A 60,948-nucleotide genomic window follows, 5' to 3' on the forward strand; every position below is an offset into this window, starting at 1 on the left:
ATGTCAGTTTATCCTATTGATGCCTAAGATTACAACAACCAGCCCGCGTTCTTTAAAAAAATCTTCAACCAAACAAAATTAAAATGTATTTGCGGTTAAAATGGAAAAAGTGGCAAAAGAGCAAAGACATCATTCTGCATTCGCAAACAAATAATTGCCAAAGCATAAAACGGCTAAAACCCATTGAGTGAACGCCGGCTCTTTGGCAGCTCGGTAAGTATCTCACGGGGAAATAATTTATGTTGTCAGTGAACTTGGTAAAATGATCCCTTAACAAGATACATATTTTTCACCACCAGGTTAAGTCTCTGGGGTTGCAGTCTTTTTGTATGTAGATAATTAACTGTGCACAAAGCATTGATCGTTATTAACTCCATGTTAATTTGAAGGCTCGGATTAAATGTTGTGTCGTTTAAATTATGATGTTAAAAGAAGGAAGCATTGGGAGGAAGAGACGCGATCAGGGAATGACCTTCTTCCGCTTTTAAAAGGCCGACGTCTTTATAAGTCCGATGAACATGTGGTTTACTTCCTTCAATAAAACACCATCCAACGTCGTGAACAGAAATATTATTTTTCTCAACTCTACAGTCTTTTACAAATCAAGTCTTTTTTTTTTGCTGAACTAAAACTATACTCGGAAAATAAAGTTCTTCCCTCTTAAGAATACTATAAAATATCAGTGCGTAATGATCTTTATTTGGATGCGCGTGGCATTTATATAAGGAACCGAGACACAAATGCATTCACTGACGGGGCAGTCACGAACACGTTAACAAAGCAAGGGACTGCTCATTTGAAACTGAGATGTAGAAACATTTCTTCTTTCTGGAGGATGATGAATGTGTGGAATTGTCTGCCCTTCCCGACCGCGGAGCCAGATAATTAAATACTTTGAGAACGAGGATGGGCAAGCAGTTGAAAGATTAAGGCAGTTATGGTTATGGAGCCTGGCACAGAAGAGGGGGTGCTGTCGGCATATTGAATGGCGGAGGCTTGGGGGCCAAGAGCCTCACTCCCCGGCCCGACTTCGTATTGCTTCTCATTTCTCGATGGTTTACTTATGCATAACCAAACGGAAAGGGTCACTACGGTTTAACATTCACAGATCGATTGGTTTTGAATATGACCCATTCTCTGAGTTGTACGGACACCGCTTCAAATTTCACTCGTGGTGTCTCATTTTGAAACAGTTGGATAACTAATTCCGGTTATCCTCGTGGCGACAAACCATATTTGTATATATTTTCATGAACAGTAAAGGCGATTCCGGGGCCTGAATTTTAAGATCATTAAATGCTGGGGAATTTTTTTAGCATTATCATCTAATACTTTACAAACTCAAAAGTAATGTGAATCTGTATTGATTGTGCGTCTCTAGAAATGTTGTGTACCCATGACAAGGTGGCAGTGAACTGCCTTCTTAAAACACTTCGGTCCCTCTCTTGAGGATCAACTAGAAGGATTGCTGGAAATGGAATTCCGGAACCAATGCTGAAGGGCCGGGGATATATTTTCAACCTATTATGGCACGTGAGTTGAAAGACAACCTGCTGTGCTTTTCCTTTCTAATACGGGTGAGCATGGAGACTCGATAAATGTCTATACGATTATGAGAGCCATAGATAGGGTGGACAGCCAGCACTTGTTTCCTTGGGCAGGATCAGCAAACACCAGAGGACATCTGAACAAAGATAAGGGAGGGACATTTAGAGGAGGCGTCAGGCGTAAGTTTATTACACAGGAAGTGTGGGTGCTTGCTGGGGACGGTGGTGGAAGCTGAAACATTGGGGGCATTTAAGAGACTCTTAGACAGACACATGGATGAATGAAAATAGAGGGTAAGGAGGTATGTTTAGTACATTTTTTAGGAAGGAATAAATGGGTCGGCATAACATAGAAGGCCGAAGGCAATTGTGCTGTATTGTTCTATGTTCTATGGGTTTCCAATCAGAAGAGGATCCTTTCACCACTGTACTCTTCCCCCTTCCACTGAGCCCATTATTAATCAAATAGGGAGGTTTTTGGTTCCCAAAGGATCCAACCTTCCAGACCAACCTGCCATGCATACCATGTTTTGGACCAGTGAATCTTTCTTCAGTGGTGGGCAAACTGTTGGAGAAAATCCTGAGAGTCAGGATTTACAAGCATTTAGAGAGGCATAATGTGATGAGGATTAGTCCGCATGTCTTCGTCAGGGGAAGGTGACGAAGCTGACTGAATTATTTGAAGATGTAATGAATGCACATAGTTGAATGTAGAGCGGTGGATGTAGTGTATATGGATTTCAGTAAAGCATTTGATAAGATTCCCCATGCAAGGCCGATTCAGTCGTTTCGCTACATTTCGTTATACCTTGACGAATGGCTCAAGCCCGAAATGTTGGTGATTTTATAGGACACTGTTTGACATGCTGAGTTTCACAAGCATGTTTTTACTTCAAGCACGGTATCTGCAGATAGATTGCAGTCGGACATAAACATCTTGGTAGAATGCACAGATGCCAGCCAGATCTTTTTAATGAACAAAAATGTATGGTAGGAGAAAACAAGAATAACATCGAATGAAAGATTGGTCCATTTCAGGGGGTGGGGTTCCCAGTGCTGTTAGAGTATATTTAAATCAATTTGACAGCTAGATAGAGGATGGAGTCTGGAGAGGAGTATGCAGTGTCAACTGGAGAAGGGAAGGTAAGTCAATTCAGTGGTGATAGATGGGATAAGATACGTGGGGGAAATGCAAGAATATATTGCCTCTAAGGTGCTGTGAATTGACCACGATGATCAGTCCACTGTAATGTGATATTGTCTTCGCAGAGACATGTTCAACAGGTCGGTGAAGAGAACGGGAGGTCACACCGTGATATTGTCACGAAGGGGATGGCCTGGCAAATTACTTACGAAAGGGCATGTGGGAGTAGCAAAAAAAAGCTGGCATTCAATTTTATGGGGGGATATAATTGGCCTCCTGACAATCAACGAGAAATATTGGAACAGATATATGTTAAAGGGTTTCAACTCAAAAACGTCCACCATTCTTTATCTCCCACTGGGGCTACCTGATCCGCTGAGTTCCTGCAGGAGATTATATTTAGCTGCAGACATATGAACAATTTAAAGAGGGGTCTAAGAATACAACGGTCATAGAAATCGAGATTTCAACATTCCAAGTGTTAACTGGCATTGCCTCAGAGTGAAATTTTTCAAGAACTCGCTGGAGAAGCTTTTCATGGTATAACAGGAAACATACTCAAAGCGGGTAGAGCAAAGGCTGATTGGCAGGAAGCAGAGAGTCAGAATACAAAGGTCATATTCTGGTTAGTGGCAATTGGTCCACAGGGGTCAGTGTTAGGACCGCTTGTTGCTGTGAGTCTGGAATGAATGGCTTTGCGGCTGTTCGAAGATGGTGCGAAGGTAGGAGGAAGAGCAGAAAATGTGGAGGAAACGGGGAGTTCCGTCAGATTAGGATAAAAGGCAGGGAAGTGGCAAATTAAATCTAATGTCGGGAAGTGTACTGTCATGCAGTTTGGTAGAGCTGGACACAGCACTGCTCCCAAGGTTTCCACAGCCTGGTCCTGATGCCTTCGGATCCACACTGACTTCAAATGGTCTGTTAAAGGAACCGGCCGTGTTTCACTCTAAAATCCTGCAATTGCCAGTCTGTGCCAAAGATGGGAGGGAGAAGGCAATTGCGTGTAATACTATAGGCTCCGATCGCTCAGTGGTTAGAGAACTGGTCTTGTAAACCAGGGGTTGCGAGTTCGTTCCTCGCTGGGGTCTCATTTCTGTGAGGGACGCCTGACAAAGTGGTGACTCTCTGTCTTCCTTACGGTAGAGAAAGTTTAAAAAATTAATGTGTGTTACATTCTGTAATATTACGTGACAATAATGGAACCTTTATCTTTCTGTAATATTACATGAAAATCAAGAAATCGGGGAGTCTATTTTCTAAATGGGAAGAAGATTGAAAATCCCCAGATGGAAAGCGACCTGGGAGTCCTCGAGCGGGACAGACTGAAGGTAGATTTACAGGTTGAGTCGGTGGTGAAGAAGGCAAATGCAATGCTGGCATTCATTTCAAGAGGAATAGAATATCAGACCAGGGAAAGACTTGTCCAGTTAAATAACATGAATCTCAAACCACTGACCTGCTAATTGCCAGATATATTTCACAAGAGAGACACTTGGGATGGTCGAACCAATGTCAATTATTCGCTCTAAGGTTCATTCCTTTCATGAAAACTGAGATGAAAAGGAGGAACAATTTTTCCACAAGCCTAATTCCTTCAAGCGGAGCACGTTAATTTAAAAAAAAACTAGGATTGAAAACTGGACGAATAAACCCCCCCCCCCCGCCCATGATATGTCAAAGCCATAATTTACCAGCAGAAAGCTGCCAAATGTTCGGGAGCTGTGTTTCCTGTCTCACTTCGTGGAAAGGTTTCATGAAAATCCGCGGGCACTCATTTCTACTGACAACATTAGTATCAAATGAAATTCCAAACGGAGGGTATTTGGATCAAACTCAAAGGTAAACAATCTGAATGTTGGTAATTGTCACACCGTCGCGCTTCATGGTTCAATATCGTTGTATTCATCGTCAGGCGGTGACAAGGATCCTGAAAAGAGGAAGGCAGTGGCTCAGCACATGAAGATAAAGTAGCTACAAAAATAACAAACTGTGCGAAGTAAAATGCATGCGAATATCTGCACTTCCCCTAATTCTCGACACAACTTTACAACGACTTTTTAAAATAAAATGTTGCATAGGCCGGAAACCGAAAACAAGAAACGAATTTTATGGATCAGATCAACACCCGACAGCAGAAGCAGTAACTCATGAAGGAGCACGAGCTTCAAGGTCAACCCTGTCTCTCCCGACACGTACTTCCTGATCTGCCAATAAAATGCGTTCTCACTTCAACTTCTTCGATAGTGAAAATTATTATTTGTAAAAGTGAAGTCGAATTTATTGATTTCCTGCCCATCCCATAAGATTGTATTTTTTTAAATCATTATTCATTTTATTCAGAATCTCGTCGATACCAGCGAATCCAAACGTATTCCTTATTTCCCATCGATTTTCTCCACGCAGGACGATCCTTGACATTGAACCGCTCTCAACTTGCTGGTGAAACTGTTGCCCAAGTGATGTTCTACCCGATTATGTGGGATTTTTGTCCCGCGACTATGGAACAATAGCAATGTAATTCTTTCACAGGATGGCAGGAGACTGAGAGGGAACCTGTTGTGGTAATACTGCCATGCATCTGAAGCTCTTGTCACAGCTGGAGTAATATTCCTGAAAAACCCTGTAGATTTTTCGCTTCAATATTATACAGTGATTGAGGAATGTGGAGGAATGTTTTAAACAGTTTGACTGTTTTGTGGTTGTAAGGTTCTTGGGACTGATTATAAGCCAATAACTCACATGTTCTAATAGGAATATCGTAGAATAGAACTTCTAAAAACTTACCTGCCAATAGTTCATCTTTATGCTCAAGCCAATCATTGCCCACATAATATTCCACTTTATTCATTGAACTGGCAGAATGTGAATCTACTGACCAAACAAAACATTAAAGTAAAAGAGTGTATTAAATTGAAAGATAATTTATCTCTCCAGACTAATTATAATTACCGAATCCATCCTCCGACGCCTGAATGTCTATGTCCTCATACAGCGGCCCAGGAAATCCAGTCGTGGACTGCTGTTGTTTGCTGCGGCCTGAAATAGCAGAAGGGTGAAATATGAGGCGAACACAAACTCTTTCTCCCCACTATCACCTCCGACTATCTCTTCCCTCTACTATCACTCCCCCTCTATCACACCCCACTATTTCCTTACAATCTCCTCGTCCCCCCACTTTCTCCTCCCACTATCTCCACCCACTATCTCTCATCCACTATCTCCTCTCACTATCTCTTCCCTTCACTATCTCTCCCCACTATCCTCCACTATCTATCCCCCACTATATCTTATCCCCACATGTCTACTTCACTATCTCCCCTATTATCTATTCCCACTCTCTCTCCCCACTATATCCCCCTCCATCTCCCCTACTTTCTCTCCCCCACTATCTCCACCCGCACTATCACTCTCTCTTTCTTTCTGAATCCAGCACCTTCATGCGTTTATAGGTTGCTTATATTGCGATCGTCAATCGATTACACGCGCGCTTGGGGAACCCTGGAGCTGTCCTGATGTGGTTGTTTTTGCTGAATGCATTAGCTGGAATCGCCTGGGGCGCTTTCAAGGCAGAATCCCATCCCGTTTCTAGACTCCGGCTGGACATGAACATAAAGTTACTCTTTTCTGATAGCAGCCAATCTTCCATGCGCAGCAACATGGAATCTCATCCCCATAATGTTTCCTTTTTCACAATAACATGCGCAGTGCTTTCCTGGGTTTTATTTGTTCGTCTATCTGAGCGAGCAGACGATGGAAAACAATTCATTGGATACACCGAACATCCAAACGGCGTCAACGTTACCGAGTTCACTTTCTAGAGGACATCACTTGAGTATGATCTGGATTCACAAGCTACATCGACACACTTACCCCTGCATCCCCGACTATCGACTATTCGAGATGGTTTCTGGGATCTCAGCTTGTTTGAATGAATGGAGAAGACGGGCGCTAATTTGATTCAATACTTACTCGCCAGGGTTCATGACAATTTATTAACTTACCATTCTGGATGTTCCTTATTAAATCTCTGACCAGGTAAAATGAAACGGCGACCAGAAGACAGCCAAGAACGCAGGGAATAATGTAAATGGTTGTTTTGACATAACTGAAAGGAGCCGTGTGCAGCGGATAACCTGAAATGCCGACAATAAACACGTTGGAACATTGGCCTTCCTTGAATTAAACCCCGCATCCCGTCTTTGGCTCTGCCAGAAATACTCAGGCCTATGCTGGGTCAACGTTCCATCCGATTGAAGAACTTTCCACGTTGATTCTGGTCATTTTAAGTTAAATTTGAGTCCCATTTAGATTGCTACATGCCTAATATATTTTCTGGATGGAAATCTCACTTGGCTTATTTTTTTTTTCTTCGGGGTGACGTTTTCAAGACAGACGACAACAAAGTCGTGGGAAACACAAATATGACACAAAACGCCAACAGAACAATTCAGGAAACTCCAGCCCAATTACTATGACCTTTCAGAACATACGTAGAGGGGGGAAGGGGTGGGGACACGGGGAGATGGAGGAATGAGAAGAGGGTAGAGACGGGGCGCCTGCAGCTGGTCACTGGAGGAACCAAATGGACAATTAAATTCAAGAGATAGACGGGGATGCGCGTTGTGTTCTTGAAGGGTTTACGGGATAAATACGAGACGAGGTACTGGGAGAAGTGCCTCGGACGATAGGAAGGTGTAGAGCACAGACCAGAACATATCAGGCCGACGTCCTCCTTGTGTCCACAGTCATGACGACCGAAAGCAGGAAATTGGCAATCCCACAGGAGGAGTTCGCTCCCTTTGCATTTCACCTCGTCCATCCAAATAGTGCCGTTTCCTTGGGCGAACAACATCCCAGCGGGAGTCACGACTGGTTCTCCACAGTTTAATTGTCGACACACGACTTCAGCATCCTGACTATCCCACGAGTCGTCGCACACGGTTCCCCACGTCCCATTGACGAAAACATCAACTCTTCCGGAGCACTGATCAAACCCCGCCACGAGCCGCAGGTCTGAAACAACAAATCCATGTGCAAACCTGAGAAATGTAATTTCTCCTGGACCGTTTGGAACATAGAAAATAGAGCAGGACGACACAGGACAGGCCCTCCATCGAAACCTACCCCGCCTCGGAATCAGAATCGGAATTTATTGGCATGAACAAGTCATGAAATTCGGGGTTTTGCAGCAGCTTCACCGTTTAACCATCTAACAACATTACTATAAATAACAATAACAGTGGACGAAAAGTCAGGCCAGGTCTTTGGTTCATTGGTTGTTCAGGAATCTGATGGCAGCGGGGAAGAAGGTGTCCTTGTGCCGCTGAGCGCTCGTCTTTGGGATCCTGTACCTTTCCCCTTGGCAGCAGAGTGAAAAGGGCGTGGCCTGGGTGGTGGGGGGTCTTTGAGGATAGAGGCTGCTTTGTTAAGACACTGCCTCATGTCAAGATCCTCACAGGCTGAATTAACAACCCTCTGGAGTTTATTCTTGTGCTAAGAGTTGGAGCCTCCATAATAAACAGTGATGCGACCAGCCATTATACTCTCTACAGTCCATCTGTAGACGTTTAGGAGTCTTCCGGTGACATACCAAATCTCCTCAGACACCTCACAAAGTCTAGGCGCTGGCGAGGCTTCTTTGTGATTACATCAACATGGAGGCTCCAGGACAGATCCTCGGAGATGTTGACACCCAAGAATGTGAAGTATTGTCCCTCTCCACTACTGAGCCCTCGATAAGGATTGGGTCTGTTCCCTTCACACCAATAACACTCTATTTTATTATTGCATCCACGTGGTTCTCTAAATTCTTTTAAATTTCACTGTTGTACCACACTCCACCACCACCCCTGGCAATGCATCCCAGGCACTTGGATGTTACCCTCTGAGTAACCAAATTACCCTCTGAAGTCTCCCCGAAACTTCCCTCCTTTTACACGTGTCCTCTGGTGTTTCCTACACTCACCCCAGAAATGGGCGTTGGCTGTTCGCCCTCTCTATGCATCTCCTATTTTTGTAGACCTGTATGAAGTTTGTTTATTACTTTGTTTTTTAACCAGTTTCAGCCTAATCCCATTGTGCCACAGTGTGCAAAGCAGCGTGGCCAACGATCTGGGAATCGAATTGTTGCAGGTTACAAGACGGATGCCCGTATGTTCAGCAGACCATAACGGCTCACTTGCAGAGTGCTGAAGCTTAGTGCGGCCTAAAGATGGGATCGATGCTGTTTGGAGATCAATGATATCCAGTTTTATAGAGTACGCTATAAGCATGTCCTACCACGCTAAAAAAAAATGATCACACAAAATGGCAGATGCTGCAGAATGGGTGCATTTAACCATTCTCCCTTTTTGTAGTTAGATTTGATTACATCTGTTGGACAATTGAAAGACATTCTGATTGTGTCTGACGCCTGACTCCATCCCTGACAACATCCAAACAAGGCGATCCGGCCCCTCAATCGGCAACAGTTCATTACTGAAGGCCATTGTCCCATCATTGCTTCTTCCAAAGTACCGGATTGTGGTATAGGTTTCCCTTTATTGTACCTAAAGTTGTTCTCGCTCATAGTACATAAAGCAACCAAGCATCTGATAGTCTGGATTATTTCTGAGATTGTAAATGAAGAAAATGCATTCTTTTGTCAAAGAGGTGGATGGAAAGAGTCATTAAAGCGGGTCGCTGAATACATGACATGTTTTGTTCATAATGAACATATCAGATATTACCAGCATCTTTTGGAATTTGATGGACGATGCTCTCCTTGCCGATGCCTTCATCCTGACTTTTAGTTGGTTTTGATTCTGCAAAACAAATTCCACCCATCATTTTTATGGAATATTCCAGATGCCAAGTGTCTTTGTTTATGGATGATTTACCTGAACAAGTGACCCCGACATCCTCTCGATGGTTGCAGTTATGTTGTCCCCAGGGTGAAGATGGGCATTGCCATAAGAGGGTGTCGTCCAAGCGACATTTCACTTCATCGAACCAGATCGGACCAGACCCCTCACCAAATGCCGCGTTGATATTCACCTTTGTTGCTGAGCCGCAGTTGAGCTGCATGCAAACCACTTTTGCATTTACCATATTAAAGGAATCGGAGCAAACAGTCCCCCAAATATTATTATGGAAAACTTCAAGTCTGCCCTGGCAAGGATTCGTTCCATTCACCAACCTAATCGCCATGTAGTCTAAAGAAAAATGAAAAAGGGTATTCACTTTAATTTGGAATTATTCACCGACTAAAAAGAAAATCCCCATCATGGTATAATGAAACCGATTTTAAAAAGTTAATTTACTTAGAAGGTGCGAATCGTCAAGACATTCAATGTATTTAATTTTAAAAGAGGAAGGAGCATTTGTATACAAGTATTTCAAGGTGGAAGGTCCCGCCGCGCCAACTAGTGTCGTGTATGTTGCGGATACCATGAAGACCTGACAATAACATTCCAGCAGGAACGTGATTCATTGAACCAAGGAGAATCTCGGCATATTCACTCATAATCTTCTTCCACAATTATTAAACTGTTAACACTTTTGTTACCGTTTTAACATTCAATTAACAAATATATTACATTCGCTGATTGTCGTGACCAGAACTCGCCATCACAATGTAAAGACTGTGAATGTCTGAAGTTAATTCTCACCAGAACAGATGACTCCAGCATCTTCTTTATGAATGCAGTCGTTCTCGCCCCGTGGTCTCGCCAAACATTGCCACAATGCCGAATCATTCGCCGAACAGTTCACGTCGTCCATCCAGATAGGACCTGAACCTTGACCAAACCAACTGGAGACGGTGGCGTTTACAGCTGACCCACAATTCAGTTCTTTGCAGATAACAAGCGCATCTGTTAAATCCCAAGAATCATCGCACACAGTTCCCCAGGTTCCGTTGTAATAAAGTTCTACCCTTCCGGCACAACGATTCCCACCGTCCATCAGTCTTATGGGACTATGATCTGCGGCATAGAAGTATAACAGTGTCTGGAACAAGTCTGTCCGACTTTTGCAATTGACTTGGCTCCACTGATAACCTTTGTTTGTCTGTGTGTGTGTTTGCATTTACATGCACACACATACTCACATACTCACACACACACTCACACACAAACACACACACACACTCACACACAAACACACACACATACACACACACAAACACACACACAAACACACACACATACACACACACAAACACACACACACACTCACACACAAACACACACACACAAACACACACACACACACAAACACACACACATACACACACATACACACACAAACACACACTCACACAAACACACACACAAAAACACACACACAAACACACACATACAAACATACTCACACACACAAACACGCACACACACAAACACACTCACACACACACAAACACACTCACACACACACAAACACACTCACACACACACAAACACACACACACACACACACACACACACACACACACACACACACACACACACACAAACACACACACACAAACACACACACACTCACACACTCTGAAGTAACAAGAAGTTCTTACCAGAACAAAACACGCCAACATCATCACCTAATGATAAGCCCTTTGGTTGAGTAAACGTACAGTTCCAGATGCTAGGTTCACTTCCAGTGCAGTTGACGTTATTCATTAACACTGATCCTTTGCCAATTCCATATATCGAGGAGTTGTAAACATTTATTGCAGAACCACAGTTCAGTTGCCTGCACACCACGTCTGCATCTTTGAAGTCCCACAGATCGTCAGTTACTCTGCCCCAAACACCACCATTGTACACTTCCACTCTGCCATCACAAACACCCGCTCCATCAACCAGTCGCAACTGCCAACGATCAGCTGTAAATATAATCCGGTGAAAAATGTCATTCATTATTTCACTGAAAAATGTCATGGAAAAAATGAGCAAGTCCTCCCACTGGCGAATCTAATGTGGGTAAAATTAATGAAGTTAGAACCTTTTGCAGATATGCAAATTGATTGATTTTGGAAAGAAAAAGAGTAAAAGGTTAAATTGTCCAATTTAGGTGAATAGAATGAAGGATTCCTACTGTGTGGAAACTGATCCTTCAACTTGCTCACGCCAATCTAACGTCCCCCCCCCCACACTAGTCCCACCTGCCTGCCGTTGTCCAAATCCCTCCAAATAAATATCCTGTCTGTGCATTTTTAGCATAAATCCTGCATCAACCAACACTGAAATTTCTTAAGTAATTTATTTACCTTTTTAAACCAAACATGAAATCAACAACAATAAAAAGAATATTTCAAATACAGAAATGGTCTCGTGATCCCCGATACATGATGATTATAATCCCTCATCCCACCCCACCCCCGACCCTCCCAAAGACAGGAAAAGAAGAAATCCCAAGGAAAAAAGAAGGTGAAGGTAAAAGAAAGATGGAGCAAAAGAAAGAATGAAAGACTGAGAGAAAAAAAATAAAGAGAAAGAAAGAAAGAAAGAAAGGAAGGAAGGAAGAAAGAAAGACAGGCAGAAAGAAAGAAAGAAAGGAAGGAAGGAAGGAAGGAAGGAAGGAAGGAGGAATTGTCGGGAATCGTTGTGTACTCCACAGGCTTCAATTTTCTATGATTTACCTAGATCTCGAGGGGACGTTGACTCAGGTGTTGAGGAAGGGGAGGGGGCGAGGAGATCTAAAGATTTGCACCCACATTTGGTAAATATGACTGTCATATTTTTAAAAACATGACATGCTTGTTTCTTAGGTTATAGGTCATCTGCTGAAGGGGATAGTTATAGTCCATCAATTTCCCCCTCCCCCCCCCCCCCCATTTAATTATAAACGGATCCATTTTCCCACTCGGTCTCGCTGCTCGAGCTAATCAAGAACCTATCCATCTCTACTTTAAATACACCCAATGTCCTGGCCTCCACACCACCTGTGGCAACACATTCCACAGTTTAACCATCCTGTGGCTTAAGAAATTCCTCACCATCTCTGTACTTTCTATTTACATCAACCCTGTCCATGCCTATCATCATTCGAAATGTTTCAGTAAGACCAACCCCCCCCCCCAACCACCCCCTCCCCCCCCCCCCATCATTCCCATAAATTCTAAGGAGTACAGGCCAATATCTGTCAAAAGCTTCTCGTATAACCCTTTCATTTTCGGAATCAGCCTTGTGAATCTCCTCTGAACCCTCTTCAACGGTAGCACATCCTTTCTGAAGGGCCCAAGACTGCTCACAATGCCGGTGCCATTTCTGTCGACACATCCCTGCTCTAATATTCTATTCCTCTTGAAATGAATGCTAGCCTTGCATCTGCTTCTTCACCACCAACGCAATCTGCAAGTTTTCCTTCAGGCTGTATCCTGCACGAGAATTCCCTGCCTTCATCTCAGATTTCTAGCTTCTGAAGTTTAATGCTGTTCCCTTTTCCGAACCTCAGTGAGGGCAAATTAAAGAACAATAAATATTCTGAAACCAAAGCCACGGAGCACCCGAGATAATTGAGCAAACTACGCACACAAGGTTGGCGCAGCGGTTAGCGCAACGCTGTTAAGCGCCAACGATGGGACATGGGTTCGATCCCCTGCTGTCTGCAAAGAGTTTTTACGTTCTCCCCGTGTCTGCCTGAGTTTGCCCCGGTGTCGCGGTTTCCTCCCATCCTTCAAAAACGTTCTGGGAGTTGTGTTAATTGGGAGGCACGGGCTCGGGGCCGATATGGCTGGTACCGAGTTGTATGTATAATTGCTTTAAAAATATATATAAATTCACCCGTAGCCACCACAGTGCTCTAATATATACGAGAAAGAACAGATTCATGCTCCAGCATTAATTAGTGCAAGAAAATTCTTGCCATTTTGAGCAGACCCAATATTGAAGAGAAAATCACCTACCGGAGCAAAGAACGCCGGCGTCGTTTCTGTGTGTGCACGGATGGTCTGTCCATGACGCAATGTGGCAGTCACTCAAACGCTTTTCATTGCCGCGACATTCATAGACGTCGTTCCAGTTCGTGCCATTTCCCTCGCCAAAGAATGCTCCTCCAGGCGCTGATAACGCCACTCCACAGCGGAGATTATTGCAGACGACAGACGCATCCTGTAAATCCCAAAACGCATCGCAGATTGTTCCCCAGATTTCTCCCCGCAATATCTCCACTCTACCTGAACACGCGTCGTTCCCACCGACTAATCGTGGACCTTTTTGACCTTTGAAACAAAAGTAATGAAAACAAAACATGAGCTGGGTTCTTGTCCATTTGGAAAATCATTCCTTCCTCAGCCAGAAAAAAAAAGACATTTCCAGCAGGAGGAACAGTGTATTAGATTCCTAACTGAAGGACTAACCCCCATGTTTCACCCACACTTGGTCAAAGTCAAAGATAGGTCCCAGAAGCCTCACTGCCGCCACGATCCTTTCCCTATTCGCTATAAAGTGGTGACTATTGGGTCGATGTTATTTTGCTTTCTTGGACGCTGTCTCATCCCTCCGGAAACTCTTGTCCCGCAGCCCTGCAGAAATATTTTCATTGGAATGAAGCGGTTGGCTAATTACATCCTCTCATGGACATTGGGAAGTTCATAATAATGATGGAACTTACCAACGCCGTTTGCATATTGAAGTTTGAATTCATGAAGCCAGGAATGTCCGGCACAGATTAAAGAACAAAAGCTCCGCGTGAAGGAGTTGCGAATGCAGAGAGAGAATATAAATGTGAAATGATCAGATATCACGCTTCGAATGTTTGAAATCTGAAGGATAATTGCTGGAAATATTCAACAAATTCTAATTGAGACGAAGACTGTTGTAACGCACCCAGACACAATACTGTTCCTCCAACATAAGCCGATGTTCATTGAACAACCTGTGTTCCATAAAAGACCGCGGAGCATACAAATAAAATTAAGAATGTAACCACGTAGGAAAGCAAGTTAGCCCAGCACACCGGGGTTTACAGAAAATGGGCGAATTCTAAAACGAATCTCTTGGATTATCCTCACATAACAATGATTTGATGCGAGGATAATTTCAACCAGAGGAAAGAAGGTGATTTTAACAGATCTATTTTTTTTTCCACGACTAACAAAGAGCCTGCCCGCAGAAGTGGCGGAAGGGGGCTCAATTTTAACCTTTAGATGAAGGGATATGGAGTGGGTGCGGGTCAGTGGAACGAGCCAGAATAATATTTCGGCACAGTGTTGAAGGGCCGAAGGACGAGTTTCCGCGCTGTGGTGTACTATAATAATATGGTCATTGCTTTGCTTTGAATTGTGTTCAGGCAGGATGTACCTCTTGACTTACAAATGTGAATGTCTGGCCAGTTGATCAACTGAGCAATTTAGGGGTAGGCCGGATGGTTGATGTAGATTGCTTCTTTTGCGATTTAATAGTTTTATCTGTAGTGACGTTGCAGTGTAAGGACCAAACGTTTCGACATGAATTCATTGTTGGGATTGTGTGTTGATGAGATGAGTCTCGACGTATGAAGGAAAGGTGAACCTACCTGAGCAAATGATGCTCACAGAACTTCTGCGCGTGCAATTGTGGTCATGTCTTTGCGTCGTCGTTGCGCAATCCGAGATCATGCTCTCATTGCCTTCACATTCATAGGAATCTTTCCACATCGGACCACTGCCCTCCCCAAAATATGCCCCTCCGATCACGGATATCACGTCGCCACATTTCAAGGCTGTGCACACCACACGTGCGTCCAATAAGTCCCAGTGTGAATCACACATCGTGCCCCAGGTCTCTCCATGCTGAATTTCTAGTCTTCCGGAGCATCTGTCGGAGCCGTCAACCAGCCTGGGCTTTCTATGTCCTGCCAAATATATATTAGCAGAAATTAAAATGTCTCCCTGCTGCAACGATTAGGCTCAAAGGAGAATCAATGACATTTATCGACGGGAAATATCTGTCGAGTTCAAGCCGAGTATGATTGTATAGAGAGCATCATTAATCAATTACTCAATTGATCCATCGATCGATCAACCAATTCTTTCATGCTTGCTCTTTTTTTAAAACACCGATGACCATGCTATGCAACTTTCCACAAAAAAAAAAATTATTCCCCTGAACGGGGATAAGATTCTGCCGATTCGCTCTACGTTTTACAGCCCTTTTCCTGAAATTCTTCAGATATGAAGAGAAAAATCGGTCGTCTGTACGACACCAACGTAAAAGACCACGAGATTCGTTGATCCAACAATTACAACGTATGAAGATAAACTTATTCACATTTCAACTTTACTGCCCCTAGCCAGAAATGATTGGAATCGATTAAAATATCCTTCAATCGGTGTGCACAGGCATTTAATAGTTAATCAAACAATTAAATCCCCACGGAAACCAGCTCTCGTGTATGAAGTTCCTCTTCCAGAGAAATGACCACCTTGTCCCATTCGCATCACTGTTTCCCCCACTACCCAGTAAACGATTGCTTTTCCAAACCAATTCTTCAAAATTGCACAAATTTCTTCTGTCACGTTTAGGCAGCGTTTTCCAGATCAATATCACCCATACACCCATATACTGTATGTGTCTGGAGTATTGTGTGCAGTTTTGGTCACCTTATCTAAGGAAGGATGTTCTTGCGATGGAGGAAGTGCAGAGGCGATTCACCAGGCTGATACCTGGAATGGCAGGAATGACTTATGAGGAAAGATTGCGCAAATTGGGATTGTACTCGCTGGAGTTTAGAAGATTGAGAGGGGATCTCATCGAGACCTATAAAATTCTGGCAGGACTAGACAGAATGGATGCAGATGGGATGTTTCCAAGGATGGGAAAATCCAGAACCCAGGGCCATGGTTTGAGGATAATAGGCAAACCATTTAGGACCGAGATGAGGAGGAATTTCTTGACCCAGAGGGTGGTGAATCTGTGGAATTCTTTGCCACAGAGGGCAGTAGAGGCAGGTTCATTAAATATATTTAAGAGGGAATAAGATCTATTTCTTCAGTATAAGGGTATTAAAGGTTACGGAGAGAAGGCGGGGACGGGGTACTGAACTTTAAGATCAGCCATGATCTCGTTGAATGGCGGAGCAGGCTCGAAGGGTCGAATGACCTACTCCTGCTCCTATCTTCTATGTTTCTATGTTTCTATGCTCACGTGCATGTGCGTCCTCGCGCAAGTTCTCACGTGTGTGTGTGTGTGTGTGTGTGTGTGTGTGTGTGTGTGTGTGTGTGTGCGCGCGCGCGTGTGTTTCTATGTATATGTCTGGTCTAGGTGTGTGTGTGTGTGTGTGTGTGTACATGTGTGTATAGAGAGAGAGATATTGCTGGATGGATGGATGGATGGATAGATAGATAGATAGATAGATAGATAGATAGATAGATAGATAGATAGATAGATAGATAGATAGATAGATAGATAGATAGATAGATAGATAGATAGATAGATAGATAGATAGATAGATAGATAGATAGATAGATAGATAGATAGATAGATACACGAGGATATAATTGTTGAAAATAATCAGCAGGTAACCCAGCAGCTGTGGAGAGACAAATAGTGAACATTGCAGAGAAACCTCTTTGAACAATTCAGTTATTCGAGTTTAGGGAATCAAGTTGGATAACACGTTGATTCGAGTTGCTGACCCATTCTGGTGAGGGGCCTTCAATCAGAAATGTTATATTTCTTTCCTCTTGCCACAGATGCTGTACGACCTGCTGAGCAGTTAGAGTGTGACTGTTTTATATTAATATTCACATTAATATTTTTTTTTATTTACTGTTGTGATCGTGGTCAGTCCTATGTGCAGAGAAAATAGGAGTTGGGATGTTCTGATGAACTTGTGTCAGATATTGTTGAGGCCAAAGTTAGAATGCTGAGTGCAGGTTTGGTTGTATTCGAACAGAAAATATATCAAATATGTACATATTGCGAGGGGCTCGGTCAACGCAACGTGGTTACAGCGCCTGCGGTCGAAAACAGGGTTCGAATCGGGTTCTGTCTGTAAGGAATTTGCACGTTCTTCCCGTATCTGCGTGGTTTTCCTCCAACCGTTCGAAACGTACCAGGGATTGTAGGTCAATTAGGTGTAATTGGGCGCCAGGGACCCGTGGGCCGAAAGGGCCTGTTACCGGACTCTGTCTCATGTTTTTAAAATTTAAATTATTGAAACCTAGAGCCTGGAAAAGACCCTTCGGCCCAACTTTCCACTGGGAACAATATGTCCTACCCATGTCAGACCTAGCGTCCTGAATTTGGCTCTTGTTCCTCTAAACTCCGCCTATCCAGGATTTTCTCAATTTTTGCTGAAACGTTGCAATTGTAAGTTCCATATCCCCACCACCCTGTATGCAAAATAAAAAGTTACCCATCGAATTCTGTTAAAACTCTCTCCCTCTCCTTAAACTTACTTCTGCTGGTTACCATTCTCTTACTCTGGGCAAAATACTTTCTGTGTCGCCTCATTTATTCCTGTTTATGCACCGCTCTCTGAGATCACCCCTCATCCTCCTGCCCTCCAAGGAATAAAGCCCCAGCCTGCTCAACCTCTCCCTGTAGCCCGGGCTCCCGAGTCCTGGCCACATCCTCGATCTATCTTCTCTGCACCCTCCCAGCTAGACAACATCGTTCCTATACAACCCGACCATAAATGAAGGCAGTACTCCTAATGGAGTCTCACCAATGTCTTGTATAACTGCAACATCACCTCCCAACTTCTATATTCACTACTCTAACCGATAAAGGCTAATATTCCGAAAGCCTAAATGACCACCCCATCTTCACGTGACGTCATTTTTAAGGTTTTACATCCCTGTACACCTACAGTCTTTTGCTCAGCAAAGCTCCCTCGATCTAAATCATTCACGGTGACGGTCCAACCCACGTTAGACCTAAAATGAACACCCCACACTTTTTGACATTACATTCCATTGCCCTTTCTCTCCCCACGATCCAGGCCCTGCTGCAATCTTTGGCGGCCTTATTCCCTATCTACAATACCAGACAATCCAGCATCAACCACAAACCTGGTCATATCGCCATGTACGTTTTCATCTAATTCATCGAAATAGATGACTAACAGCAATGTGCCCAGCGCCGAGCCTGTGGAACACCACTAGTCACTGGCCTCCATTCCGAGAAATGCTTTTCCGCCCTCTGTTTCTTCCACAAAGCCACATTTCCATCCATTCTACTATCTGTCCTTTAATCCGACGTGATCGAACCTTCCAGGGTAGCCCAAACATGCGGAAACTCATCGAATGCCTTGCCAATATCCACGCACATAACGTCTACATCTCAGCTCTTGTCATTCTTCTTGGTCACCTTTTTAAAAAGCTCATTTAGATTTGTTATTTGTATGACATTGCCACCCAGATAAAAATCGTGCCGGCTATCTCTAATCAGTCCTTGTCCAACCAGGTGTATGTGCATCTTTTCCCAACAACACCAACCATAGACATTATGCTCCCTGGATTTTTCCCGACATCCTTTCTTAAATAATGGCACAACATTTCTCACTCTACATTTTGTTGGGAATCTAGCCTGTACTTAATATTTATACTTCTCACCTAAGGTAATTGCAAATTCCTCTCCAGATTCCCACATTGTCTTAGATACATCTGACCATATCCAGGAGATCTGTCTATCTTCATGTGCATCAGGATCTTTTACAGATTCTCAACAGTAAAACTAACTGATCTCAAGACAAGCCCATTGATTGCCTGAGGTCCACGTGCTCTGGTGTCATTCTCTACTATAAGAATAGAGCAGAAGTATTTGTCGAGGGCCTTGCCATCAAACGGAGTTCACCACATTGATTCCAGAGCAGTCCTATTTTATCTATCGTTACCTTTCCCCTTTATTTATTTATAAAGTCTCTTAGGATTCTCCTTCATTTTATCTCCCACTGCTATCTCCTGCCCTCTTTATGCCCTCCTGATTTAAATTATTTTACATTGCCTTTCAGTTCCCGAAGCTTTTCCTCAAGGATTACTTTTTGCATAAATATGTTGATGTACCCACTGGGGGGAGGGGGCAGTGTTAGATCTACTGTTGGGGAATGAAATAGGGCAGGTGGCGGAGGTGTGTGTTGGGGAGCACTTCAGATACAGTGATCATGATACCATTAGTTTCAGCTTAATTATGGAAAGTGGTAAGTCTGGTCCGAAGATGAAGGTCTGAGTGGGGGAAGCCAGATTTGAAGAAATGAAAAGGGATTTGAAGGGAATAGTTTGGGCTGATTTTTTTCAGGAAAGGACGTAGAGGAGAATTGGAGAGAATTTAAAGGTGAGATTTTGAGAGTGCAGAATCTTTATGTTCCTGTCAGGGGAAAAGGCAAGACCAAATGTTCAAGGGACCCATGTTTTTTTCTAGAGAGATTAGGAAGTTGGTTCGGGATAAAAAGAGAGGCCTACGTTAAATATAAGATGCAAAGGATTGATGAGATCTTTGCACAATACATAGATTGTAGAAAGAACCTTAAGAGGGAAATTAGAAAGCCAAAAAGAGGGTACGAGGTAGCAAATAGGGTGAAAGCAAATCCGAAAGGTTTTTACAAATATGTGAACAGCAAAAGGAAAGTTAAGGATAGAATAGGTCCACTAAAATGTCTGAGGAACCATATGAGATGGGGGAGATATTGAATAATTTCTTCTCGTTGATGTTCATGAGGGAAGGAGATATTGAATTGTGTAGGATAAGTGAGGCAAAAGGGTTAGTTATGGAAAATATAGGGATCAGTAAAGAGGGGATTTTAGAAATTCTGGGGTATATAAAGGTAAATAAGTCTCCTGGTCCTGATGGGATTTTCTCAGGATCTTAAGGGACGCCAAGGAGGAAATAGCAGAGGCTTTGAAAGTGATTTTTTAACAGTCACTGGAGGAGGGTGTGGTGCCGTGGGATTGGCGTGTTGCAAACATGGTTCCATTGTTTAAAAAGGGCACAAAGTGTAGGCCAAGCAATTATTGGCTAGTAGGTTTGACATCGGTGGTGGGGAAACTAATGGAAGGAATTCTTAGGGATAATATGTATAAATATCTGTAAAGGCAGGGATTGATCAGAGACACCTAACATCAGTTTGTGAGGGGTAAGTCGTGTTTGACGAATCTTGTTGAATTTTTTGAAGAGGTGACCAGAAATGTTGATGATGGTAGAACAGTTGATGTGGTCTATTTGTATTTTAATAAGGCTTTCGATAAGGTTCCAAATGAAAGGTTAGTGAGGAAGGTTCAATCTCTAGGGATTAATATAGAGATAGTCAGATAGGTTCAGCGGAGGCTGGAAAATAGGCACCAGAGAGACTGTCTGTCTGGATGGAGGCTGGTGATGAGTGGTGTGCCTCGGGGATCGGTGTTGGGTCCTTTGTTGTTCGTCATTTATATTAATGATTTGGATGACAGGGTGGTACACTGCGTGAGTAAATATGCAGACGATACAAAAATAGGGGTAGTTGTGGATAGTGAGGAGGGTTTTCAGGGACTACAGAAGGATTTGTACTGTTTGTAAAGGTGGGCTGAAAGTTGGCAGGTGGAGTTTAATGTAGATAAGCGTGAGGTGCTTCATTTTGGAAAGAATAACCAAAATAGAACATATGTAGTGAAGGAGAGGGCATTGAGGAATGCTAAGGAACTGAGGGATCTTGGAATAATGGTTCACCGTTCCTTGAAGGTGGATTCCCATGTAGGTAGGGTGGTGAAGAAGGCTTTTGGTATTGTGGAATATAGGAGTTGGGAAGTGATGTTGAGATTATTCAAGGCGTTGGTGAGGCCAAATTTGGAATTCTGTGTGCAGTTCTGGTCACCAAATTATAGGAAGGATATCAATAAGGTAGAGAGGGTGTAGAGAAGATTTACTAAAATGTTGCCTGATTGCAGTATCTTGAACACGAGAAAGATTGAGTAGACTGGGTCTTTATTCATTGGAGCGTAGAAGGTTGAGATGATATTTAATGGAGGTATTTAAAATTATTAAGGAAATACATAGAGTAGATATGAATAGTCTCTTTCCCCTGAGGGTAGGGGAGATTGGAACGAGAGGTCATAAGTTAAGGGTTAGGGGGCAAAACTTTAGGAGTAATATAAGAGGATGCTTCTTCACTCAGAGAGTGATGACTGAGTGGAATGATCTACCGGAAGAGGTAGTTGCAGCAGGGTCAATTCTGTCATTTAAGAGGAGGTTAGATGAGAGGGTTGGGGGGTTATGGGCAAGCCAGTGGGTAGGTGGAACTCGTGGAGTTTCACGTAAATCGGTGCTGACTAGAATGGCCGATATGGTCTGTTTCCGTACTGTAAAATGTTATATAGTTATATGGTATAATTCCATCTTTTACACCCCCAAATCTCCTTCTCGATCTTGAAGTGACCCTAAATTTATTTTGACATCTAGGCTTTTACTCTAACCTTTCACTCTAACGGGAACGTGCATGTCCTAAACTCTTGTCAACACACATTTAAAAACATCCAATTTCCTTAACGCTCCTTTCCATTCAAACAACCTGTTCCAATTATCTTGATCACGTTCTTGTCTTGTAACTTTTAATTATGAATTTCAGTCGTGTCCCATTTTGTTTCTCTCCATAACTATCTTAAATCTAATAAAACAACAGTCGCTGGTCCCCAAAGATACATCCGAAAACAGTTAACTGTCTTGCCCTTCCCAATGACCCAAGATTAGATCAAGCATTACCCTGGCCTGCGTGGGACCCTCTACATATTGTTTGAGGGAACATTCCTCAACACATTTGATAAATTCCTTCGCGTCCAAACCTTTAGCACAATGATTTCCCCATTCAATATTTGGAAAATTAAAATCTCCCACTATAACAGCCTTACTTGACCTACACATGGCACAGGTCTCTGGTAAATTTGCTACCCTAATTTCTGTTGATTATTTGGGGCCTGTAGTGCACTCCCAACAAGTTGATCATGTCCTTAGCTTTACCCATATCGCCTCTGAACAACCAGCAATGTCACGTCTGACCGTTGCTGTGATAAACTCCTTTACTAATAACAGAACCCCTTCTTCCCTTTAACCCCCATCTCTGTCATTCCTGAAGCAATTATTGAGCTCTCACTTTTGCACCTCACTTAACCAAATTTCCATAATGGATATTCGAATTATCGGAGTTCAGCACAACATTTGACCGTACCCATGTTTGCCTCTTGGGAACTGGAATGAATTGACTCAAATAAACGAATTAGATTCAACAGACAGTAAACAAATGAGGATAAAAGCGAGAGGGTATTTTTTTGTTTTAAGGCATCGTTACCACGAATTCACTTTAGATTTTATGTTCTGAAATAGGTGCATAAACCGTGTCAATGTGTTTGCCCTGCCATTCATGAATTAATAAATTGGAGGATTATTTAGAATTTAAATGAAGTATTGGTACCTTCATTTACGTACATGCAAATGATCCACAAAGTTTTCTAGATCCTCTTCCGAACTTTGGGATGAGCGTTTTCAACGCTTTCTTTACAACATACATTAATCATGACGTCCAGAAACCATGTGTGCAAATCCATCAACACTAAAACTGTCCCACTTATTTGCACAGGCGGAATGTCCCCTGACGATGATCACAATTATGGATGGAGTAAGGGGCTGTTTTCTACCCACATTTTAATTTTTCCAACTAAACAGCGGCAACTTGTATGAAGACTGTTTGCCAAATTAAATACTCACTTAAAGCCATCACCTTTTATATTCATTTCAATAACGTATGCTAATATAAACGTGCATATAAAAGAACTCAATTATGTCCTTCCGTGCCGTCACCATGCCGCCATATTTCGATATTTCACAAATTACCTGAGCAAGTAACTCCGGCAGCTTCGATTTCCTTGGAGCAGTTCGAATGAGCCAGGGATCTCCTTTCGCATTTCCACGGGTCATTCTCGGTGCCATTGCAGTGAAGTTCAGCGTGCAACATGGGCCATTTTCCAGTTCCAAACTCCGAATTTCCTGATGCAGATACAGCGTCACCGCAGCCAAGGTAATTGCACAAGACTTGAGCCTCATTCATATCCCATCCCCGACCACAAACAATGAGTAAGTAAGAATGGGAATTGCTGGCCTCCACTCTTCCTGCACAAGGGCTGCCCCCGTCAGACAGTTCCACGCGCTGTTTTACTATGTGTAAGGAAAAAAAAGTAGTTCGTTATTTCTATTTAAAAAAACGGCAATGATGAAAAAGAAATCGGGGACCTCGTGCATGTGGTGTTTCTACAAAACACGAACCAGTGGCGCTGTAAACAGAAAATAATGTTCTTCATCCGCCATCAATCTATACGACGGGGCATCAGTGACGGGTTAAATTAGCATTCGGAGCTGTCAATACCAACAACGTCCATGCAAACAGCTTTTGGAGTTTCATGAACATGGAAATGGATTTTTTTTTACAAGAAATCGGAAGAGCTCAGGAACTTCGTGTCCAAGTGACCCAAATGTTACCCTAATATTCAGCATCTGCAGCTCCGTGCGGTTTCGCGCCCTCAGTATCCTGTCCCTTTGCCTTTTTCCGAATATCAACAGGATCGATTAATTTCCTTGGATAAAAACAGTATCATTCGGTGCAGCAGGACTGGCTTCCTTTTCTGAGGTACAAGGTTTGTTTTCAAGGCATTATCGTCAAGACGTTGGGGTTCATGGGCATAGTGGGAGCCCGTTGGGATACATGGAACAGTACAGAAGAGTACAGAACCTTCGGCCCACCATGTGGTGCCGACCCATGTAAACCAACTCCATAACAATCCCTCCCTCAAACCCACAACCCTCTGGGGTTTTTTTTCTAACAACCATGTGCCTGTCTGAGAGTCTTTTGAATCTTCCTATTATACCAGGCTCCACCAGCACCGCCGGCAACGCATGCCAGACCCCCAAACCTTTCTCCACTCACCTAAAACAAATGTTCTCTTTCAATCCCATCTAAGTCTCTCATGATCTTATACACCTCTCATCTTCGTCGCTCTAAAGAGAAATTCCTCAGCTCTGTTTGCCTCGCATCATAGGAGATCTTCTCCAATCCACTACATCCTCTCTAAAGCATAGATCCATAGAGCTTAGAACATTACAGTACAGAAGCAGGCACTTTGGCCCTTCTAATCTGTGTCGAACTATTAATTACCACTACGTTGTCTCGTGGGCCTTCCTCGTTTTCTGTTTACTCTCTTTGGAATTTTCCATTATTTAACACACGGTAATGATTCGTGCTGAATCGTTAGTCTTCTGATCTATTTTAGGTAGAGAACACAGAACATTACAGCCAAGTACAATTCACCCCCACCCCGACAATCTTTGTAATCCTACTCCACAGAATCTCACTTCGCACCCTTACGTGTCCATTTTCTTCTTACAACCATGTGATTAACATATCTCATTGATTGTCGTTCTTGCACCAGCTTCCATCTACATCCCAGTAGCATTCCAGTCACCCACTACTCTCCGACTCAAGAACGCACCGCTGACATCTCCCCTAAACTTTCTGCTACTTAACTGAAACTCGCGCTAGTATTTACCATTGTCAACCCAGGAAAATATTGCTGGCTATCTACTCTGTCGAAGTCTCTCATTGTGTATATACGTTCACCTCTCATTCTTCATTGCTCCAAAGATAAAGGCCCTAGCTCTAGGCTGTGCAATCCATGAAGCATCCGGGAAAATCGCTACTGCACCTTCTCCATTTCTTCCATAACTTCCCTGTACCAAGTGCCCAGAACTGGCAAAATACTCCAAGTCTGGTTTAACCAGAGCTCGTCGCTCTTAAACTCAATCCTCCGAGTGATGAAGGTGAAGACACCATAACCATCCTGTTCAACCATGCGGCAACTTTGAGGAATGTATAGACCTGGACCTCAACAACTTTATCAAGGATCCTGCCATTAACCACATCTACAGGTTCACTATCCGAAGTGCATAACTTCACATTTATCCAGGTTGAACTCCATCTGCCACCTCTCTGCCCAATTCCGCATCCTGCAATAAACTGTTGTAATCTTCGACAACGTTCTATACTATCCACAACTCTTGCAACTATTGTATTATCTGCAAATATATGGTGCCACACCTCCATTTCTTCATCCAAATCATTCATAAAAATCATAAATGTAGGGATCCCAGAACATATCCCAGAAGAACACCACTATTCACTGAACAGCATATGTTCCGATTTCTACTACCCTCTATTTTCTGCAGGCAAGCTAATTACGAATTCAAGCTGCCAAGGTCCATATATCTCCTGTCTCATAAGTTTTTGAATGGGTCAACCATGGGGGATATACAGGTATACCTGTTTTTTACATACATTATTTAAAATTTAAAACCACATGTTTGCACATGTGATATGTGTGTAATATATAACCCCCTACAAACTCAAGGAAAGAGAAAAAGAACAGGACAAGAGAACCACAGCAGGAGTACTTCACTTTTATGAGAGAGAGAGCGAGAGAGAGAGAGAGAGATTCATTTTAAAGGTTTACCTGATTCAGTTGAACAACGCGAAACCTTTCCCTGCTGCTTATATTAAATATTCCACAAAGAAAGACGAGTAATTTAGATTCCATTTAATTACCATATTAGGAATTAGTTTGACAGTGAATAAATCATTTTTAATTTTATATTTATTCACCAACATTATATTCCTCGAAAGGAAGGAAACATGAAAGCCGTGAAAAATAGAGGAAATGTGAAAAAGGAACAAATTCGAAAAACGTTTCTCAGCCTGAAAACCAATAGGTTGAACATTGAAAACAAGGAGATGAATTATGTTTATTTAAAATAATTTAATTGAATGAACAGGGTTCTCCCAACAGATTCACAGGGACTTCCTCTCCTTGCTGAACTTTCCATTGAACCGTAGACATGAAAAGCAAAGTAAGAGTCCTGACTTCCTGTTAGACCCCACTGGACACCGCAGAGATTGGTCACTCTGTCCAGCAGCGGGACCCTGACCTGACGCAGCCAAGGGGAAGAGGACTTACACACTTGGAAACCAGCTCCTCATTCTGTTGCCGACCAGACCAAATAACGGTACACGGACCAGGTTATTGGGCTACGGGCGAGAGCAACTCGGACAGCGAATCCGAGAGGACAGAGCCGAAAACTTCCCCCTGAAATATTGCCGACATCGGCGCGCAACCAGGGTCTCATTGGTGGAAAATACATCTAAGATAACAACATTCTAATTAAAACTCGTAATGATCTATTTCCAAGAGCCTTGCGCTAAAGTATTTTTTTAAAGTAAGACAAATTAGGGGCGACGCGGTTAGCGTAGCGGTTGGTGCAACGACTTTCCAGCGCCTGCGATCGGGACTTGAGTTCGAATCCCACCTTATCTGTAAGGAGTTTGTACGTTCTCCCCGTCTTTGCGTGGGTTTTCCCCGGAGGCTTCGGTTTTTTCCACCCTTCAAAAACGTACCGGGGATTGTATGTTATTTGGGTGTAATTGGACGGCACGGGCGCGAGTGCCGAAATGGACTTACCGCCATGTATAACTCAAGATAAAGAAACTCTACGCTAAAGGCAGCTCGTGACAGGATTTTAGACAAAAATAATGCATCCAAGTGAGTGAATAAGAATGTTCCACAGCGCATGGCGCAAATACCTTTACAATAGATGTTCACCATCGCCCCAGATTGGCACTGCTCCTGGTTCGAGACGGTGAAAGAACATTCCGTAAATGAAGTCTCGGTTCCATTGCATTGAAATGTGTTCAGTAAAAGCGGCCCGTACTCGGCTGAGACAGGTTTGAATTGTAAGATGTCATACAACCCGCATCCAGTCTCTCGACACACTATTTCTCCATACCGTGCAGTCCATTGAGTACTACAGACGGGCATCCACTGATCCCTGTACTTAACCAATAAATCTCCGACACACGGTTCAAGCGGACCCACCATCCTCAATTCTCCGAAACCTGAAACAAATCCAAATGAAAAAAAAACTAATTGTGGAAAATGAAGCCAAATAATATCCCCAGTCGTTAAAAAAAAAGCAGAATAGACGAAAATTTGAGGAAAAAATATGGATTAAATATATGTTCTACGCTCCCGTGTTACCTTCTGCTGTTTCAGAGTTTTCGATCTTCTCTTCATCTCCGAATGATCTAAGATAAAGTGTCACAGACAAAACTGCGGAATCTCTAATTTGCCTGCTGCTTTTCCATATTTCGCGGCAGCTCTTAATTTGAGATCTATATTCCTTCTTTCAACTCTTCATAGTTATGAATGGGCCGGAGACGCACTAACTGTCGATTTGACAAGGCTCCCATAAGTTCCATCAAGCATGTCAGTTCGTCTGCACGGAGCGTCCCATTTCCAATAAATACATATGGAAGGACAGAATCCAGTTGGAGTCCTGTAGCCAAGCATCAATCAAAGAGGATGTGCGCTGGGTGCTCAGGTTAAAGCCCACACGAACAGTGGTCAAAGTGGACAAAATCGCATCATCTATCAACTCCAACCTGACCGATTGCCTCCATTTACGCATGGCGATCTGATTAAGCAGGTCAACTTCCCGACACTTTATTATTTCGAAATAATATTTGTTTTACTGTATGTACATAGGTACAATGTATGCGTATCATTTATTTGTATGTGTGTTATATCTGTAAGTGTGTTTGTACTGTTTAACACCGGGAATTGGAGAACAATGCTTCATTGGGTTCTACTGGTACAAACGGATGATCATTAAAACTTGGACGAACTTGAAACGTTTAGAAACTTATAACAATTTACAATGGGGCAACACGAAGACTCTTTTGAGTTAGGGGCTGAATACATAATAGAATATACGGTTTGTATATGAAACAAGGTAAATGAGGTTGAAGCGCAGTTAGTAATGGGCAGACACGACATTTTGGGCATAGCGGAGATGTGGCTGAAGAGGGGTCGCCAGCGCTCTATCCTATTTCATTTATTCAGGAGACTTCAATATCCAGCACCTTTGTTTTATACACTCTTTTCCAATTGTTTCCACCAACCCCCTCCGAGTCCGTGTAAATCCTTAACCACAGCCCCAGTTCCCCTGGTCCCAGCACGCTTCAGCTCGGCTCATCGGAACACCTCCCGCCTTCCTATCCAATCATGGTGCAAATGTCCCAGGAATTGAAACCGACTTCTTCCACACCAGTGTTTCAGCCACTCGTGCAGCCGTTCACTGACCTCATAACCCTGCGCCAGTTTGCACGTTCGTAATCCTGTTTTTAGGTTTTGCTTTTTCATTTCATCTAACAACTGCTCCGATTCCTTTCGCAGATGTTCTATATGTGCCACGACAACGAGATCATCCCACTTCTAATCTCCTCCGTCCTCAGATGAGGTGTCGCGAACCTGGCATCGCGCAGGCAACTCAGCTTTCGGGACTCTCGATGCTCGCTACACAGAACAGTGTACATTCCCCTCGTTGAACTCCGTCTTCTCTGACCGAGTCCATTTTGATCCCATTTACCAACGCGCCCCGGGTCTTATGTGATATCTTTTATGGAGAACATATTAAACAAAGTTATTTGAGAAATAGGTCAGGGCATTTGGTCAAAGGAGAGGCTGGTTGAGTGTATGGAAACGGCAGCAATTAGACCGAGCGCAGATGGTAAACAGGGAAAGTATGCAAATTGATGGGAGTCCTGCAACAAGAGGAAATGCGTTGAAATGCCCAATACCCCTTAATTTTACTACTTCCTCAATTTTAACTCCACAAGTCATCGGGTAAAACCTGGCAGAAACTCGCAACCAAATAAATGATCCTCGAAGAATCGGGGCCCACTTTGTTAAAATCATGTCTCTTTACAGAGCCGATGTCGACAATCGGTTCAAGGACAAGAACGAGGAAGAACTAACTTCCAACCCTCGGTACATGGACGTCATATTCGATTCTCAGGGAGCACTTCGAGGGAATTCAAGCGTCCTGTCCTTGGAGCTCCGAATAAAATCGGTAAAACAACCCGCATTTCCAATTGGGGATTCGGTGACCCGTCGAGAGCCTGAAAATAGATCTCGTTTGCCAGGGAAACAGTTACACTGATATTTGTCTATGTTCTCATTACGCGCTTTGCTTAATTTAATTCAAACGTGTCCTTCTTGAATTTCAAAATCGGATTTAACTCCTCCATTATAGAAACTGCACTATTTTACATTGAAATGAGGGCCAATCCATGAGGAACATTACTGGAAACCAACCTAGAATATACCACTTACCTCTTTGAGTCTATTATAAATAATGTCCCCATGTATAAGATTCAACAAACTTGGGATTTGGTATTGTCAAAGCCCTTGTTACATTTTAGTCAGATGTTACTAGTGGTTCTTCACAGTCAACAGATCTATGGCGCATTGTTCCGGATCAGTGAGCAGAATGAGAAACGGCTGAAAACTTCTTCCCATGAAAATCCCCTGAAGATCAAATCTTCTGTTTATGAGCAATGCGGGCCTGTAAATTCGTCTACACTTGAAAACCCGGCTCAAATAAGAACGACTAATCAATGCCGATGAAATGTACGATTGATCCCTGGAGTTGTAGCGGCATAGAACGTTGCACGGCACCTCAGCCCATCTTGTCACTGCGAACCATCTCTATCCATTCAATTTCCCATAACTCAGGTATCCTTCTATGTTATCTCATTTCGAGTTCTCATGTAAAGGTTTCCTGGGCTCTGATTTCCTGGTTTCAATTAAATTCTGTGTAAATTAATACTTCCATGAATTCCAGTTTTAACTACTGTCCCTAATAATAAACCAATTTTATTTGTCTTAGATATTTGTTTAAGGCAGACTTTCTTATATCAAGTATAAACCTCGTAATTTGTACACCTGTTAGGTCAGTCCTCCGCCTCCTGTATTCCACAGGTACCGGACCGAGAATGGCCAAACTCTCCTCACAACTGAACACGCTCCAGGCTAGTCATTCTAATCTGCATCCTTTCCATTTTCCTCTTGTGATGGCCACAAATTCCCACGAACAGCAAGCGTGGGCTAACTAACTTATTTAGGAAAGTTCCAGAAAGGCATCATACTGAGAACTCAAATTTCCGAATTGTGTTCACTTCGAGGAAAATCGAAGACAGAGGAACTTACACCTTGGGATTTGGAGGACCAACACGAGTATCCACAGCTCCTGCATCATTTGACATTGGAGGATTGGCATGCAGGAAAATGTGCTCAGTAGATATTCGGAGACCGTGCAGCTCAGCGTTGTGATGATGAACCAGACAGCGGCTCCATTCAAACGCTAGAAGAATTTCAACAATTGCTAATCTGCAATTAGCTCTGAAACTTTTATTGCATGTAACGGGAATCGGTACACCAATAGCAAGCATCGTTGCCATTTTAGGCAAAGTGTTTGAGGGGGTGGGTGGGTGTTGGCTCTAGTGACCGGAGACGTCAAAATGTTCCGAGTTCATGTTTAAACTCAACAATCACGTCAGAGTTGAGCACAAAACGATCGAATCGTGAACAGTTCCAGAGAAGTCCTTCTGGAAATATAATCAAATGTGCAATAGAATTTCTCAGCCCAGCAGAACGTAGCAAATCGCTGAATAACCTAGTGCCCAAATGAAATTCTCTTTGCTGCAGGAATCCCAATGAAAACCCAGTTTAATAAAATTATGAGCATTTGATAGCCATTCAGTTTCGTTGTTTAAATTTGCCTCCGTCTACCTTGGCCATGTATTTGTTGCATTTTCGTTTAGGAATTGAGATATTTCTCTGTGCTTCACGGCTGATGTTCAACCTGAAATCTTTTTATTTCAGATATTTCTTTCTTTTTTAATCTTTTTTTATTAAGTTTTCACAATATAGTCAACATAAGAAGAATTAAAATTCTATATGTAAATTCCAATATAAAATGTGACATATTGGAAATAATTCTCCTAACAAAGTAATATTATATTTAAAATCCCAACTAATCTACTAAAACATCATATATATATATTTTTTTAAAACAACAATGGCCTATCCGGATGATCTGTCAAATAGTTTAAAACATCGCTCAGGTCCACATCTACAGGTCACAAAAACGGCAAGAATTCTATTTCATCTGGAAAGGAAGAGTAAATTTCTAGGATAACGCCAGTTTTATAGCCCATGAAAATAATCTATAAATGGTTTCCATGTTCTTCAAATTTAGTAGTTGTAAGAATAAAGAAAAACATGACACAAGAAAGCCATTGAAATAATATCGGAGAATCCGGATCCTTCTAAGTGAAATGGCTCTTCTAGCCAAAGATGTAGAAAAAGTTCTAACTCAATATGCAAACAAACTACATCTGTAATTCCAAAAAGAGCAGTTAAGGGGTTATAGGTTGTAATTGAACAACTGGTATAATTGACAGAGTTTTAAAAATATCTTTCCAAATTTTTTCCAACACTGGACATAACCAAAACAGATGAGTCAATGAAGCCACATCAGCATCGCATCTATCACAAGTAGAGCTCCTATCACGAAAGATACAAATTAGTTTATCTTTAGACATTAAAGTTCTATGAAGGATTTTAAATGGTATTAAAGAATGACGTGGAGAAAGTGAAGAAGTATTAATTAGTCTAGTAATTCTTCTCCACGTTTAGTTGAAATTCCAAATCCCAAGTTTGTTGAATCTTATACATGGGGACTGATCTCAAATTTGATATCAGTGTATAAATATTACCAAATAAACCCTTCTGAAAGAGGTTTAACCAGAACAAAGTGTCAAGTAAATCTGCTTGTTGTAATGTTAGATAATTAGACATTACTGTATTCAGGAAATTTCTAATCTGTAGATGTCTAAAAAAAGCATATATGGCAAATTATATTTGGTAGAAAGTTGTTCAAAAGGCATCAAATAAATCAACAAAATAGATAATTCCTTTGATCTTCCAAATAAGGACCATTTGGTCAAGAGTAGATGGTGGAAAAATAATTAAGATATATAATATTAGCCAAGGCACAAAAAAAATTAGGCAAAAAAAACTTAGAAAATGAAACCAAATAAGTAATGAATATGTAATAATTGGATTGGAAATATACCTACTGATCTTAGGTAGTCCAAAAGGTCGTGCTGGTCCTAAAAAAAAGAAGCTAAGGAAGAATTCTGGACACAATTCCATCCAAATCTACCCAGAGTAGATGATCAAATGTATCAAAGTGACAAATCCAAAAATTCATATAGTGAATATTAACTGCCCAATAGTAAAATCCTAAATTTGCTAAGGCCAGACCATCATCCTTCTTAGGTTTCTGTAAGTGAAGCTTATTCAATTTGGAACCTGACCATTCCAAATATAAGCTGAAATCTTAGAATCAATATTATCAAAATAAGATTTTAGAATAAAAATAGGACAGCTTGAAAAATGTATAGCATTTATGTAATATTGTCAACTTAAAAGCATTAATACGACCAACCAAAGACCAAATAAATTGGGACTATCTAGTAAAAGATTGTTTCACAAAATCTAATAAAGTTAAAAAAAAATCAATTTAAACCAATCTTTAAATTTCCTACTGATTTAGTAAAATACTCTTTAACAATCTTAAATGGCATATTATCATAAATAAGATAATGTGAGTTTATTGGGAATAATTTGCTTTTAGGGAAATTTCATTTATTTCCAGAAAATCTCCCAAAATCCAATCACAGGGATAGAACGAGCAGACTAAAAGATCATTTGCTAATAGAGAGATTTTATGGAGTTCATCTCCTCCTTTACTAATACCTTCAACCTCATTTGAATTACGAAGTCCAATTGCAAGGGGTTCTAACACCAAATGAAAAAGTAAAGGTCTGAGGGGACAGCCTTATCTAGTTCCTCGAAACAATACGAGTGGGAAAGATTATTAGTAATAATTACTGCAGTTGGTTTAAAATAAAGTAACTTGATCCAGAATTAAATCCAAAAACAAAATTGAACCTTTCTAAAATTTCAAACAAGTATCTCCATTCAATTCCATCAAACGCTTTCTCTGCATCTAATGATACCACACATTCTGAAATCTTAGATGAAGCAGAATATTTGATATTCATTAGTCTTCAAACATTAAAATCCAATTTGATCTTTTGCGATAACCTGAGGAAGAATGTTTTCTGATCTATTCGCTAAAATTTTAGAAACAATGAAAGAGTCAACATTCAAAAATGATATAGGTCTATAATTGGACAGTCAGATGAATCTTTAACTTTTTTACCCATTGGGCCTGTTCCTACAATCACCGTGGGTTGTCATTGCCAACAATTCAGAGCCTGCCATCATTGCATTTTAATTTCTTAACTTTTCTGTCTTTCCCAAACATCTTGTCAAATAATTGCTGAATTATTTCACCAGATGAAGGATTTTCGGCCCGAAATGTCGACAGTCTATCACTTTCCATGGATGCTCCACGGCTTGCTGTGTTTCTCTGGCACTTTGTGCATTATACCAGTGGTCCCATGCGGTCAAGAGTTCTGGTCTCCCCTCTTCCCCCTCAAAAGTGTTGGAACCTTATGAGTTGTGCCCTTCTCCTTAACTTCAGACAAACAAAGTTTACACATTATGTGAGTTGGAAGCAAGCAAATAATCGATTCCCCAAAATTCTCTACCTTCATTATTTGGAACCCTCTTTGTGAATGGTTGCCCTTCATTTGTATGACCATGTGATCGGAGAGTAATCCCTCTATTACATGAATATGCCCAAGACATCATCGAGGCATTTGAAAACACAGGAGAGTAGAGATGCTGGACTATGGAACAAAACCAGACCTGCTGGGGGAACTCTGCAGCATTTGTGAAGGAAAAGCACTGATTCAGGATAACGACCCTAAATGGAGACCATCCCCTTCCTCCACAGCTGCCGTTTGGCCCGCTGAGTTCCTCCAGCAGGGTGCTTTTTGTTTACTTTGGCGGTTTTTCACCGCAGGCACCTGCAAGAGATTGCAATGTTGCCAGAAAGCCTACAGCGCCTGCTTCTGTTTACCTCGCTGACAGAGTATCTGTGCAACATTCTGCTGAATCCCCCCCCCCCCACCCCACCAGTTTCCAGATGACACAGGCATGCGCTCCAGGATAGCCTGACTCCAGGGGTTAGAAACAATGAAAGAATCAACATTCAAAAGTGATATAGGTCAATAATTGGACAGTCAGATGAATCTTTAACTTTTTTACCCATTGGGCCAGTTCCTGCAATCACCGAGTCATTGCCAACAATTCAGAGCCTGCCATCATTGCATTTTAATTTCTTAACTTTTCTGTCTTTCCCAAACATCTTGTCAAATAATTGCTGAATTATTTAACCAGATGAAGGTTTTTCGGCACGAAATGTCTTGAGGGGGCTTGAGCTCAGAAAACCCGTGCTCAAGAATGTGCAGATTGCGCCCCTTGTAGAGTCGCACCCGTGTTATACCGGAGTGGCCACAAAGCTCAGAAGGTGGAGGGAGCTGCACTGAAGGACATCTTTATTTCGCTTATTTTGTCACAAGAACGATTTTTGCTTCCTCCCCAAGCCTGCCTTTCACACAGCAGCATGGGCTCGGTCTCATACACCCTGAGTGATTATCTCACGGATTCATCTGAACTTACTGTGCAACCGTTGCCAGCAGGCACTGGTTATCTGTAAATCAAGTTGGGCAGCATCTGTGGAAAGAAAGTTGCAGGGCATACTCTTTTAGTTTTATTTCTCGGTCTCATGCTGGGAACGATGAGACATTTCTTCCGCGAGACGTGTAAAGGAGATGCTTGAAGTCACCGTGACACGGTTGCAAACCTGTGGATTGGATTAAAGTTGGTAGCTTTATCTGAGTTCTGACAGAGGTTTCATGCCACGCAAATACACGTTCTGATGCTAATCACTGAAGAGCTGTTTCTTTTCGACCATGGGAAGTGAAGTCTCCTGCCCTTTTATCTTGTATTGAACGATGGCCACGTTCATGCAACAACACCTCTTATTTGTCCTCTGTCTTACACCTGGTAAAAACATGACAAGGTGCTCCACAGATTCGCTTTCCACACGATGGGGGTGGGATTTACACAAGGATGTTTTGGCTGGGTTCTAACGATGCAAGGGGCAGGATAGAATCACTGAAAGTTTGGCGGGTGGAATCTCGGTCATTCGGCCCGCATCGTGGATCTAGCATTGGTGGCCGTCGGCGGTCACTCTTTGCTGGGGACAGCAAATGGCAGATGGCGAAAACTAGTGTCCAACCCACGCGTCCTCAGAATTTGCAATGACCATCGAGTTGACAGATCATGGGGTCCAGAGCACAATTACAGTCCTCAAATCCAATGGGTCTCTGCTGACCAAGTTGTCCACCTAGTTTAGACCCGCTCGCCCGATTTTGACCCATATCCTGAAAGCCTTTCCCATCCATTTAACTGTCCTTTCAACGTTATAATTGTATACGCCTCTGCCATTCCTCTAGCAGTCTGTTCTATTCATCTCTCCCCTCTGTGTGAAAAAAATGCCCTTCAAGTCCATTTCAAATCTTTCTCCTGGCAACTTAAACCTCCGCCCTCCTGTTTTGGAGTCTCCCACTCTATGGGAAAGTCTATGACAGTTTACCTCAGCGATGCACCTTGCGGTTTGATAAACCTGAATAAGACGACCTGCTGCACCGGAAGAAAATTCCCAACCTCTCCTTGCCGCTCAAGCCCTCCAGCCCTCAGACCATCCTTACGAAAAGAGCATTAGGGAGGAAGGAGAAACGCCGATTTCCCCTTCATTGCTTCTGCTGCCATTTGTCTGAGAGGCTCAAGACAGCATTCTCTCTACTTGGGCATAGAGCGCTAATTCTGTTGCTCTCTCTCTCCGAATGCTATGTAGCCTGCTGGTATTCACAAATCACTTGACATCGTGTAAGAAGCCACACCCAGCCCACTTAACCTCGAAAATCGCTCACCAATCTTGGATTAGTGGGATTGGGTTTGATAAAATATATAGAGTGTATAGGTATGTTTTTGGGAGATAAATTGGGAAAGGTTTGTTAGAGTAGGTCACATACAAAGACTTTAAAGCAGATCTTATTTGAAATACTGGAGCTTCGACAGCTTTTACAGGAGCTTCAAAGAGTGGTCAAGAAATTTCACTAATGGATTGTTGTTTACAAAAGGTAACAGTTGAATCATAATCGTCAAAATGCGAAGAAAGTACTAGACTCCTTCCATATTCAAGTCATGTAACAAAGGACATGTTGAGGGGTTTTCCTTACTTTACAGAGCTTTGTGGCATCTGGAAAACATGCTATGTGTTTTCTGGAAGCGCCATTATTTTTGTCTCTTTCTTGTTCAAACTGGTGGCGTCACACCTTCAAGATGATTCTGCCATTAATGGCCGATGTATGGCCACATATTGTAAGAATATTTTCTGAAGCATGTCAACGCAATTCAGGCATCTAATTATGTATATGTGATCAGAATCTAGATTTCAAAGTAAGATTGAGCAGATTAGGTCTTTATTCCTGGGAGCGTAGAAGGTCGAGGGGGGATTTGATAGAGGTATTTAGGATTATGAGGTGGATAGATAAAGTTGACATGGATAGGCTTTTTCCCTTGAGGGTTGGAGAGATTGAAATGAGAGGTCATGAGTTAAGAGTTAAGGGGAAAAAGTTTAGAAGTAACATGAGGGGGAACTTCTTCACTCAGAGAGTGGTGGCTGTATGGAATGAACTTCTGGGAGAAGTAGTGATGACAGGGTCCATTTTGTCATTTAAAGAAAAATTGTCTAGGTATATGGATGGGAGGGGAATGGAGGGTTATGGGTAGGGTGCAGGTAGGTGTGACTAGAGGAGAGTACTTGCTTCGGTGGAGACTAGAAGGGCCAAGATGGCCTATTTCCGTGCTATTTCCATGTTCTATATATACATATATATATAGGGAATAATGGGGCACTATCATGACCCCACCTGAAGGGAACAATGTGGAAGGGCTACTTCCATTGGGAGAGGTGGTCCCAAATTTATATACAGATTGTACTTTAAAGAGTGAGCCCAAATTGAGGCCTGAAAAGATCAAGGGAGAGGTGGGAGTCAATGAAGAATGTTGATCAGATTTCTATAGGGAAAGTGATCTGTGATGAACACCGGACTAAGAATGGTACAATATAATTTCATTCACCAATTATATTTCACACCACAAAAATTACATAAGGAAAATCAGAGATATCAGAAATGTGCTTCAGGTGAGGGTTAGAAATTGGAACCTTTATACATTCCACATGGACCTGCGTGAAGGTGAGACACATTTGGTTGGAATGATCTTGTATATTAACTAGGATTACGGGTACTGACTTCCCACTGGATCTGGGGCTGTATTTATGGATGTGGGCAGAACATTAACTAAATTCCAAATTAAATTTGTAGATATTCCCCTGTCAGTAACATAAAAATGCATTGCGATCGCGTGGAAGTCTGACTTCCCCTGCTTATTGCTTGATGGAACATGGAGATGCATAACTGTGAGCCCAGAGAGAAAATTACATATAATTTAAGAAATAAATATGATAATTTTGCCAAAATATGGCAACCTTATCTAGAACCTTATCTACAACTACAACTACAGCTCACAGTTCTAAAAAGCTAACAAAATACATAAAGACAACAGCAGGTGAAGAACCTGAAAGAGTGGAAGGTGATTAGAGAGACCGGTGGGACATTGAATTTCTCTTTTTCTTTTAACCATTTTTCTTTTTGTTACTTTAATTGTTTTCATTGTTATTTAATTTTCAAAGTTCCAGAGTGGAGGGAAGGAAATTACATCGTGTTTGGATCTGAGAAGTGAATTATACTAAAAGAAAGTGTAAATATGTTAAAAAGGTTGTTTTTTTTTTCAGATGTGATACCATGTTTGTTTTGTAAAATTGAAAAATAAAATTTACAGAAGTAACTGACCATTAACTCTATACTCAGCCTTTAGGCTTGACCTTCCAGAAATGCATCACCTCACACTTACAGGTATCTGGATTGAACTGCATCTGACTCTTCTTCACTCAACCCTGTATCCTATCTATATGCTGTTGTTACCACAAACCTCAACACTATCCTCAACTCCTCCAACCTTCATATCATCTGTAAATTTACTGACTCGTACTTTCACTTCTTCAGCTCAGGGTCCAGAGAGCAGGGTCCAGAACAGGTTCTTGCAGAAGTCCATTCATCACTGACCTCCAGGCAGAACAATTTCCACTCACTACTACATTTTGCTTTCTATGTGCAAGCCAATTCTGAATCCACAAAGTCCTCTCTTGGGGGACCTTGTCAAATGCCTCACTAAAATCTATATAGTCTATACCTACTGCCCTGCCTTCATTAATTTCTTTTATTTTAACTCTCAAAAAAACTCAATCAGTATAGTGAGGCACAACCTTCTGCTCATAAAGCCACGCTGACTATCCTGTAGACTAAATCTCTCCAACTGCTCATAAATTCTATCCTTAAGAATCCTCTCCAATAGTTTTCACACCACTGGTGGTAAGGTTGAGGGTGAGATCCCTGACAATAAACAATCCAACCAAGTCCTCAACGGTGGAACAGGCAGATGGTTACTTCAAACTCAACTGTTGTGAAGACAGACAAAAACTGCAACAAATCTATCAGCTCAAATTGTCGTGGAATCCACACCATGGAACTAATTGGTTGATTATGAAGTATCTTATGCTTCTTGGGGTGCAACATCAAGTAGACGTTAAACAAATACACACACAGGGATCTTCACTTGGTGGGCTACTTTCCAAGATTGGACTCATAACCCACTTGAGAGCCCCTAGGAAGGAAGACTATCATCATATAACCATTTACAGCACAGAAACAGGCCAATTTGGCCCCACTAGTCCATGCCAAACATCTTCTCCCACCTCATCCCACTGACCCGTATTTGGCCCATAACTCTCCATGAGCTTTTCCCATTCATATACCTATCCAAACTTACCTTGAATATTAACATCGATCTCGCTTCTACTGCCATTGCTGGAAGATCATTCCATACCCCCACCACCCTCTGCATGGAGAAATTCCCCCTTTTACTCTCAATCCATGCCCTCTTGTTTGAATCTCCCTCCCCCCCCCCCCTCAGTGGAAAATGCCTGCCCACAATGACTCTATCTTTCCCCCTTATCCTCAACCTTTTACGCTCCAGGGAATAAAGTCCTAGCCTTGCTGAACCATTCCCTGTAACTCAAACCATGTCAACATTCTCATAAATCTGCTCTGCCCTCTCTCTATATTGTTTATATCCTTCCTGTAATTTGGTGACCAAAACTGCACACAATATTCCAAATTTGGCCTCATCAATACCTTATACAATTTCAACATTACATCCCAACTCCTGTGTTCTATATTCTGATTTATGAAAGCCAACGTACTAAATGCCTTCTTCACCACCCTATCCACATGTGATTCAACTTTCAGAGAATTATGTACTGAGTCTTAAATCCCTTTGTTCCACTGCTCTTCTCAGTACTCTCATCCTTGACCTCGAGGGTCACGACGATGAGCATCTAATTCACATGACCCTTGCTGTTTCCTGCTTCCTAGATCCATTTATGCTTCCTTCTTCCTCTTAACCAGCTGCCTCGCCAGTTTTGTCAACCACTGTTCCATTTCCCTACCATCTTTTTACTGTCTCAGTGGCACAAATCTATCCAGAACCCCTGGACAAGTGGCCCCTAAATACCTTGAAAATGTCTTGTTCAGTTCTTCATCTGGACTTGTGATACTAAAACCCGTCAAAATGGAATGGAATGTAAACAATTAATGTTTGGACAATGTGAAAGAGACCAGGTGAATATGCAAATGTAGGCTTGAGTTTAATATTAATAATAGGCAATTCATGGCCAGAGGCAGGTTGGACAATGGCGATCTTTGTCAGTGTTTGGGCACTTCCCAATTTAATTCTTCTCATCTTGCACTTCCTGCCTTGTTTGCCAATTTAGATTGGAGTTGACCTTGAAAATGAACACTAAGTAATGAAGTGAACCAACAGCAAAGTAATACAGACATTGGCGAGATGCTGGTGGATATCTGAGGTAATGTGAGGTACATAATAACAAACCAAACTGACTGTTTCAGTCCAAACAGGACATTCTGTATTGCGATAATGATTCAGCAAGGTTATCCCCCAAAAAGAAAAGAAACCGGCTGTATTAATGTGCAACATTTAAAATCCAAGTTGTTGACATTGTTTCAGTATTGCAGAACGCTCCTTTGTTAATTGTTTCTGGCAAGTCAGTGGAAACTTTGGAAGAATTTAACATGATCCATTGATCAGCAATAACTAAATCCCAGGAACGTTCGTAAACTGTGGCCAAAATAGTGAAGAAAATGTGGAAGATTCTTCAACAGTGCCAAGCAAATCATTTAGGAGGAAAATATGGTCAAGTTAGTTTTTTAAAGAACATGGGATTAAAATCAATCATAGAAACTCTCAGAAAAATTGGTTATTTTATATTTTAAAAAGAACCAAAAGATTTCCCCTCAGTCTTTGACTCTCCAAGGAATAAAGTCTTATCCTCTTCAACCTTTTCCTATAACGCTGATCTTTGTCCCAGGAGCATCCTTGGAAATCATCTCCACATATTTTTCAATCATATTGATATCTTTTGTGTAGATAGTTGACCAGAACTGCACACCATACTCCAAATTTACACTCACCAATGGTATACTTCACCATGACATCTCTACTCAATATTTACGAAGGCCAACCTGCCAAAAGCTTTCTTTTCAACACAATCTACTTTTGCTGTCATTTACAAAGAATGGTGTATCTGTATTAACTACAGGAAAAACGTAAATGCTTTGGAGAATGTGGAGAGAAGAATTACCAGGACATTCCCTGGATTGCAGAGCATGTCATCTGAAGCAAGGCATTTTTTCTGCAGCATTGAAGGATGACGACCTACATATGAGAGGCTTAGATAGGTGGACAGCTAGCACCTATTACCTGGGGTGACAATAGCAAATACCAGAGGGCATCTATACGAGATGAAGGGAGGAAGGATGGGGGGGGGGGGTAATGTTTTCTAACAGAGAGCGGTGGGTGCTTGGAATCCATTGAGGGCGGTGGTGGGGGAGGCTGGTATAATAGGGATATTTCAAAGGCTCTGAGACAGGCAGATGGATGTAAGAAAAATAGAGGGTTATGGGTGTGAGGTGGGGAAAATTTTGGATTCGGTTTACAGGGATTGGCACAACATCGTGGGCTGAAAGGCCTGTACTGTGCTGTAATGTTTTATGTTTTATGTAATTCAAGATCCTTATGCTCTGCCACACTCCGCAGTTACCTCAGGTTTACTGCACAAGTCCTGCCTTGGTTCGGCCTCCCAAGGTTCAACACCTCACACTTTCCTACATTAAATTCCTTCTGGATTTTTTGGCCTATTTTCCCAGGTGGTCCAAATTCCTCTGATTTTTTAAAATTCCAAAATACATATTTCTTATCCAGGTGTAGGAGGTTCAATAAAATTAGATTTTACTCCATTTGTTCCTGGGTGCATCCCCCATGGAGGCCACGCACAATTTCAAGATAATCTGCTCAATTGCGAATAACATGGAATTGTGGTGGCACGCCATTAGACAGGTGAACCAGCCCCGCATGTCACGCACGTGGTGGGGCAGCCGGCCAAAATGGCGCTGCCAGGGGTTTCTCCCCGACCTTGGCACCAGGCTCAGAAGCCCGCGCTCTGCGGCCCACGTGACACCCCGGCGACATCAGGGCCCCGGCGCGGTTCTCAGCCAGGTCCAGGCTTGGAGCATAAGACCAGCCAGGCACACCTCAATAAATGAGTTTTTGCTCACTGAACTCAACCCTTTGGCCATGAGATCATTCAGCAACCAGAGTAGCTGCTGCTATAGAATTGCAATTTTCCTTTGTCCTTGTGTTAGTTTTCTTTCATTTCGCTTATATTTTTTTGGGGTGTTAAAGCTGCCAAGGTCAACGTGTACCCCACCCCCACCCCCACCCCACCCCCCACCCCCACCCCCCCCCCCCCCCGCTTCCAAATGTGTGTATTATCCATTCTCGAGTTTACCTGTGTCAAAATGCTCCTGGTTCCTTGGTTGCTGGAGCTCGAGGCTTAACCCTTGACTCGTTTTTGCTGTGTTCCAGCAGATCTCTCAATCTTAATACAAACTGGCGTTAGTTTGGAAGGCGAGTTTCTCACCCACGAGCATGTTGCAATCCAATGGTAAAGATGTTTTCACCCAATGTGCAATGAAGCCCACGGACACTTCATGTTAGCCAACCTTGGAATGGCTACCAATGAAGCATTTCCAACGCAACGCACTGCAAGAGGTCGGTGATGTCCCCAAATTATTACAATGTTCCAAGTATTACAGTTGTCCCAACCAAGCGTTCGGCGGAATTAGCGGTCTTTGGTTAACAGGGTCGAGCAGGAAGAAGCCACTCCGTCGTCCGTTCAATGATTTATCAACCAGAGACCTGAAGATTCATGAACAGCAGATCTCTCAATGAAGAGGCGAGGCGTGGCGACAGGACTCGGTTCAACCGGCCCATTCATTACTTGGGTGAGTGTTGTGTGACACAGCTCAAGTGCAAGGGGAAAGTGCACGTTAAATGGCAGGATTTACGATGTGCAGAGGGATTGGGAATCCAAGTCCATGGTTCCTTGAAAGTGGCCACGGAAGTAGATGGGATGGCGACGAAGGCGTCTGGTTTGCTTGGCTTCATGAGACAGGGCACTGCGGATAATAAGGTCACAGCTATTGAACGCTTCGGTTGGAAGACTATTGTGTGAAATTCTGGTCGCTTCGTTGCAGGAAGGGCGTGGGGGTGGGGGGGGGGGGTTGGAAAGGGCACAGAATGATTTAGCAGGATATTTGCTTGGATTAAAAGGCATGAGCTTCAAAGAGAGGTTGGATTTTTTCTCAATCCTGTGAGGCTGAGGGAGGCGTCGTTGGCATTGATCAAATTATGGGAGGCGTTGTTGGAGTAGACGGTCAGGATCGTCCTCCAGGGCAAACGTGTTACCTGAGGGAATGCATTTAAAATGGGGGGGGGGGAGTTAAAGGAGATGTGCGGGGCGAGCGGTGGGTGCCTCGAACAGGGTAGTGGTGGAAGCAGATACAAGAAAGGCGCAGGTAGATTCAGGGAATGGAGGATATTTGCCAGATGCAAGCAGCAGAGTTTTAGATCAGGTTGGGCACAGACATCGGGGCCTGAGGCCGTTCCTCCGCCGTACCGTATTCTATCTCACAAACGTTCATCACTGGTGACGAACTCGCAACCTGCGCTGAACTGCTGCGGTTTTATGGAGGCCAGATCACCTGCATCCCTGGTTGACAGAGGACGCTCACGATGGCGCTTGTGTCACACACCACTGGGCAAGTTGGAAATCGATGCCTCGAGTAGCGCGATTTTTTCCAAACCAGGATCAAGTCGGGAATGTTTTGAAATGTTATTTTAAATTTATTTACTACACTGTAGAAGCCGATCCCTGCATTGAACCCGGTGCAGCCCAATTACACACAATTAACCTACCGAGCTGATAGATCTGATAAGTTCAATATGAGACGAATTCCACCCATTAGGAACTCTCTCTCTCTCTCTCGATTCAAATGCTTCTCGCGGCGTCCAACGATTACGGGAAACCTGCAGACGTTGTGGTGATAGTGCAATGTCCAAAGTGCTGGAGAAACTCAGCAGGTCAATGGGAAGTCAAGAGCGGTCAACGTGTCGGGCCGAAGTCCAGACCGTGTCGGGTTGGAATGATCTGGAGTCTCTTTAATTTACATGCAACTTTCATTTTGCAGAGTCGAGTGTAGCTGAAGATGCTGAATGTCCCAACGCAATGACCAGCCAGATCATTTCCCCGACCCTTTTATCTCCTCCCCACTGATGGCAGCTTCTGTTAACAAGCAGCAAGTCAACGATGCAGATTCACCTGCCCTTGCAAATACGCCAAAGGTTGCACTGGGGGAGTCAGTCGACAGAAATGGTCGCGGGGAGTTGGTGATAAAGGAACGGGGCTCAGCGATTCAGCGGCAGGATCGGGAAGCGACCCCGCATTTCGCTGAACATGCAAGGGCTCCGAGGTCGGAGCCACCGCCTTCCGCGGAATATCTGTGCCACGTCGAAGCCGCGGAGGCCACTCTCTTGCGCGTCGCCGAGAAGATGGGTGAATGGGAGGAGAAAATTGCCTGCATCTCGAATATATTACAGCAAGTTTGCTGCCACTTGAAGCCCACAGAGACCAACGAGATATCCGAACACACCGGGGACAACATCTGAAGACGTGCAGTTCCTCAACCAGTCTCGACACTACAGACATCCTTTTTTTTTTTATTTTTCAAACCATAAACCACATTGACCATGATACATACATTTTCCTTTTCAAATATATACAGTGCCATTTTCTCCCCCCTCCCTCCTCCCATCCCACCCTCCCTACCTCCCCCCCCCCATCCATTTAAAGTACAAAATCTAAGATACATTAAACCAGACAAACAATGTTGTCATTCAATAAAAATAAACAAGAAATTCCACTGAGTCAATTCTTTTCATTTCCTTCTCCTTTCGTTAATTTAGGTGGTGAATGTCCCCGGTAGGACAGACATCCTTGAGAGGGGGGTAGCAATACTTGCATGTTAATCCTTTGGACTCCGTGTCCCGCTTTTCAGGAACTACCAACAAGTGTTCCCGTTTTCGGGGATTGGTTCTGTACCCAACCTTCGAACTATGGACCCAGTCCGGAGTACATATTATGAACGGTTAAAATGGCCTGAGTTCAAAGGGTTAAGGAACTTTGATAACTTACACTACAAGTACTTCATACAGTGGAATCATAAGTAAAATAATGTCCAGAGGACCCCACAACCCAGAAGCAACAGACATGCACCACGACAAAGGGTTACTTAAACAAACGTTGCTTTTAATGATCTTTGAACGTGAAAATAGAATCAAACTTTATCTTATCTCCATTGACTCACTTAAACCACTCATTTAACCCCCTTCTAATTCTAAGCGCACTTGTGTGTAATGTGTCTTGTCAGTTCAGCAAAGTTCTTTGGTTCACAGTCCAATCTCACTGTTTGCAGGCAATTCTTGTACTGTGCACAGAAGTTAACATTAATAAAATTCACCAGGCTTTGGTGCTTAACAGGTAATGGTTACCTCTCAGAAGGGTTCTTGTTGGTTTTTAGAGAGTTTTCTTGTTCCAGGACATCCACAACTGATTCCTTTTTAGTCAGCCGTTCCAGTGTCTGACTGATGAAACTTGTCCCCTTCAGGGTTCTCCAGATGATAACCTCTTTCTTTCAGGTCACCAGTGAGTTCCTTTCTGCTTCTTCAAATCCAAGGAAAACACCAGACAGCCGGTCCTCTCCTTTGACCAGGCCGTCTTCAAAAACTTTCCAGTTTGTCCCTCTGGATCTGATGTCTGTGACTCTCCTCTCTCTCTCTCTCTCTCTCTCTCTCTCTCTCTCTCTCTCTCTCTCACTCCAACTCTGAGAGCAAAGTCTCTTTTTTCTCTGCTCTCTACCTGCAAAGATCACATGACCCTCCAGACAGCAAGTTCTGGTTTCCAGAAAAATTTGCCTCTGCATGTTCTTACATTTGTTGCCTTTTGCAAACAACAGTCCATCATAAGTCTCTGAGCACTCTTGCAAAAGCTCCTGCAAAAAAAATCTGTGTTTAAAGTGTTTATGTGTGGCCTGCTCTAACAAAACTTTCCCAATTTATCTCCCAAACACCAATATATACTCTGTCACATAAGGCACAAAATTGGAGCTTTCATTTATGGTGGAAATAAATGGGATGCTGTTTTATCCAAAGGGCAAAACATTCTTTGGGTCCCAGAACTATTTTGACGTGTGGAACAAATCAATTCTTGTAGAGTGAGTTCTGTGTATTTCTATCCAGCCTGGGCATAAATGACTACAGAGAAGAAGGTTAAATGAAGTTGAAGTGTGTGAGAACCACAACTGTATGGAATGACAGGAGTGTTCGAGGCGGTGGCCAGTGGTTCTCAACCTTTTACTTTAAGTAATCCCTATGGCATCGGTGCTCTGTGATTAGTAAGGGATTGGTTAAGGTGGTATGTGGGTTGAAAGAAAAAGGTTGAGAACCACTGTTTTAAATCAATAATAAAGCAGAGAGACATTCCTCATCATTGTTTAAATCAAAGCATCATTGGGATATCCATGAGATCCGTTGTCCAATGAGACAGAATTGAGTTGACGTGGCTATTCCAGTCAATCACCACTCTGCGTACCTGATCTCACAGAGGAACTCAAAGAATAATAGCTTTTAGGTACAATTAAAACTAAATTGGATAGTAGAAAAGTCCTGCACTGTATTTGTCAGTAGTCTTGGAAAGAAGTGCTGAGACCTTTATAATGTGGCCTCTTTCTCTTTGGAGCCTATTAATTCCTCTTCTCAATGGAAGAGATAACTTCGGCAACTCAAATGACATGCATACTGTGAGAACCTTTTAATCCTGGCATTCTGCATTTCGGAACCGCTCCAGTATATATATTAATCAATTTGCTGCCTTAAGGAAGTAAATTTATAAGACAATTTGCTCTGTCAAATTCACAATAGGATTGGTTTCCTGAAACATATATCTGTAAATATTTTTCTCTTTCATTATTTAAATGCTATAGGAAGGGAAGGTAACAGCTGAAGATGAATTCTCTGTTGCAATTGTCAAATTTAAATCAGCGGTATCTCAGATTCATGCTGGAAAGTCCAACTCAAGACAGTTAATCTTTGCTATTGTTAATTTCAAAAGTGCCTGTTGGGTTGAAACAAGTAAGAATTCGGATGTGCCTGTACAGTGAACGCGTGTGTACACATTGCCTAAACTTCCATCTCTTGCTGTTCTTCTACCTGTATTTCAATTGGTCGGCAGGGGGCGCTGGGATCTCTACAAACGGAGAAATGTTCAGTACGGCTGGCCGTTCGGCCCTCCATGTCCATGCTGACCATGATGCCCTATGGGAAGGGCAGTACTGAGGAAACATCCACTGTGGGGGGGGGCAGTATTGAGGGGGGGGGGTTCACCAAGTACCCTCCATGGTGGGACGTGCTAGCCCTATTCTTCCTTCACTGGGGTTGCTTCCTACAAGAAGGGGCATGGCTCCCAGTGGTGAATATCAGTGATGGTGGAGCTGCCCGTGTTTTACCGGGAGCTATGTGGATCTGGGGCTTGGTGTCTACCGGAGAGGGTGGGCTCTGTCCCGCAGCTATGGGCATCAAGAGGGCTCGGGGGGAGGGTGCGGGTCAAGTAGACGCGGCTGTGCTGAGCCTCGATCAGCCGGGGGTGCTCGTCGGACCCAAAGCCCGACAGGTTTTGTGGGGGACGGTCCGGGACAACATGAACCACCTCCTGGCGTCTTGCGCTGCGCCATTCCGGGATGAGCCAAAGCTGTTCCTCTCACTTTTCCCTTCCTCGCCCTCGCCAGTCGTCCAGGCGCACTGTGGCAGTCTGCTTTACTGGCCGGCATTAAGGCAATCCCCAGTGGAGGCTCCTGTGGGCAGGAGTCCTCCCCTTTCCATCGGTGACCTGTGCTGCACCGAGCAGCGCCACGGAACCGCTTCATGAATCAGTTCATCGACACCCCGCTCCTGATCCACGGCCGCCCGGTGAGGAAGGGGGCTGGGTGTTCAGTGGATCTCCTTGTGGCCTTACTGTGGGGGTTGGTGAAACTAGCCATTCACGGCTCGAGGATGCGGGCAGTTGAGGGGGTCTCCCCACCCCAGTCAACTCTCCCCAGCTGACTGCCTGCCTGTCTTTCGGGGTTTTGTCCGGGCGCTGCGGTGCTGGAGCCCGAAGGGATGGTGGCTGAGTTCTGGGAACGATCTCCCCCCCACCACCCCCCCTCCCACCCAGGGGATCATGTGTGTGATATAAGATGAAAATTAATTTGATGTGTAATACCGTGTAATGGAGAAGGTGGCCATGATTACTGCTTCTCACGGATTTGTTGCTACATCTTATGGTGGTTTTTGGTTTTAGTTGGAGCTCCGTGTGTGTTTTGTGTTTGTAATGTTGTAGGTTGAATACAGTTTGTGAGTTTATTTTAAAAAAGGGGCAATTCTAGGGGAACTTTACACAGTGGGAGGGGCAGTAGTGAGGGAGCTCCCTCGAGAAAGTGTGCCCCCTCTCCAAATACTTAGGATCCCACCTCTCTCTCTTACACACACACACACACACACACACACGAGCGTTACTGTCAGTCACACCATTGCAAAATAGACGGGAGCAGCTGCAGTTTCAGACTGTGGCCGCTTCATGCAGTTTCAAACTGCTCTACTATCACAGTCCACCTCCCTCCACTCCACCCCCTGCTTCATTCTAAAGGACTCCGAAGCTTGACCCAGCCCCTGTCCTGGCCTGAGGGCCTCTGAACCTCTCCCATGGCCTCCTGGAATCAGGGAAACATAGGGTGAGCTCACAGTTCCAATGGTGACTCACTGCCCCCGGGAGCTGGCTCCACTCACCCACCTCCCTCTGTGTCAGACTTGCCCCTCAGGTCCAAAACATTCCCTTCACTTCCCATGAATGGTGCATGACCTGCTGAGTTTCTCCAGCACCTGCCCACTTTCCTGCTTCACCTCAGGTCTCTTTCTCCTCAAACCCGTGCCCTCCTGCTTCAGACTTCCTTCCACAGGGAGAAAACTGACCGTCCTATTTTATCTCTCCTGGTTCTAGAAACTTCTATAAGGTTCCCCTTCCGCCTCCTGCTCTCCCTCATTGTGTCAGCCACGGGGGATGATGAGCAAACTGCCCCTCCTGCCGACTCCGCGGTTCCGCCGGTATTTCAGACACTCTCTGCGGATATCTGCTGGGAGGATTCACTGATGAAAGAAGTCGAGGAGGGCCCACACTCTTCCTGCTGCATTGCCCCTTTAACTCCTGCTCTCTGGCACCACTAGTGGCATCAGGAGAGAGGCGGAATCAGAGACTGCGGGCGGGGGATGGGCTTTCATCTGTGCCTGCGAGCAGGGAGAGTAACCCCATTGCATCCAAGAGAAGCCCGGTCGTGGATCGACAGCGGGGACTTGGCATAAGGTAAGGAGCAGAGCTGTAGAAGTTCCATCCCGATCCTCCCGCTCAAACCAACGCCGGGCACACTGACCCTGGAGACCCCAACCTCCAGCTGCTCCTTGCTACGAGGAGGAGAGGGGAAAGGGTATATTCTCGTCCTTCAGCACTGCAGGAGACTGAACCCCCCCTCCCCCCCGCGGATCACCTACCGAAGTGACTCACCCAGTCCCGCCCCACCTCTTCATGGTTCTGGGAGCAGAGATCAAGCGGCAGAGGCCACACTGGCAGAGACCACCAGCAATTCTGAGATCTCCTGCTTCTGGCTCATTTTGCTTCTTCCTTGAAGATAGGCTCAGGGCGGAAACCTCAGGAACATCTCTGCTTTTTCTGGGCGCTGAAAGACTGGTTGAATTCCTCTAACACAGAAGTTTGAAAAACAGGCTGGTAGGTAGAGCTGATCCCATGGCCAGATCACCTAGGATCTAATTCAATAGGGGAGCAGGCTCGACGGGCCGGATGGCCGGCTCCTGCCCCTGTTTCTGATGTTCTCATGGAGCCCAGAGAGGGTGTTAGATGTGGAGGTGAAGGAAAGTTGCGTACAGTAGTTTTTTACACTAGCTCTGCCTGGCCCACAGGAAAAGGGATCTCCAGTTGTATATGATGTCATGTATGTACTCTGGCCATAAATCTGAGGTTGGGGAGTTGGGAAGGGAATGGGGGAGGGAGGGAGGAGATTGTAGAGGAAGACATGCTCTGCTGTCTCTAAGGCGGGGGGGGGGGGGGGGGGGTGGGGGGGCGAAGCCACACTCACCCCAAGCAAGGATGATTTTAAAGAATCACCATCGATTAAATTTTAAATGTAGACACACAGCAGGGTAACAGGCCCATTCCGGCCCACGAGTCCATGCTGCCCAATTAACCTACCCCTCTGGTACACTTTGAAGAGTAGGAGGAAACTGGAGCCCCCAGGAGAAAGCCACACAGGGAGAATGTACAAACTCCTTACAGACGGCGTGGGACTCAAACCCCGGTCTCGCTCACTAGCAATGTAAAGGCGTTTCAGTAACCGCAACGTGAACCATCCCATTTTGGGAACAGCTTTCCTTCTGTTGGTCCATGTTTGGAAGAGGCTTTAAACAAAACTCAGCCACAGGTCAGTGTGGCATCTATTTATAAACCAGCGAGAGTCAGAATCTTGCCATTTCTCACTGGCCTGGTGGCTTGTGGGTTACTGTTCACACAGCACCATGTTGGTTCTGATTCACCTCTCTCTATTTCACAGGCAACTTCCTCAGCAAGTCAGTGCAGACATTCATCAACCTCAATAAATTTGGCCAGGCCAACAGTGGGAACAATTATCCCACAGAGTGCACCTTCAGGGGGGCTCAGGCCTGGGCCTGGGCAGATGGAGGGGGGGGGCAGACCATTCTGGAAGATGGGGCAAAAGACCCAGCTAACAACCAAGCCCCTACTTGCACCATGTTCTGGCTGGATAGGCTGTGGGGATAAATTGACAGGGGAAATACAGACCCTCACCCCAAGCCTACAGTTCCTTGATCATAGAATGATCACAGTACAAAGGCCATTCAGCCCATTGTGTCTGTGCTGGCTCTCAATACCAATCAGGAGCAGGCTGTAGACTCTGGAGAGAAGTGCGATCATATATAGGTGAGGGTGGTCTGGGGTGTGATCATAGAGGTGAGGGTGGTCTAGGGTGTGATCATAGAGGTGAGGGTGGTCTGGGGTGTGATCATAGAGGTGAAGGTGGTCTGGGGTGTGATCATAGAGGTGAGGGTGGTCTGGGGTGTGATCATATAGGTGAGGGTGGTCTGGGGTGTGATTATAGAGGTGAGGGTGGTCTGGGGTGTGATCATAGAGGTGAGGGTGGTCTGGGGTGTGATCATAGAGGTGAGGGTGGTCTGGGGTGTGATCATATAGGTGAGGGTAGTCTGGGGTGTGATCATAGAGGTGAGGGTGGTCTGGGGTGTGATCATAGAGATGAGGGTGGTCTGGGGTGTGATCATAGAGGTGAGGGTGGTCTGGGGTGTGATCATAGAGGTGAGGGTGGTCTGGGGTGTGATCATAGAGGTGAGGGTGGTCTGGGGTGTGATTGAGTTTGACAAGGCAGCTGAGAAGGCTTAAATAAACATGGGTTATTTATAAATAGGCTTTGGATAGAGAAATATGATTCCTAACACAGAACATTACAGCACAATACAGGCCCTTCTTCCCATGATGTTGTACCAAACTATATAAACCTGCTCAACAATTGAACCCTTCCCTTCCTCACACACAACCCTCTATTTCTCCCACATCCACATGTCTAAGAGTCATTTAAATGCCCCCATTTGTACTAGGCTCCACCACCATCGCTGGCGATGCATTTCAGCCACCCACCACTCTCTGTGTTAAAACAAAACTTACCCCTGATGTCTCCCGTAAACTTCCTCCTCTCTCCTTGTACAGATCTCCTCTGCTGCTCTCGCCCCGGGATAAAGGAGATGGCTGTCCTCCCTATCTAAGCCTCTCAATCTTGTAGACCTCCATTAATTCTCCTCTCCTCCTCCTTCACTCCATAGAGAAAAGTCCTCACTCTGCTAACCTTGCCTCATAAGGTTCCCAATCCTGGCAACATCCTGGTCATTCTCTTCTGCACCCTCTCCATAGCTTCCACCTACTTTCTGTAATGAGGTGACCAAAACAGAACATAGTACTCTATTTGTGGTCCAATCAGAGTTTTATGGAGCTGGAACATTATCTTGTAACAAACATTGGTTAAGCCCAAGCTAGGAGCATTGTGTCCATCTCTGGGCCCACACAATATAGACAGAACACAGAAATAGTCCAGAGATTTATTAAAGTGATCCCAGGGATAAGAGACTTCTGTTAACAAGGAGACAGGAGCTGCAGGGATTGTACCCCTCAGGCCAGAGAGAGTGAGGGAAGATTCAACAGGGCCTGTAAATCTGGAAGGGTTTGAAGAGTTGTGTCAGGAGGTGTTTCCAAGGGGCTGAAGGGTTGGTGTGAGGGATATGGAATGAGGGCAATCAGCAAAAGGTACCATCAGCAAGAGGATCTAGGATTCCCACTTAGGGGAGCATAGGTTCAGGGAGGAGTTCAAAAGAAGAGTTAGAGCAAACATACAACATTACAGCACAGTACAGGCTCTTCAGCCCATGATGTTGTGCTGACTCAGGGTAACCTATTCCACAACAATCTAATTTTTCCCCACCTCACACCCATTGTCCTGATTCTTTTCCCCACCTGTCTGTCAAAGAGTCTTTTGTCTTCCTCTACTGTACCAGCCTCAACCACCACCTCCAACAATGCATTACAGGCACCTGCCACTCTTGGGGGGGGGGGGGGGGTGGGGGTGGGGGAGTATATCTGAAATCTCCCACTAAACTTTTCTCTACTCACTTTAAAATGATGCCCCCTGGTATTTGCTACTGTCGCCCCAAGAAGCAGGCAATGGCTGTTCACCCTATCTCAGCCCTTCATAATCTTATATACCTTCACCTCTCATCCTTGTCACTTCAAAGAGAAACACCCTAGCTCTGTTAACCTTGCAGCCTTAAGAGGAAGGATTGTTTTTTTTTCCACAGAGAGTGGTTGACAGAGGATGTGGTCAAGTCATATTCAATCACCGCCTGATAGGATTTTACACAGACAAGGCACGGGATAGAAGAGTACTGTTGTAGTGTGGGCAAATCAGATTAGTGTTGATGGGCAAGGGGTCAGCATGGGTGTGGGCTGAATGGCCTGTGTCTCTGCTGTATGACTTGATGACTTATGAGCAGTGGTGATATGAAATGAGAGACTGCTGGAAGCAGGTTCGTCAGTGAATCAGCTCAGCTTCACACAACATCCTGTTCACTTTGACTGACTCCAGCCTTTTATTTTCCACCCATTCCCTTTTAGTTTCCACCCATTGGGTCTGACGGCTAAACAAAAATGCTGCAGATGTGGCAACTCTGAAACCAAAAGAGAAAAAGCTGGAAGGTTTCAGCATGTCAGGTGGAAGCGATGTTTGGAACGTTCTGTAAGCTGGGGCTTTCACTGTAGTTCACGGACAATGGGAGAACACAGAACGTAGAACTCTACAGCACAGTACAAGCCATTTCACCCTCCATGTTGTGCCGATCTCCATATTCCTACCAAAAAATAATTAAACCCTCCCCACCTCATAACCCTCTATTTTTCTTTCATCTATGTCCCTGTCTAATGTTTCAGCCTCTACCACCACCCCCACCCCCAACCCCCGACCAGGTATTCCAGGTATCCACAACTCTCTGCGTTTAAAAAAAAATCTTGTCCCTGATGTCTCCCCTGAACTTCCCTCCCTTCACAGTGTACACATTTCCTTTGCTATCCCTGCCCTGGGAAACAGGTCCACCCTATCTATGCCTCTCAGAATCTTGTAGACCTCTCATCCTCCTATGCTCCACAAAGTCCCAGCTCTGCCAACCTTGCCTCATAATGAGAGGTAAGTTAATAGAAATGCACATGATTGTGAGAGGCATAGGTAGAGTGAACAGCCAGCACTAGTTTTCCTGGGGCAAATACCAGAGGACACCTGTTTAAGGTGAGGGGAGAGAAGTTCAGGGGAGACGTCAGGGGTAAGTTTTACAGAGTTGTGGGTGCCTGAAATTCCTTGCCAGGGGATGGTGGTGGAAGTGCAATGGGGACATTTAAAAGACTCTTAGACAGGCACATGGATTTAAGAAAAATAGAGGGTTATGGGCCAGCACAACATCATGGGCTGAAGGGCCTTACTGTGCTGGAAGGTGCTGTGTATTGATGTTAAATTGTTCCTCCCTACATCTTGGGCCCAAACCCTGCAAAGTTTCCAGCACTTGCGGTTTTGAATTTCCAGGCCTATAGCTTAACGTCCAGTAAAATCCTCACTAGCAGATGGCAGTACTGGGCCTCCCCGTCACAGCCACAATGCCAAGATCATGAGATGGTCTGAGGAAAAGCCTCAGCAGGGCCGTGGCCACAGGATTGGCGTGGTCCACCACTGACTGCAGACATGGTGCTGGCCCACTATCCCACCTCTGTTCTTGGGTGACTGCCAGTAGAGTCAGAGACCCATGTCAAATCCTGACCTCTCCTGCTGCTTACATAGAGTTGGCACGTTCCTCCTTATTGTATAGCAGGAAGCAGGCCCTTCAGGCCCATTCATCCATGCCAACTGTGTTGTGGTCTTGAACCAGGCCCATTTCCCATCAGGACAGGCATGGTCATCTGAACAGAACGGTGGCAATGCAGAGAAGGACCAGGCCGAAAGGTTTGTGTCAGTGTTGTCTCTGTTGGTGTAACAGTTAGTGTAACGCTGTAACAGCGCCAGCAAATGGGGTTCGAATCCCGCGCGATCTGTAAGGTGTTTGTATATTCTCCCCGTGTCTGTGTGGGTGTCCATGGAAGTTCCAGTTTCTTTCCACAACTTAAAATGCACCAGGGGTGAAGATTAATTGGGGCAGGAGAGGGGTAGTAACTGGGAGAGATGGTAGAAATGTGAGGAACTGGGTGTCAGGATAAAGCAGTGGGCCAATATAGACTGGATAGGCTGAATAGCCTTGCATATTGTAAGTAAATCTGGAACATACAGAGGTAAGGCCATGAGGCTTTGAAGCAGAAATAGGCCACTCAGCCCATCAAGTCTGCCCCACCATTTAATCATGAGCTGATCCATTTTCACACTCAGCCCCATTGCCCTGCCTTCTCCCCCTAACCTTTAGCTAATCACGAACCAATCCCTCACAACCTATGACCTACAAATGCTAAAATTAAAGGTGACAGAAACTTCCTGGGCTCTGACAATACTGGGCCTTGGTGCCAGTGGCGGATCCCATACTCCCAAGCTGCCTTCTGTTTGGACGCTGCTACATTTCAGTTCTCTCCTTGCTGGTTTGGCCTACTCTCGCGGCGGTACCAGATTACCGTTCTAATTGATCTTTCTGTTGACAGAAGTTTGGACAGTGTTCCAAATGGCGGAAGAGCCTTCAAATAACCGGAGGAAGATGGGAGGTGACGTGACCCTGCCGGCACCTCGGGAAGGAGCACTACCTCCGGTTAAAGAAGCCACTGGCACATTGTCCTCCGCGGGATCCAGGACCCAGGCAGCGGGCTCAAGATCTAGGTGTGGCAGTGCCTCCAAGCCACCACAAGTGGGCCACCCCAGAGACCCCGCAGGGGGGAAATCTGCCAGCCAGACCGGCCAGGAAACAAGGATTCAGAACAAAGGCATCCCATCGCTCCCTAGAAGAACTGACTCTGACACCAGGACAGAGGGCAAAACTTCGAGCTCTGCAAACCAGCATGGCCAAGGGGGGTACCCCAACCTGGAGAAGATTGGCCAAGCGAGGATAGCAGAGATTGAAAGGGAGACCCGGGGGCAGAGGGACAACCCAGAATGGTTTAACCAGCGCAGATACCGGATCACAGCGACCGCGGCCCACAAAATCTCCCGCTGCAAGTTTGTCAATGGGAGAAGTGATGAGGTCCCCCAGTCCTACCTGAAGCCCATTGTGGGCCAGGGTTCCAACGTGATGACTCCTGCTATGAAATGGGGCATTGATCATGAACCACATGCCATCACAGAGTACCAGAAGATCAAGTCTAAGCAGGAAGGACAAGAGATTGAAGTCCAACCCTGTGGCTTGTTCATTGACCCAGCCAAGAACTGGCTGGCAGCGAGTCCTGATGGGCTAGTGGTTGACAAGGCCACAAAGAGACCCCTGGGCCTGTTGGAGGTGAAGTGTCCGTACAAGCACCGGAATCACAGCATCGCCAAGGCTTGCGAAGACAAAGACTTCTGCTTGGAGAGCAAGAACGAGCTCCATCTGAAGAAGCAACACCCCTACTTCACCCAGATGCAGTGCCAGATGGCAGTCACTGGGATGAGAAAGGCCGACTTGGTGGTTTACACCAGCTGCGACACTGCCGTAGTCCCCGTGGACTATGATGAACACTTTTGGCTTGATGCTGTGGACAAGCTGGAAGATTTCTACATCCGAGCTGTCTTGCCGGAAAAACAGAAAGGCAACACAGTGTGGGCAAGGGAAAAGTAGGCTGGGAAAGCTCCCTGGTATCACATCACACAATATCCCTGCCATTCAGATAGTTGCAGTGATTAGAGCCACACAGCATGGAAACAGGTCCTTTGGCCCATCTTCCCCATGCCAACCAGAATGTCCCACCCACACTAGTCCCACCTGCCTGTGTTTGGCCCTTATCCCTCTCAACCATTTTTACCCAAGGATCTGTCAAATCTGTTCTCAAATATTGCAATTGTCCTTGTCTCAACCACCTCTGAACACCCACTGCCCTCTAAAACCAAGCTACCCCTCAACTTCCTGTTAAATCCTCCTCCCACCCTGTCACCTTAAACCCATGCCCTCTGGTTACCAATTCCCCTTCTCTGGGTAACAGACTCTCTGTGTTCACCCGATTTATTCCTCACATGATTTTCTGTACCTCTGTGTGATCACCCCTCATCCTTCTGGGCTCTAAGTAATAAAGCCCCAGCCTGTTCAACCTCTCCCTGTAGCTCGGGCCCCCGAATCCTGGCCGCATCCTCGTAAATCTTCTCTGTTCCCTCTTCAGCTTGACGACATCTTTCCTGCAGCACGGTGACCAGAACTGAACACTGTGCTCCAAACGGGATCTCACCAACCTCTTGTACAACAGCAACATCACCTCCCAGCTACTTTCAAAATCTCCTGGAGGTAAAAGTAACCTCTGTAACAAACAGGCATGTACTTCCTTAACTGCTGGGTGATCCGCTGAATATTTCCAGTTATCATGGACGGCAAGGTTAGCAGAGTGGCTCGTGTAATGCTTTTACAGCACCGGGAACAGGGTTCAAATCCAGCCCTGTCTGTAAAGAGTTTGTATGTGTTCCCTGTGTCGATGTGGGCTACGTCCCACCATTCAAAACCTAGTGGAGTTGTTTGGGAGACACAGGCTTGTGGGCCAGAAGGTGCTGGTACCATCCTGTATGCTTAAAATTAAATTAAAAATTAAATATATTTTAAATAGTCTATCCTGTAAGGTGCCCAGTAACACTGCAGGAGTTATATTTCCCTGATCTACAGTGAAATTTATCGTGGAGCAGGCTTCTAACGGATGCAGAGGCCAGCACAGGATAGCTGGTGTGTCAACTATCAGATTGTAGGATGCTGCAGTCTTGTCTGGCAAAGGGCATGGCTGACCGGGTGAAATCATTTCAAATTAAGGAGGTCACCTGTCTAGAATGAAAGAATTGTAATGTTTCTACCTTCTACTAATGGAGGTGGTTGCCTGAAGATGGACAATAATCAGTTCCTCACTCTCTGGGTTGGGAGAACTGACAAATCCTTGGCTTGCTCTGACAGCCAGAGGGGAACTTTGGTCATCATGTTACCTTCAACAGCAGCTCTAGTGCCAATAGATCTTGAATGAGTCAGTTTGGAACTCCATCATTTAACCTCTCTGTAAATTTAGACATACAGCATGGTTACCAGCCATTCCAGCCCATGAATCTGTGCTGCCCAATATTCACCCAATTAACCTACATCGCCGGTATATTTTGAAGGGTGGGAGGAAATCAGAGCCCCCAGGGAAAACCCACGCAGACATGGGGAGAAAGTACAAACACATTGCAGCACGGGATTTGAACCCCAGTCCCGATCGCTGGTGCTGTAATGGCATTGCACTAACTGCTACGCCAACCGTGCCCGCTAATTGAAGGGAGAAATCATTGCAACTGTGTTATTGTGATTTTCTGTATTGTGTTTCTTGCCTTAAATAAATCCACACTTAGCCTGAGGGTAATAGGGCTGCAGCTTGTGTTCCTCTGCTCTAGACATTCCTGTTCACACACCAACCAGGGTTCAGATCCAGATCAACATCGACAGAGGTGAGATTTCATTTGAGCCAGACTGCACGGAAGAGACCCTTCAGCCCAACTTGTCCATGCCGGCCATTGGCATTCTGGGTTAGTCTGATCTGCTTGCATTTAATCTCCCCGTGTCACCGTGGGTTTCCTCCCGCCCTTCAACATTTATGGGGGTTGGGAGTAAATGGAATGTATTTGGACGGCATGGGTTTAATGGGTCGGAAAGGCTTTCTGCATTAAAATTAACATTAAACACATCAGGTTCAGACGTGATACTGGGCAATTCTTGCAGACAGTGTAGATTTCCTCTTTTCTTTCTATTGCATGCCGTTGCTCTCCTGAGAGTGCTTCATGGGACGATAGAGAGGAGTTCTACCCTCTGGAGGGAGAGCAAGGGGTTAACAGATCCTTCAAACATGAGCAGTAATCTTTCACTGTCCACGCTTTGCTGAGACAAAAGTTCTATCATAATGTGACACTGTAAACCAGTGTTTTTCAACCTTTTTCTTTCCACTCACAGGCCACTTTAAGTATTCCCTATGCCGTAAGTGCTCTGTGATTAATAAGGGATTGCTTAAGGTGCGTGGAAAGCTAAAGTTTGAAAACTACTGTTTTAATCGTCGCTCATTGACTCGTTATGTGCACGGTTTCAGAACTCCAAAGTAAATGGGCCAATGACAATTTTTCTCAAGCAAAATATTTCAGTAATAATTGGGTCTAGAGCCGTGATTCTCAACCTTCCCTTCCCACTCACATCCCACCTTAAGCAATCCCTTACTAATCACAAAGCCCCGATGGCCCAGGGATTACTTAAAGTGGGATGTGAGTGGAAAGAAAAAGGCTGAAAACTGGGGTAGGCCAACATTGGCTTCTCAAGAGGCACCAGTCATACCTACCAGTGCTGACCCCATCTTTCCTCAATTCCACTCCCCTGAGATTGTGATTGGCAGTCAGTAGCTAAACAAATTTTTTAAAAATTCTTGCAGCTACTTTGAATCAGTTTTCCAGTACAGAGGCAAACCCGACGGCCCAACCTGTCCATTCCAGACGAATTGTTCACTCATCCTCGTCCCATTGTCTTGCGCTTGGCCCATGACCCCCCCCCCCAAAGTTTTCCATGTACCTGTTTAAAAATGGTGTTTTTAAACTAAAATCCTGCAACATGAGGTCTCTGCCCAAAATGGTGGCACCCACGCTCGGCAATGGTCACGTGACTCCAGGGGTCATGGACCTGTGTGAGGCACCAGAAATGGGGAGAACAGCCCCGTTAATAAGGAGAAGCAGAGGACATGACCCGACAGCATGGTGGTGGACAAGCGAGGGGCTCAACAGCTGAGGGACCCACGTAGTGCGGGCTGCTGGAGACTGGCTCATGGCCACCAGGTAATGTAGCTGGCGTTCGAGAGGTGTTGAGGGAAAGAGGGGCTCCTGATGGGCCTCAGACGACTTTCTGATCGCGTTGGAGGTTTGGAGCATCTGGTGGCCGATGAATCGAACGACGTGCGGCTGCAGAGGCTGTGAGACCACTGGAGGTAAATCCACAGACACTCTGTGACTGAACAGACTCTTTTGTTCTTTCTTCATCTGTAACGGTAGTGGGCAATGCTCATGGTGACTCTTTGCCTTGCAGCAGGCAAAAGGCAATTTCATGTAATATTACATGTTCTGTACTGTTACATGACAAAGAAATCGTGAAATCTCTGCACCCTCTCCATAGCTTCCACATCCTTCCTGTAATGAGGCAATCAGAACTGAACACGATATTCTAAGTGTGGTCTCACCAGAGATTTAACGAGCTGCAACATTACCTCACGACTCCAAGTCAATCCCCTGAAACCTGTGCAGCTCCCTTGAGAATCTATGGATTTTATTCTATCTATCCCCTCAACCTCTCTGAGGTCACCCCTTAATCTCCTATGTGCCAGGGAAATAAATCCCAACCTTCTCCTGATAACTTAAGCCATTCAGTCCCAAGAACATCCCTTGTGACTTTTTTCCGCAAAGGCAGAGGTTAGTACTTACAGAAATTAAGTAATTCCAGGAATTGGGAGAAGTCCAATTGCACTTTGGTAAGACAGGAGCTGGTAAAATTGATTGGGTGGCGGGTTCTGTGGATTGGTTGACATCATACACAGGAGTCATTTAAAAATGTTCGCTGCTAAAAAAGAGGATAGAAAATCATAAATAATTTTTAGAAGCTGATAAACAATACTACTGGTTGTCGATCAGGTGGAATATGGGGAGGGAAATGACAGATGGAGTTTCATCCAGACAAGAGTGAGGTGCTACACTTTGAGAGGTTAAATGAAATTGGAAAGTAGACAGTAAATCACAGGACTTTTGATGTAGCCAGGGAAAGTGATAACAAATAGTCTGGGTGGTGAAGGAGGTGCACGTGTTTAAGTCGGGCGTCTGTCAGGGTACAAGAAGTTACAGTAACAAATCACAAAGTCCAAAACACAGTCTTTATTGAGTCACACCAACTGGAATGAAGGG

General features: G+C 44.2%; 2 protein-coding genes across 12 annotated transcripts; one reads left to right on the forward strand and one right to left on the reverse strand.

Annotated features, from left to right (window-relative positions):
• Positions 1-2,501: 2,501 nt before the first annotated feature.
• Positions 2,502-45,953, reverse strand: LOC138742762 (scavenger receptor cysteine-rich domain-containing protein DMBT1-like). 10 transcript variants are annotated; one of them, XM_069897622.1, is made up of 15 exons: positions 44,063-44,799; positions 42,594-43,263; positions 27,241-27,552; positions 23,451-23,771; positions 15,187-15,504; positions 13,577-13,891; positions 11,243-11,554; positions 10,341-10,655; positions 9,570-9,884; positions 9,420-9,494; positions 7,399-7,704; positions 6,693-6,824; positions 5,641-5,727; positions 5,476-5,562; positions 2,502-4,618 (listed from the first exon to the last, which is right to left on the reverse strand). In XM_069897622.1, the coding sequence occupies exons 3-15, from the start codon at positions 27,533-27,535 to the stop codon at positions 4,572-4,574; spliced, it is 2,925 nt and encodes a 974-aa protein (XP_069753723.1). In that variant the 5' UTR covers positions 27,536-27,552; positions 42,594-43,263; positions 44,063-44,799; the 3' UTR covers positions 2,502-4,571. The 10 variants fall into 10 exon arrangements, with proteins under 10 accessions (XP_069753723.1, XP_069753722.1, XP_069753718.1 ...); XM_069897621.1 differs by lacking the exons at positions 42,594-43,263; positions 44,063-44,799 and adding exons at positions 32,641-32,673; positions 35,159-36,010 and having other exon boundaries at positions 10,341-10,544; XM_069897617.1 differs by lacking the exons at positions 42,594-43,263; positions 44,063-44,799 and adding exons at positions 32,641-32,673; positions 35,159-36,005.
• A 1,969-nt stretch (positions 45,954-47,922) lies between these two features.
• Positions 47,923-58,382, forward strand: LOC138742764 (uncharacterized). Of its 2 annotated transcripts, XM_069897628.1 has the most exons (3): positions 47,923-48,166; positions 49,460-49,595; positions 55,542-58,382. In XM_069897628.1, exon 3 carries the CDS (start codon positions 55,562-55,564, stop codon positions 56,642-56,644), a length of 1,083 nt encoding a protein of 360 aa, XP_069753729.1. In that variant the 5' UTR covers positions 47,923-48,166; positions 49,460-49,595; positions 55,542-55,561; the 3' UTR covers positions 56,645-58,382. The 2 variants fall into 2 exon arrangements, with proteins under 2 accessions (XP_069753729.1, XP_069753730.1); XM_069897629.1 differs by lacking the exons at positions 47,923-48,166; positions 49,460-49,595 and adding an exon at positions 49,834-50,015.
• The last annotated feature ends 2,566 nt before the right edge of the window (positions 58,383-60,948 follow it).

Source organism: Narcine bancroftii, chromosome 9, assembly GCF_036971445.1.
Source record: "Narcine bancroftii isolate sNarBan1 chromosome 9, sNarBan1.hap1, whole genome shotgun sequence".
NCBI lineage: Eukaryota > Metazoa > Chordata > Chondrichthyes > Torpediniformes > Narcinidae > Narcine > Narcine bancroftii.

Bases quoted from the DNA above. Each gene is read 5' to 3' on its own strand.
- LOC138742762 (XM_069897617.1), bottom strand. From the start codon at position 35,237: ATGCCCTGCAACTTTCTTTCCACAGATGCTGCCCAACTTGATTTACAG. The intron at 27,553-32,640 runs GTAGGTATATTT...GATTTGTTTCAG, and splicing joins TTTTGGACTACCTAAGATCA to GTTTCGGAGAATTGAGGATG. The intron at 11,555-13,576 runs GTAGGTGATTTT...TTATATTTACAG, and splicing joins CGCCGGCGTTCTTTGCTCCG to CTGATCGTTGGCAGTTGCGA.
- LOC138742764 (XM_069897628.1), top strand. From the start codon at position 55,562: ATGGCGGAAGAGCCTTCAAATAACCGGAGGAAGATGGGAGGTGACGTG.